The sequence below is a fragment of the Humulus lupulus genome, chromosome 1 (genome assembly GCF_963169125.1).
Source record: "Humulus lupulus chromosome 1, drHumLupu1.1, whole genome shotgun sequence".
NCBI lineage: Eukaryota > Viridiplantae > Streptophyta > Magnoliopsida > Rosales > Cannabaceae > Humulus > Humulus lupulus.
In genome coordinates, this window is record NC_084793.1 from 12,111,125 (window position 1) to 12,172,072 (window position 60,948).

The following is a 60,948-nucleotide window of genomic DNA, read 5'->3' on the forward strand; positions in this document are numbered from 1 at the left end:
ATATGCCCTCAGCGGGCTAAAATTACCAGTTTACCCCTATCATGCAAACGGGGTCCACATGCGTAATTATTTCACCTAACATGCATACTAACCACGTAGTCATGCATCTCAATGTTCAATTAGTCATATAACATGCTTTAAATCATAACCATGCATTTAACTCATAAAATCACACATAAATCCCATCGTGCCCTCTGGCACGCTAATCAAGGCCCTTAAGCCTTAATAGCGAATTTGGGGTCGTTACAACTATCCCCTCCTCATAAAAATTTCGTCCTCGAAATTTACCCAAACATATCAGTCAGCAACCCGCAATCTGACCAAAATATCCAAGGTCCATCGCCTTATTTTAGTTTCCCCTCAACGCTCTTTCAGGAGTAATAATCTTGGCTCGCAAGATCTCGTCTGATAGCCATACTCTCGATAGCCCCTCTTTAACACCGCAACCCTGCCGAAGCCCAGGGTCTGCCTAGATTACAATGACCAATTCATTGTCTTATTCCTGATTCCATAGATACTCAAACGTCATCACCTCTACTAGGTGGGATCATCTTGTAGGCCCCGCTGGCCTAACACTTAGTACAACCTCGAAATTTTATGTTGAATTAAGAGTCAGAACTCTCCCTTCTTTCTCTGAACACCTTACAGATCCTCGTCTGTTATCACGCAGAGATGCAACTCTTTCTTCCTGGAACTTTATTTCCTCATAACTTAGCAATTTACCAGCTCTTTATTCTTTCAAATAGGCAAACACTCCTGCCTTAAGATGTTTCAACGACCTTCTTGGCTTTCTCTCTGAACTAAAGCCAAACTGTAGCATTCATTCTCTTTCACCTCTTACCAAGCCCTATGTCGTGTTACAATAGCAAGACACCAGCAACCGCCAACACGACTAACTTACCAGGGATTACACTTCCCTTAATACCTCAAGTATTCGTCTACTCAGCGCTTAATTCTTTAAGATCCTTGATAAACTTTCAGACTGCCATTCCACTTGTAATCAACTGATAATTCCAGGTTCCCACTCTGTTCTTTCCGTTCTCTAAGTCCATTCCAAAATTTAAACTACTAAAGGGTCTCAATTCGATATCATCGACGCTCCGTCCTGAAACCAGTTCACTCGACCCAATCAACATTAGCTCACACAACCGAGTTAAACTTTTCATGTCCAATTACCTTACTTAAGGTCTAATGTGGTCTATTCCCATGATACACTACCACATCGCCTAAACTCTGTCACCCGCTCAACCCTCCCGGTACAACGTACCCTAGGAGGTAGAATGATGTCCATTCAGAATCCTCATTCAAAACCATATCCTACCTGGATTCTTCACTCGATCCTGGTATCCTACTGTACCACCATGACAGGGTCCTTCCCTGTTTCAACTCAAGTCAACACTTCGGATTCCATAGCTCAGTGACACTCACCAACTAACCCTTACCTATTAACATTATGCCGATCTCAGTCGTTGCTTTGTCCACCCCAATACAATCTATGGCGCTATTCCCCGACTGACACACGCCTCACCGCTAGGAGTTTCGCCTCCAATTATATCTCCCCTCACTCAATCGAGGATTTCAAACACTGATCATCCGTCGGCTACTTTTCACCACACCTGGGTGTCAGCGCTAACCTTCTTACTAATACCCAACACTCAAGTACCTTATGCCATACACAACAGTCGACTTAATGTTCCAAGTGTATCAACCATGATCCATTCAGTCGCCTCCCGTTAGGTTCAATCCATCCTCGCATCAATTTACTCCTGGGCGTGCCCAAATCGTGATGCAATCTCACATTTCCATAACCCTACCATAGATCATGTCCTTTATGCAATCACTCTTTACTTAATCAAAACATACGCATATTCCAGCATCGCCAGATACCAATAAATTCTTACCTGTCTTCTGAATTTCTTTCTGATGTGACACCACTCAGTCCGTCTAACCTCGAGTTTTACTGTTCTCCTCATCTCTGATGTAGTTGTCTCCGGAGGTGCTTATGCAATAGATGACGTGCTTACCAGTCCTGAGATGCTTTCTGTTCTTCAAATGTTCTTCATTAGTTTATCGCGGCTTCAGATCAAATCCTCTCTTACCTGTCCTTTCTCCTTGTAGCTCTAATCTGAGTACTCCTGACGACACTCAAACTAACACTCCGTGGAACCTTACCTGAGACTCCGCCTCCTGGGTGTAAATGTCTTTTGCGTAGTCACTTGCTCACCATTTCTGTCTGGGAGTAATCCACATGTACTGCTCGTGACCTTGAAGGGGACTTGCCTGAACCATTCTTGTATTCTCTACTTAAAGAACTTACCTGTGATGCCGTAGCTTGAACTAAATCTAGAATCTTTGTTACCAACTCCTCACACTTTACTCAGTTCAAAACAAAATTCCTGAAATGTCTCTTTCCTTGGTTCCCAACCTTTGTACTTTTCGTCCTAACCCTGCGATGCTAACAGTCCCCGCGGTATAACACACTGGCTATACCAGGCTCAGATTCCTTTAATTGCTTCGATAGACTTTCTGTCGGCCAAGACCATCTTTTACAACATTCTTTATATCAACCCTATCTGTAGTCTAACCTTGAAACACTCCCGAGTCTTCCTTTTATACCCACATAGTTTTCCACTGGTCAACTCAGTTCCCACTCAGTCTCCTTTACATACCCCAGATGATATCCTCTACAATCCATCTGCCAGAGTTTCTTATTTCTTCTCAATAAGTATTACTGTCCTCAGCCTCTCAAATGGCACCATTGAGGCAACCTCTTTATGTCCATCACCCTCTCGGAGCATTCACAACACCGAGTCCTTCCAGTTCGCTACTTGCCCAAAGCATAAGCTCGTCAGTCAAATACTCCTCCTTAAGGACTCAGCCTCGAACTTGCAATGTATTGACGCATTCCAGTTCTCCGTTTCCCTCACCATGGGAAATCCATCCTAGCATCCCAAGTCATTCTACGCAGAAGTCACGCCCTCACCTGACCTCCCCTCAGGTGGCATCCTTTCCCTTATGCATACAAAATAACCTCCCTAGTTCCTGTCACCAACTTGATAACTACCTCTTCCATCAGGCTTCTTTCCAATCTCAAATCAGGTGCCCAAGCACTGTCTGGGGTCCTTCTACCTCAAAATTGAGAATCCAACCTCGCTGCGTTCTATCAACAAAAGTACCGTCTTATCAGTCAGACTTTTCCCCTTTTTCTTGGCAATCCAAAAGCCACAACACTATCCGGGGTTCTTTCAACTTGATTATCACGAATCTATCTTTACTAATTCCATCAAAGGAAGCACCGCCCTTGCGGCTCTAGCACTCATGCTCTATACATCAACCATCAGTTCCTCAAACAATATGGCCCTCTCCGCCATCCACATGCAGACCAAAAACTCTTTCCTCAAAGCAGCCCAAATGCCTTAGGTTATTCCAGATCTCATGCCCTTAAATGGGTCGCCATCCAATTCCGGTACATCCGCCAGTATAAATTCCCAAATGAATTATCCAATTCACCAGACCCATTGATCTACGCGGTTGTTACCCCTAACAGTCCAAACCAGACTTACACATTTGCCCGTCTCCACGGTTCTAATCATGTCTTTAAAATCTCTTCTAACCATTCATCATCTAGGTTCTTTCCAACCCAATAAGCCAGTACCTCAGCCCGAGTATCACTTCCAGGAAACTCTCTACCTCAACATTTAACACAACCCTCTAATCAGGATCTCTCATCCTCTTAACCAAGGGTGGAATTAACTCTGCTCGTCTATTGATAAGTCCCTTGCCAACTCGAGCTCTCCTCAAAACCCGAGGATAACACCCCTTAAACCCCTCATATAATACCTTTATCTGTCCATACCTCACAGTGAACCAACACTGGCCACCTTACTGTTGAAACATCGAAATCAGCTATTTCCCCAGAGAAATCCGCTGTTCTTCTATCCCATCTCAACTAACAAACTCCACAGCCTACTCACACACTAGTGACTCACTGCTGCTGCTTTCAGGGATAACTGGAGATCTCAACTCCAACTTATACCTAGAATCCCCTTTCAACACAATATCAGGTCCACAAAACCCTTCTAGGAACAACCAACACGAGTTCATCTGTCAAAACTGACCCAACTCCTGAACTCTGTGGTTCATACCCTGAACCAAACCACAACTAGATCCAAATATCCACAGGTACCAAGCACCCAAAAAGCATAAATAGGCCAAAATCACAATGATATACATTTAGCTACCAGATTCTATCACCACTAAGTGTATCCATACTCATCATGCTTCATACAAGCCAAAATACAGATATAACATATGAATTTAATCCAGAAAATTCACCATATACACTCAATATGCGAACCATTATGCCAACATTCATCCATATGCATAATAGTATTATTCAGCATGCATCAATCTCAACATGCAATAGTCAAGGGCCAGGCCCTATCAGTATCTCATGCATATGTCATTTCATTCCTCATGCTCCATATAAATAAGCAGGCAAACAGGGCATTCAAACATATATTTAGACATGTCAATCAATCATACCAACCAACCCTGAGTCGAGCTTGTCACTGACAGCGAGCGTACATGTTCGGTCGATCTCCAGAACCAATAAACCTTGGCTCGCTCTGATACCAAGTTGTAACGCCCTACTACCTTAGAGTCGTTACTAAGTGAGTTTTGAAGGCGAAATAGTGTGCAATGAACTCGCTAACCGAGGTTTTGAGCAAAAGTGTGACTAATTAAAAGTTAAGGCTGTAATCTTTGAAAATGCATCGTTTCATTAAAACTTCTATCATTAAACATTTGGGATCCCAAAATAAGGTTTGAAAACTGATTACATCTTGAAATAAGGTTACAGTTAAGAAATCATAAAATCATAGATTATTACAGCCATTTTCGAATAAACCCCCAACCAAAGCAGTCGGGCAGGCCAAACATGTACGCGCCGCTTCACGCTCTCCATACTCATGGTGGGTTGATTCAGTCATTGCCCTTACTTGCAACACAGAGCACCCGTGAGCCGAAGCCCAGCAAGAAAACTCATGCAGAACATAACATATGCAATGTATACAGTTTATCATAACAGATAATCCACAATAAACAAGTCAATCATTAGACTAAGCAAACACGGCCAAACCGTCCCAGAGCCTTACCGAAGCCTGGGGTATCGGTTCTCACCGCGAGGATAACTCATGTATCCCTTGGGTCCCACCCTGAACATAGCATAACACATGTATCCACCGGGCCCTGCCCTGATTATAGCATCCCATGTGCTAGGTGTTACTTTCGGCCCACGGCCACCCCGGCTTACGCCGTACTCGGCCCTTGCCGCTCATTTCATCATAATCACACATATAGTACATTTGAAATAATCATTCACACACATCATGATTCATTTAAGGTTAAACATTTGCACATAATACAATCTGGGGCCATGCCCTAACCTCGGGTGTTATAGTTTTCTTACCTGTATTCCGTGCTTCCCGATGCACCACGATCACGAGCACGGTCCACTAGCACGAGCCCCTCCGAAATCCTAGTCACAACACACATAAAACACTTTCAATACTAACCAAGCCTAGAACCACTTCCCGGGACCAATTCCGCACTCCCGGGACCTCTAAATCCATAAAGCGAAGTATCGGACCCATCCCCCCGAGTCCCCGGGCAAAAGCCCTAAAAACCAGAATTTTGGGTGTCAAAATTGGCCTAGGGCCGCGGCACTCCATTCAAGGGTCGCGGCGCCCAGCGACTTGGCCTCCTCCTGATGCAACCTCGCGCCGCGGCGCCCAAGAACAGGGCCGCGGCGCTCATACGCGAACCCAGAAAATCTGGGTTTTCTCTTGCGTTTTTCCCGAACTTAAACCTTCCAAATCACACCAAACCAATACCCAAACCCCAAAATTAAATTAAAACTTCAAATGGACCATCTAACAACCCATAAACACTAGATTCAAGCTCAAAACACAATCACACTCACAAATCCACCCAATTGATTTCAACTTCAACAACTTAAACCCATAGGCCAAAAACACAAACCCAAGCTTGAAAAACCTAAACCATACCTCAAAATCTTAAACCACAACAGATAAAACTCTTAAAATTGCATAGAACCTTACCTTAAATGAAGAATCCAACCTTAAGCTTCCTTGGTTCATCCCCTAAGTCCTCAAGTTTTCAGCTCCCTTCTTCTTCTTCATGCCCTAACTTTTTCCCTCTCCTTTTCCTTCTCTTCAAATATCAAAGCATCAAATGGCTAAGTCCCCAAACCGTGTACCCCTAAATCCCAGCTGCAAAATGCCTATAACCCTTGCCAAATGACCAATTTGCCCTTCCTTGCCTATCCTTTCCCAACTAAACCTCAAGGGCACTTAAGTCCTTTTACTTCTATTTCATTTCTACCATTTTTCTATCTAGAACTTGATACTCCCAGCAGTAACTAATGGTTACCCAGGTTACTAAATCTCTAATAACCATTACCCGCCAAATCTCAACTTAACCATAAAATTCCCGAGGTACCCCTAGGCTCCTCCCGAGCCGGGTACAGAATCCCGTTGTGACTCTGAAGTTAACTAGCTCTCTAGGACCGTCTCGGCACGTGCATCACAATAATACAACCACACCCACGTGGTACAATTCACAGAATACAATTATCACATATATGCCCTCAGCGGGCTAAAATTACCAGTTTACCCCTATCATGCAAACGGGGTCCACATGCGTAATTATTTCACCTAACATGCATACTAACCACGTAGTCATGCATCTCAATGTTCAATTAGTCATATAACATGCTTTAAATCATAACCATGCATTTAACTCATAAAATCACACATAAATCCCATCGTGCCCTCCTGGCACGCTAATCAAGGCCCTTATGCCTTAATAGCGAATTTGGGGTCGTTACAAATAATGCACAAAAGAGTTCACTTTTCTCACTGCCTTTAGAGCCCTATTTATAGTGTCCTTTTTCGTGCCTCATAAAAGCTGAGAAAGATTTCTTCTAATAAATGCAAGAATTATAGAAGATATTCTTGATTGATGAAGAGTTGCCTTTTTTAGAAGATGCTGATCCGACTTATACGATAATGGTGGGGATAGCTCAGACCTGTGTCGGATAAAAACAAGCTCAAAAAGGAAACAACAATTAATGACATTAAGGAACCAGTTTCCTGTTTTTAATTCTTGAGCTGCACGAAAATATATAAGCAAATAAACCAGAAACAACTTTGGGTAAATACCAAAAATTTGCAATATAAATCTTCCCTTTATAAACAAAATGGAACAATATAAGCCAAATAAGGAAGCTCTCAGTTATCCAAAATTGACAAAATGGGAAAGTGAATTTCCGAAAATTATAATAAAGGTAAACAAACAATTCCGAAAATTATAATAAACGGAAACAAACAATTCTGAAAGTTATAATAAAGTGAAACAACTAATTCAACCAATTTATCTTTTAAGAAAAAGATATTTCTATAAAAATGCCAATTGGGATTTACATGTTTGATTTCTGTTTGTGTTTTTCTTTGATTTGTGTTTGATCAACCTTACAATTGTTGAGTCTTGTGTAGGAGGATTACTACAGAAAATAAATGTAGAACTTTTACGTGGTTCAGAAGTTAAAATTTACCTAGTCCACGAGTCAATATTATTGATCTTAATACTCTCTCAAAGCTTTATCAGAGTAATTCAACAGAGTATTCTCAGTACCAATTTGTGCATGACTACAAATGAAAATTACCAGGCTATTTATAAGCCTCGTTAGGAGAATACCTTCCTCTAATTCAGGGAAGTATAGCCAATTATCCAAATATGAAATAAATGTAAATAAATACATAAAATCTCTCGATAATTGGGATTTAATTACCAGATAACAACAAATCCCTAATAGTTGTTGTATGCAAAGTGCGTGTTAAGGCGCTTTCGAGATCAACATAATTTCGAGCTTGCTATTTCGGTCAGCCTTCTCCTCAGCTAATGGTTTCATCGAACTCAATCTTCGGAGACCAATGCCCTCGAGCCTGAAACTAAGGCTCGAATAATACTCATATGTCTTGGAGAAGATTATTTCTTTCGAGCTTGGAACCTAAGCTCAAGCTTTTAAATTTGTTCTCAATCGCTAACAGGTCAGGGATCATGCATATTTATACAAGTGTTCTGCTACTACTTGTTATTTTCGAGCTTACGCTTTACTAGCCGACATTTCGAGGCTCATTTATTCATCCTCGAAATTTGGGTGTAACAATTATTATTTTAATTCGAGGAAACAAATTAAAATAATAGTGAAAACTCTAATAATTAGAAAACATCCGTATATTTATATAATAATAAATGATTTATACCTTTTTGGAACCTGTATTTTTTCTGATTACCTGATTGGACCCTAAGTTTAAAAAAAATCATTTTTGGACCCTATATTTTGTAAAATAGTTCAAATAAACCCATAAACTCAATTTTGATGAAGAAAAAATTGAATATAGTAACACAGTTTTTAAGCATAATTATTTTATTTTTGTTCTGAATTGTTAGTTGGGTGAATTATTTGTGATTTCAGTTGAGATTTAGGGTTTTATTTGAACAATTTTACAGAATATAGAGTCCAAAAAATAATTTTTTAAAAGACAGGGTCCAAACAAGTAATAAGACAAAATACATGGTTCAAAAAGGTATAAGCCCAATAATAAAAAAATACTTAATAAGGTGAGGTGGTAGTAGTAGTATTAGTAGGCGAAAGTTAAGTATAGAGTAGAATTTTATTTAGGGTTGACCGTGAACATTGACGATCTAAGGAAATTTTTTATAATTTTATAATATTTATATATAATATATGATATTTTTTGAAGTTTTTGTATAATATAAAGTGAATTTTTATTTAGGTTATTTATGATTTTTTTCCCCCAAATTATGACCAATACATTATTGTGCCATCTGGTTTTTTCAAGCCGTTAAAAATTATCCCCGAACTATTCATAGTGTTGTAAAGTGGGAATTCTGTTAAGTTTTTATCCTATGTGGCTAACGTATTGCTGACTTATCATAGCCACGTTAGTGCCATGTGTATAATTTAAAATAAAAAATAATTTAAATTTTAAAAATACATATTTCTTATAAAATATTTCAAAAACTCAAAAAAAAAATATTTTTCTTTTAAAATCTTAAAAGAATATATATACTTTTGAATAAATTCCTAAAAGATTAATTAAATAAAATTTTCAAATATTAAAAAAAATAAACCGAAAATGATCTATTTTTTTTTACAAAACTTAAACTAATATAATTTAAACTTTATTAATTCCATCATTATTAAAAATAAATAATTTAATTTTGCCAAACAAAAAAATTGTATGAGTTTTAGTTTATTTTTTTAATATTTGAAAATTTTATTTAATTAATCTCTTAAGAATTTATTAAAAAAAATAATCTTTTAAGAATTAAATAGAAAAGTTTTTTTTTATTTTAATATTTTATAAGAAATATATTATTTTAATTTTAAATTATACACATGGCGCTGATGTGACAATGACAAGTCAACAATTTGTTAGCCACATTGGATAAAACTTAATAGCAGTCCCACTTTACAACGAAGTAAATAGTTCAGGGGTAATTTATAAGGGCTCGAAAAAATTAAGGGGCACAATAATGTATTAGTCATAATTCGGGGGGCAAAAATCTTAAATAGTTTTTTTAAAAAAGAAAAAAAAATTGGAATCCTAGGCATACCTAGCTTGCCTATATGTAAGGTTGTACCTAGAATAATTTAGGGACACCAATAGTGGTCAACACCATCTAATACATTGAACTATTATTATTGCAATTTAATATTTCGTCTCAATATGATAGATTATGATATTAAATTATTCCTATCAATATAAAATAGTGATGTATACCATTAGATGTACAAAAATTCGATAATAGGGGCATGTCTTTTGTCCCCACCGGTAGAGATATTTTTGCTTTTAGTGCGAGATGAAACTATTCTCCAATTTTTTTTTCATATGACGGTGTACACTGTAGTTATAACAGACATTCCACCAATTTTTTATGAAATTCTGAATAATTCATGGTACTGAAAAAAATTTCAAAATAATTTGTTTCGCGCGCCTATAAAACAATTTTAAATTGTTTTCGTGTTTTCGATATATAAATAGATTATAATTCTATTTTTTTGTATGATAATGTACAATGTAATTATTTAAAATGCGTACAAATTTTTAGAAAAATTTAAATAATTTATAATGTTGAAAATAAAAAAATAAGTTATTTTGAAGTTTTCGGTATGATAAATTATTTAGATATTTTTTTAAATTAGTGAAATATCTTAACTAAGTATAAAAAATTAAGTATAATTTATCTACATAAAAAATAGATATTCTACCAATAGAGACAAAATCATCCCGATAACGTGTCGTAGCAATGGTCTCAAGTATAATGATAACTAGTGTGAGAGTTGGGATTGGGATAAAGGAAAAGAGCAGAGAGTAGGACGAAGTGGGCTGGAGAAACTGAGAGTTTGGTAGGGCCAGGCTCACTACAAAATCGAAAGGTGTCCCAAAGAGAAACAGTCGGCGCTGAGTGTCCACGTGCTAAACCCCAACTCAGCCATCATTTCATTGGCCACCCCAACCCCAACCCCAACCCCAGCCCATTACTTTTTAATATTCAAAACCAAAACCACACACTGCTGTCTGCTGCTGACTCGACCGAGTCTCCCACCATGCGCCGCCGTTTCATTGCTTTTTTGCTTGCCGCCTAAGGTCTCTTAACCTTTCCTCTCTTCTATCGCCACCTGTCATCTTCAATTTCCCCATACCACCCCAATAGCCATCCACAAATTGTTAAAAAACAAAAAAAAAAGTTTATATTTTTTTGTCCTTTCTATCTTGCCTCGTTAGTTATTTGAATGTTTTGATAAATTATTTTTCAGATTTTATATTTTATAAAATAGTTTAAATGGGAATCTTAAATTTAATTTTGGTTAAATTTTTCTTAACTAAAATCACAAATAATTCACCAAACTAATAATTCAAAACTAAAATAAAATTATTCTGCTTAAAAATCATGTTGTTATATTCAATTTTTTCTTCATAAAAATTAAGTTTATGAGACTATTTGAACTATTTTACAAAATACATGATCCAAAAATAAATTTTTTAAAAGACATGATTCAAAAAGATAATTAGAAAAAATACAAGGTCAAAAAACATATAAAAAAAGGATAGATTTTGAGTTTATATTATAGAGTCTTGCTGTTTGGCATTTTAAGTTGCCCAACATCACTTGAGATGACAATTTATGATTGACTAGTCATACCTCATAATGCTTATTAAATTCAAATATATAAGACTCGATATTGGAGTACATTAATAACAGAATGTCACTTATTTATATTGTTGGGCACCAATTATACTCTTTAGCAATTCTCTATAATATATACCTACAACGACTTTAATGAATTATTTAAAAAATAGAAATGATAAAGAAAACCTTAAGGTGTCCATCATCTTATATTATTATTGTTAGAATTTTATATGGACTAATATAATTACAAACATAATTCAATTATCACAATCATTTTTTAGAGTGCCTACGAATAGTTAAAGACCATAATAGATATTTGTATAAGTTAATATCGAGATTATATATTTTAATTAGATTTAGAGTAATATTACATACACATTTAAATTATACATACTTTGTACATACTATTAAGTGTATTCAATTTTAGCCATAGATATTTTTAAGTAGGACCGTATTATTTTTTATTGTGTCGTTGAGATTAAATATGCATTATTATATGTAAAAAAATATGTACTATTTAAGTGTGTTCCAATCATTATTTTTAAATTTAAATTAAAATATACGAAATTTAATATAAGTCGCACCAATAATGATTGATCACATCATAAGGTATTGGGAATCCTAGGATACTTTGTGGCAATGTTCTTTTAAACAAATATACTATATTTAACATAATATTTATAATTATTTAAAGAATAATAATATTTTAAAATACAAATTTATATAAATGCCTTGTTTGGGACAACTTTTAAAAAAGCAAAAAGCTACTTTCTTGAAAAGTTGTGTAATAATAATGTTTGATAAAGAGTACGAAAACAACTTATTGAATAATTTATGTAACTTTTAGCTTTTTCTAAAAATAACTTTTTTGAAAAAGCTTTGCAATAAACTTATTTGTTATATATTACCCAAAATAAAAATATTTAAAATATATTAAGATTATAATAACATAAACAATATTTCATTCTTAAATATATTTTTTTTCAAAAAATATTTTTATAATTTATATTTATTAGATATTATTTTATTTTAATAAATTTAAATTAACAAACTATTTTAATATAGAGTTTATTATAAACTATAACATTATTTTTGTATCTTGTAGTATTTTTAAATTATAATTGATAAAAAACATATCAATTTTATGTTTTAGGAAAAAATAAAAAATAAAATAATAAAGACATAAAAAATGAGAGTTTTGAGATAACTTAAGTTTTACATATTTGATTATATTATGAACAAAATTATAATACTATCATCATTATAATTCGATTCTTAACTACATCGAATATTTATAATATATATACACAAAAATTATATATTATATAATATAATATTCTTGTTTGTGATCACTTTGATAGTCTTTTATAAAAAAAAAATATATTTAATTTAAACATGTAAATTTGTTTGAATAAAATAAAATAAATATGACATCCTGATACAATTTTTCTAACTCACACCACTTTAAAATCTGTAATTTACCAAACACTCAGCAACTTTTCCCCACAGCACAAATGCAATTGTTTTTCCCTACATTACAGCTACAATTATTTTTCCTCACAACTCAAGTGTGCCAAACTGGCCCAAAATGATGTTAAATTTGACAAAAACATATATTAATAGTAATCTTGTATTGAAAATATATGTATTAAGTCTCATATTTATGACTAATGATAATTTTGTAATTAAACAAATATTTATTAATTTATCAAATTTAACACATTATATGTTACGATAAATCTCGCACAATTTTTAGCACACTGTTAAATTTAACACTCCACTAATGATCTAACCCTATTTATGATTTTTGTTTTCTTCAAAAAGTTGAATATATATATATCATATTTTCAAATTATATCATCTGCTAAAAAATATAATTTAAAAAATTTATATTTAATACATACAAAAAAAAAAAACCTACGTTGATATGATATATTTATTAACTCTAATTGTGATTGAATTAAAATTTACCTTATACTTGGATATGTAATTCAAAGCAAAATTCATGTCCTTTCCTTATAGTAATTAGCTATCCTATACAAAATAATTTCACACTCTAAATATATCCACTAATAATAGCTTGGCCTTATGGTTTTACCTTATTCCATAACTATTTATCTTTCCTTTGGTTGGTTCAATTTTGTTGATGGTTTAGTGTTGTGTTTTATTTTTCAATTAATAATCGTTTATTTTATTTAAAAAAAAAGTAAGACGAGGACAAAAAGTCAGTATTAGTTTATAGATATTTTTCTCTAAAAACATTTTTTATTTTATCCAATTGTGCGTGTATAATGTTCTCATTTGTTGAACACTAAAAGAGAATTAAACGGTAATGTTTATATATATATTTTTTATGTATTACTATTAAAGAAATAATAATAATATGTGCACTAAAATTATGCACAAATTTATTTTAACTAATTAAATTCATTTTAGACGAAACCTATTATTTTAAAAAAGTGGTAGATACCATTATTATTAAAGAAATAATAACTTATTTTTTTCATTGGTAAGATTTCAAATTTAATGTTAAATGAATAATATTTTGTTTGTCAAAATAATCTTCTTTTTTTTTGTTTTTTTATTATTTCGCACAATAACTTTGTTTTAATAGTATTTTTGCAAAATATTTTTTCAAATAATCCTCAAAATCTTATCCGAATTCCAAACACAAATCTTTTTGTGAAATAATATTATAATATAATTTAATTTTACCAATTAATCCAAAAAAAGAAATCCTTATTATACATACAACTCAACTATTTAGAAAGTGCTCAAATGTACTTAAGTGAATTTTATGGGAAAATGTAAATATCTTGCTTTAAAAATGCATACGTTATGAGTACACCTGTCAATGTACATAGTGAATTTAAAGATAAATGGATAATAAATAATTGCATATATATATATTATTTCTTATTTGGAAAAAGGAGAAAGGAAATTACAATTAAAGTAAGCAAAAGTGTGTGTGTGTGTGTGAAATGTGATAAAAGATAGTACATAAGGGAACAGACAGAGACACAGACACACAGTGTGGGAGGAGGACACCACAAAATGCCCACTTCCACTTCCTCAAAGCATCATCGCGCATTAACGCTCCATATCTTCCCAATCCTATTCCCATTTTTGCACGCTTGCATTTTAATGCCACCATTATTAATAATACATTATATATATATATATCTCCACAAAATCTAAACCAAAAACACTAAATATATATAATCTACTATCTTTGTTTACATCGTTTTTTTGAAAGTTAATTTTCCAAACATTTTGCCTTTGAATTTTATTTACATCGAATTTGTCTTAGTGTTGTATTAAGAATATTTTAATTAACATTGAATTTAAAGACTATTTCAATCCAATTTATAAAAGACGGGATATAAAAATTATATATTTTTTAAAATAAATAATATACGTAAATATTTATTATCCCATAAGTAAAGATATAATTAGCGAAACGACTTATTTTTTTTGATTGATTGATTGAAATTTTTGACCAACTCTTATTTTGATGATGAAAACTAGAATAGAATGCAAAATAATTATAAAAAATAAACCATTATGCCAAGGAAAACGTCAACATATTTGTTTTTCTGCCTAATTACACTTAATTACCACCTTCGTCTATATTAATGATCATAAGAAAACACTAGTATTAGTGGCAATTTGGTCAAAGGAATTGTTGAGATGGCAAACAATATTATCCAAAATATAAGGAAAGAATAAAAATATATATATATTTAGATATTTTTATTTTTATTGTTATTTTAATTAAAAAATAAATAAATATAAAACCCAAAGCTGTCGGTATTAACCCAGCCTGTCTCCTCCACTATATATAACCTCAGAAACCCTACCTTCTATCGCCTTTCTCTCTCTCTCTCTGCAAATTCACTATCAATGGCAGTTGACACACTTCGCCTTCGCAAGAACTCGCTCAACTCCTCCGCCGGAGCTTCGGCGGAGCCCAGACCTCTTGCGCCGTCGCCGCCTTCTCCCAATGAATCGCAGCAGTTTAGAGTTCCGCCTCTGAAGGAGTCACACTTTAGGGGAGTCCGAAAGCGACCGTGGGGCCGATTCGCGGCCGAGATACGCGATCCGTGGAAGAAGACGCGCAAGTGGCTCGGAACCTTCGACACGGCGGAGGAAGCGGCGCGTGCGTACGACGACGCCGCACGGAGCCTACGCGGTCCCAAGGCCAAGACAAACTTCGGTCACGGAGGCCTCGCCGGGCCTATCATGACCGCGGCTCCGCCTCAGTCGGTCGTCGTCGGAGACTGTATGCAGTTATGGAGACAGCCGGTGTACTTGCACAGCGTGACGCCGTCATCGGCGCCGGCGAGATCGGAGTACAAGGGATACAAGCTTGAGAATGTGGATGTGGTGGTGAGCGAGCAGGAGAAGACGATGGGTAAAGAAAAGAAACCATTCTTGTTCGATCTGAATCTGCCGGCGCCGTTGTTCTGAGCCGCCGGAAACAGTGATTCTCCGGCGAAAATACAAATAGAGGAGGAGGACACGCTGTGGTAAGAGGCTCGGTTTTTTTTTTTTCCTTTCTTTTTTGTGAAGCTTCGAAATTCCATTTTTGCCCCCATTCGGAAGCTTTAATTTCTATTATTGTACAGGTAGTAACTAAATCTAAATATTGTAACCAAAGAGGGGGTTAAATTAAATGTACTTTAGACAAGTTTTTGTCTAGTTAATTGGGTCTCACGAGTTACCCCAGAGACTTTGACTCGGTCTCAACTCGTCTAAATCTTTATAGATTTGATGAAAATATGCTTACTTTAGCCCGAGTTGAATCGGAATCTCGTTGATAACTTTTTTTTTGGGGTTCTTTGGTAAACTTTTGAGTCTACTTTACTTTCCTTAAACTTTAATTAAATTTGTGAAAAAAATGATGATTGATGACCAATATTGTCTTGTTCTGAATTAATCTTAAAGATGAACTATGATCACAAGTTACAATATTAATTTAATGCAAATATTTTGAGAATGTTAAGGATGATAGAATGTATAATAACGACCACGGTTTTGGAATTTTGCTTTTGTTTGGATGTGAATGGTCGGATTATTTATGTAACAAGATCGAATTTTGACTTTTTTGTTGTGCAAATCCTATAATATTTTGTATTTGAATATTATGATTGAAACTTGTTTTGGATGGAAAGATTAACAAAAAGTAATGAGAAAAGAATGTTCAATTTTTTGTGGTCAATAATATATAAAGTTATAAAGAAAGTAATGTCTCACGAAAATTAGTGATTGGACACTAAAATTGACTCAGCATTACAAACAACCAAGATAAGACAGAACAATATGTTGAATAGATTTAATTTACCGATATTTATTTACCTTTTAAGAGATATACATTTATTAGATTTAAAGCAATGCCATGTGGGATTGCTTTTCCTGGCTTTGGAACTTATTCTCAAAAAATACGTACATAAATATTTCATTAAAAGCTTTATTTGTTTTGCACAAAAATAAATAATTTTCCTGTTTGAGTAGTTGTGTACTAGTGTCTTTTTTATATATATAAAAAAGGTCGATGATGTAAATTAAAGATGTTTACAATAGTGAAAAATGGTTTTAAAAAAAAAAGCCTATAAGATATTTTATTTTACATTTATTCATTATTCAATTATTTTTTTTAATGACATCTCTCATCTCTCTTATTTTCTTTCTATAGAATAAACAAATATAATGAAAAAAAAAATAGATAAGGTATGTATGTTGTAATGCAAAAAATTGTAGGTAAAATAATAAATAAAAAATTGGTGAATTATTTTGAAGGATAAAACAAATAAGTCATTGGGCATGCCATAGTATTTTTTTTAGGCTTAACATTTAATTGATATCAATATTTAAAAGTAAATTTAAGCACTTAAAATATTAGGAAAATTATATAAAATACTAATTTTCGTTAAAAAAATTACATTTTTACCGTCAAATATTTTTTTCTTTCAATTTTACAGTTGTAATTTTTTTTTTATATTTTTACGGTTTTGTCTTTTCTATTTTTTTGTGTTGTTTTGAAAACATTATTTTTTAGATTTTTTTTTTATGTTTTCATATTGTTTTTAGGTTTTTTTATTAATATTTAATTAGTTCATTGTTATCAAGTTTTTTTTTAATTCATATATTCGTAATTATAAAACTTAAAATTTTTGAGTACGGACAACCATAAAAAAGTAAAAAACAAAAAATATATATAATTAAGAAAAAATCTCTAAAATATTTACCCCTCTTTCAGACAAAGTAGATGTAATTGTTTTTTGTTTAGTCCTTCATCTATACAATTTTACCAATTGGCCTCCTCAAATATATGTATTTTTATATTTTACCTCCTAAATTCTATATAATAATTTAAATCCCAGGTACGATACTGGTTGGTCACGTAGTAGTGTCCCGTAGGCCGTAGCAATAAATATATATATATACAATATTTATTTGTTTCAGATGGAGTGAGTACTGAGACTGTCCAAATGCGGCGGCCGCCACCGTGAAAGTAGCTAGTGTGTGGTGGCTGACGATTTGGGGCTGTGGTGGTGTTTGACTTTGACCAATGGATATGAACTCAAATGTAAATATATTGTATTGTATTGTTCACTGACAAATTAAATATGGTTTAAGTATTATTATTATTGTTGACTATTACGTTGAGCGTACTATTAGTGGTCTGCCACCGTAACTTGTGGCAGCACAGCACAGCACCGGTAACCACACTCACTCACCACCGCTGCCCCTGCCTGATTCTGACACTGCACCAACCCCTATTAACTCCTACTTTTTCCCATTTTGTTGACCACTCTTCTTTTTTTCTTTTTTTTTTTACTTTATTATTATTGTTAAAATGTAGTTGCCTCCGCATCCACCAACGTCATCTTCTGACTCCCTTCTTGACTCGTTTTTCTTTTCTTTTCTTTGTTTTTTAATACACTTTTAATCACAAATATTTATTCACTTTTATTACTTTTTAATTTATTTATTTATTATCAATATACAGCCGTTGATATTCTGACTAATATATAGAGTTATAGCACAAGTATAAGTATTCCAATAAATAACGTACTGTGTCCGAATTTAGTTTTGGAAAGGTGTTTTCATTTATATTTTTTTTCCTTAACTATTACTTTTTTTTTGGAATAGTCCTAATTTATTAACTAATGAATAATATTTAATTTTTTTTAATTTATAACATTTATAGTACTCTTAATTGAAAAAATAATCATATTTTAAAAAAAACTCAAAATAGGAATAAATTTAAGCATAAATAATTTTAATTTAAAATAATTGGTTAATCACAATAATCAACTTTTATTAGGGATGGAAATGGGCGGATAATTGACGCATGTTAACCATTTTAATTCCTATCGCCACATATTCTTCGTCAGAGATGGGGCGGGGAATCCCAATTGGGAGAGTGGGGGGATTCTTGTTTTGCGATTCCCATTGGTACACATTTATTTAAAACTAAAAGAAACAAATGTAGATTACCTAAAATTTATATATATTACACTATATTAATCACTCAAAGTATTAAATATATCCAAAATAAAATTAAAAATATTTAAAAAGTTACTAATATGCTACAATATAAGATAAAGAAACATGTAAAATAAATAAAAAAAATTAAACGGGACATCGTTGGAACAAGGAGTGCTATTCTCATTCTTGTCTTGTTTAACCTTCGGGGTTTGAAAATGACCCCCGTCCCCACTCCGTTCCACGTTTAGGCGGGAAATTCTTGCCCCATTAGGGGCGGGTCCCCAAGAAAAATTTCCATCTCTAACTTTCATACTCAAAAACTAACCTAAGAAAAAATTATTTCCTAAAATAATAAATAATTAATGTATAAATGATATAATGGGTGTGAAATAAAATTATTCCTTAGTGTTTAATGTGGAAATATATCTTAATTTACTAAATGTTATACCCAGATTTCGAGCTATGTTAAATATGACCTCGAAAGTTGGATTCGCAGCAAATGAACTCGTATAGTTGGAAGTATGTTCTAGGATTAAGCATCGAACCTGCAAGACATAAACGACCTCGGGTATGGTGACCTCAGAGTATTCATGATCTCGAAAGGTAGCTCCGGAGACGCATCCATCTTCAGGGACGACCTCGGATCAGGGGTCCCGAGCTCGACGCACATATGATCTCGCAAGCCATGTGACCTCGAGAGATGTCTCTAGCTTAGGAGCTGACGAGAAACCTGGGAAGCTAAGGCCTTGGAGATATATGATAACCGCCTTGAATATCTATAAGTGTTGTAAATACGAGATGTAATCCTCATTTATTACTGTAAATCCTCTAGAATCGTGGGATATTATTTGGTCAGTTATACGTCCCCTGGTCTTCAGGGGACGTTTCCTTTTATATCTGATTATAGGCATTTAAAGCCATTAATTTTATTCACAAAAAGAGTAACTACCCAAAATATGTGGGATAGTACTCCGCAGCCTTCTCTATAAATAGAGAGGCCATGCACCATTGTAAAGGACCGAAAATTCTGAACCTTGAGAGAAAACTCTGAAGAATTCATGCTTGAGAATTTTCAGAAATAATCTTGGGTTTAATAACAGAGACTCGTGGACTAGGCAGATTTAACTGCTGAACCACGTAAAAACCGTGTGTTTGTGTTGTCATATTTAAATTGGCCATTATCAGTTATTGTTTACGTGCTCTTCTTTCACTGCTGACGAAAAACGGCGTCAACAGTTTGGTGCTTTCATTGAGACCCTTAAGCATTCATCCTTGAAGAAGTCATGGCCACTAACAATCAGAACACACCTGAGGAAAATAACCAAAGACGTCTTGGAAAACAACCAATGGAGAACCCGGATGTCGAAGAGAGAAGTGGGTCCTCTGATTCTCGGGGACCACCTCCTCCACCAAGAGATGAGGATATGTACTACAATCCTGAGCGGTACGTTCCTATTGTGGAACTTGAAAACCGACAACTGAAGCACCTGTTGGCAGAAGCCAACAAACGGAATGAGGAGTTGACAAGGATGGTCGCGGAGGCGCATGTGGCTCAGCCCCCGCCTCCGCGCGAAAACCAAGTCCCTCCTCCAAGGGACGTGCATGTTCCTCCCCAGAGACCTCGCGGGCGTCCCCGAAAGGATACTGCCACAAGGAGGCCGACTCAACCTCCAGCACCAGCAGAGCCATCCGCTCCTCCTAGGCCCCAGAGGAATATTCAAGCTCGGGTCCCGCCTGTGGAAGTGCCTGCAGGAGCTGAGAATAACCGAACCCCTGCAGAGGCTCGGACTCAGGTACCTGGGAGCGCACTGAATGCGACTGACCCATCTCGGGCAAATTCTGGACCCTCTAGGCCGCGACAAGGGTGGCAGCCACCGTCGCCTATACGGTTCCCTCCGTCACCCATAAGATATCCTTCGCCCCCACACAGAAACGCTCAACCTGTTCGAGATCAGGATCAAGGGCGTGCGGGGGAAAGACAAGGAAACAGGGAGACTTTCCAGGAGCGGAGAGGCGCTCCATCTGAGAGGAGTCAGACGTCTCGGTCTCGCACTGCGGAGACGTGGAAAGAATCCATCGCGGAATAACCGAGCAATGAGTTTCACCAGTGATGAGTCCGGAGAGACCAGGTCCGTCAGTAAACACGACCGAGGTCGTAAGAATACTGGAAGTCGCAAGAATCGTCCCGACCTGTGAAATCATCTGAATTAGAGTCGAGGGAATGGAGATCAAACAAATCCGTACCTGAGGGATCGCTTGAATAGGTGTAGAGATCCCTTGCGCAGACACGAGCCTGGAATCACGATCGATGACAATCAATTCAAAACAGCACCTCCTACTGACCCAGTCCAAGAAAGAATCGATCAGCTCGAAAAATCCTTTAGGCTTTTAAAGAATGAACGAGGAAATTGTCGATATGAGAACTCTGATGAGGAGCTCAAGCCGTTTGCTCCCCATATTTCCAACACTCAATTTCCTCAGGGGTTTCAGATTCCTCACATCCCAACGTTTGAAGGAAAAACCGACCCGAGTAGTCACCTGAGCACGTTCAATACTATCATGAGAGCCAGTAACGTGGGTTACGAGCTCAGGTGTATGTTATTTCCAACATCATTGGCAGGACCTGCTAAAAGTTGGTTCGAAAAATATAAGAGACATTCAATAACCTCATGGGAGCAGTTGTCTAAAGACTTTAAGAAACAATTTAGAGCAATGATGGGGGTCAGGCCAGAGGCATCCACCTTAACTAACGTCCGACAACAACCGGGCGAAACACTAAAAAGTTACCTGACGAGATTTAATCTGGAAGTAGCCCGAGCTCGGGACGTGGATGATAGTGGGCACCTAATGGCTATCCGAGCTGGTGTATTACCAGGAAGTGCCCTTTGGGACGACATGCAAGGGAAACCAGTAAGGTCAATAGCCGAGTTTAACAGACGAGCGCAGAGGTTTGTCAATGTAGAGGAAGCGAGGTCGACGCTCAAAGCGACCTCCCAGTCCGAAACTACAACGATAAACATCAACTCTGCCTCAACCTCGGCAGATCTAGCAGCTCCAAAGCCTGCCACGGAGAACCCCTCCAAGAGGAAAAAGAACGAAGGAAGTAACCCCGAAGCTGAGGGAGGAAAGAAAAATAAAGGGGAGAAGTATTTCTCCGTGTATAGAGTATACACCGAGCTCAATGAGTCTCGGGAGAACATATACCTGGCTAATGAGAACCAGGTCCCCTTTAGGCGCCCAGACCCGATGAGAAATCAAAAATCCAAGAGGGACTCCAGTAAATATTGCCGGTTCCACAGAGACATCGGGCATACAACAGATGAATGTCGACAATTGAAGGACGAGATCGAAGGGTTGATCTCGAGAGGTTACTTCCGACAATATGTCAAAAACCAGAGTACTGGTCAGACGGCCGCGAGCCAGAGAGTATCCGTGCCCCCAACGACGCAAAACAATAACCCCCGAGCTCGGGAAGAGGACAGGCCCCCGCCGATTGATGGAGGATGTAATAACCATCTCGGGAGGGCCTCACCTCGCAGGAGGGGGCAGGAATGCCCAAAAAAAGTATGTTAACGAGTTGAAGACAGGGGACGGGTCTCCTTATGAACCCGAACCTAGGGCACCAAAAAGCCAGAGGATTGAAACACAACCGATAACCTTCACCGAGGAAGACGCATCCCATGTCCAGTTCCCTCATCATGATCCGCTGGTCATTACTCTTCAACTAGCCAATAAAAGGGTCCACCGAGTTCTCATAGATAATGGGAGCTCAGTCAACATCCTTTATAAAGCTACCCTTGAGAAGATGGGTCTCTCCCTTCGCGACCTGAAAGCATGTGCAACTACTTTGTACGACTTTTCAGGAGAAGGAACTGCCTGTATGGGATCCATTGAGCTCCCCGTGACCTTGGGAGACTATCCAGTCTCGGTGACCAAGATAATGGAGTTCGTGGTAGTAGACTTACCATCCGCCTACAATGTACTGCTCGGGAGACCCGCCCTGGTCGGGCTGGGGGCAGTTTCATCATTAAGGCATCTAGCCCTTAAGTTCCCGACCCCTAGCGGAGTCGAGACATTAAAAGGAGACCAGTTGGCAGGGAGAGAATGCTATAGCATCTCCTTGAGGGGAAAGAAACAAACGAACGCTCAAGCACTCGTTATCATACAAAACAAAGACGGAACAGTTTTAGAAATTGACGAGGAGATTGATCCGAGGAATGAGGAGAAAGCTGACCTCAAACCTTTAGAGGAGCTCGAAGAAACTGATACCTCGAAGAAAGTGAAGGTCGGAAAACACCTCCAACATAAGGCAAAATAGCAATTAATTTTCTTTCTGAAGAAAAACCAGGATGTCTTCGCATGGTCGCACTCAGACATGGTAGGGATAAGCCCGAATGTAGCAAGCCACGCTCTAAACATAGACAAAAGCTTTCCCCCAAAGCAACAAAAGCAAAGACAGCTGGACGAAAACAGAAAGAAAGCATTGAAGGAGGAGGTTGACAGGTTAAAGGCAAACCATTTCATTAGGGACGCCTTTTACCCTGACTGGGTAGCCAATCCGGTTTTGGTCCCGAAACCCAATGGGATGTGGCGAACCTGTATTGACTACTCAGATCTCAACAAAGCTTGCCCAAAAGACTGTTTTCCGTTACCAAGGATTGACCAGCTCGTGGATGCCACGGCGGGGCACGGCCTGATGTCGTTCATGGATGCCTATTCTGGATATAACCAGATTCCCATGCATGCCCCCGACCAAGAACATACGAGCTTCATCACGGATAAAGGGCTATATTGCTATAATGTCATGCCATTCGGGCTCAAGAATGCTGGAGCCACATACCAGCGGCTTGTAAACATGATGTTTTCAGAACAAATAGGGAACAACATGGAGGTTTATGTTGATGACATGCTTGTAAAGTCTCGACTCAACAAGAACCATGTTGATGATCTCGAAGAGTGCTTCGGCGTGCTCAGGAAGTACAACATGAAGCTAAATCCTCAGAAGTGCACTTTCGGGGTATCTTCAGGAAAATTTCTGGGTTTCATTGTGAACTCTCGTGGAATCGAGGCTAACCCCGACAAGATCAAGGCCCTGATTGACATGCCCTCACCTCGAAGGCACAAAGTTGTCCAAAGTCTGACTGGCAGGATGACAGCCCTACGCAGATTCATCTCGAAATCTATGGATCGTGGTCTTCCATTTTTCAACTTACTGAGAGGAGGTAAGAAGTTTGAATGGACAGAAGAATGCGAGCTGGCCTTTCAGGAGCTCAAAAAGCACCTTGCAGAACCACCCATCTTGTCAAAACCTGAAACGGGGGAAATACTGTACCTGTACCTTTCGACTACCGAACACGCGATAAGTGCAGTACTCGTCCGAGAAGAAGAGAGGGTGCAAAGACCCGTTTACTACATCAGTAAAAGATTACTGGGGGCAGAGTCAAGATATCCACTGATGGAGAAACTCGCGCTCAGCCTGATTCATTCATCCCGTAAGCTCCGCCCCTACTTTCAGGCACATCCCATCCATGTGCTGATTGATCAACCACTTAGGCAAGTCCTATCTAAACCAGAAGCTTCAGGTCGACTTCTTAAATGGGCTGTTGAGCTCGGACAGTTCGAGATCACCTACCACCCAAGGACGACCATTAAGGCATAGGCATTGGCGGACTTTATAGTGGAATGTACGGGTATTGCCGACAACGAGGAAATAACCACGGCCCACGAGCTGTGGAAACTTTACGTCGACGGCTCGTCAAATGAAAATGGAGCAGGGGCAGGGGTCATTTTGGTTACCCCCGCAGGAAGCAGATTTCATTCTGCCCTAAGATTTGACTTTAAAGCATCGAACAATGAGGCCGAATACGAGGCTCTACTCGCGGGACTTCGTATAGCTAAGGAGCTCAAAGCTAAAGCTATACATTGCTACAGTGACTCCCAGCTCGTGGTTAATCAAATCTTGGGTGAATATCAGGCTCGCGGCACGAGAATGGCAGCTTATTTGGAGAAGGCAAAATCCGCGTTAGAGTGTTTCGAATTCTATACAATCGACTAGGCTGATTTAACTGCTGAACCACGTAAAAACCGTGTGTTTGTGTTGTCATATTTAAATTGGTCATTATCAGTTATTGTTTACGTGCTCTTCTTTCACTGCTGACGAAAAATGGCGTCAACACTAAAATAATATATTTGATAATAATTATTTAGTTATATTGGATAAGAAGAGAGGTAAAAAAAAAGTGACAATACTCCCGCACTTTTTAAAAATTTATAGAACTAAAAGTAGATGAATAAGTGTCTAAATATATATATTTGTATGGGATTTTTCATCATTATACCAGAATAGAATTTATTTATAATAATACATAACATAGAATAAAAATTTTGCAACCTGATTAACTTAACCAATCTAAAAAAATCCAACGAAAACACAACCCGAAAAATTCAAGCACTTTTCTAACTTGTTATATTACTATATTGGGTGGGTTAGAAATTGATCCTAACCGCCTAAATAAGATTTTTTTTAATTAATTTTTAATATATAATTTATATTCATAAATAAGTTGGTGAAGACTTTAGTGAATATTATCATTAGGCTTTACATTTCATTGTCTGATGTTTCAATTTGAATTTAATCAATGCTTTACAAAACTGCTTAAATATATGAAGACATAAATAAATTGGATTTTATCTTCAATTAATATATAATATTATTTTAATAATAAATCTAAACTAATTTATTATAGAAATATATAATTTTGTTTTCTAATTTAATATGTTCAAAGATGCATTTTATATTGAATTTGAACATTAAAATAATATAATTAACAATTTAGACGTTAGTAATAGAAGGGAAAAAAAAACTAGGCGGATTGGATGTTTTAACCCGTTCAAATTTATTGGACATGTTGTACGTTAGGTTTTGGTTAATTGGACACATTATGTGTTGGCAAATGCCAACTCGACTTTAAGATTAGACAAGTAAAAATTCCCTCGCACCCAACTAATGAAAACCCACACAAATTTTTCGTTTCGAGCACCCAAAATAGCGTTCCAGAAGTTGAACACCCAAAGATAAGCTCGATGACGGAATAAATGCCCATAAGGGCGACACAAAAGTAGAATGTCCTGTTGCTAAAAGAAATTGTCATGATGGCAGTGTAGGTTAGAATAGTTTTTGTTTTTATGATCTCTCTTCCAAAAGAAGTTGTCAAAGTCGTTGCATTGAGCTATAGTCCATTGCCTTTCATCTTCAATCTCACCCCACCATAACATACCTTCTACAACAACGATAGGCTAAATTTGGTTTGTGAAAATTATGTGTAGTGTAGCTTTTGTCTTTTTATTTCATAAAAAAACTTATGGATTTATTTATTTATTTATTTTAAGTTTATTAAATGGGAATATTCTCTCACATTTTTGTAGTTTTTTTAATTATGCTATATATTGTTAGTAAGTTTCGTATTATTTTTAGATTTATTTTGACATTTCACACTATTTATTTAGTTTTATATTACATGATTATATAATTGTTGTACAATTTTTTTTTTCATGTGCTTCATTTTTTAAGTTTTTTTTTACTGTACGTTTTTCAGATCATTTTTTCTTTTTCTTTTTCTTTTTCTTTTTCTTTTTCTTTTTCTAGATCGAGTTATTACGGGGGATAACTTGTTAAGGTTACCATCAAGGTAACTTGTTACCCTTAGAGTAACTTAACATATGTGTGAGTTATAGTTAGTTACCTATATTGAATGCAAATTCAGGTAACAGTTACCAAGTATTATAAAACTAAGAAAATGATAACGAATTTCTATTGGCATATGTGTTTAACTTTTGGTTAACCAATTAGCTAATATTACTGCAAATATGAGTAACGAGTTACTGCACAATCTTAAACTAAAATAAAGTTATAACAAATATTGTGTTAACTTGTTACCTTATTAAACTAGTTTTTTATTTTATTTTTTATATTCAACTCAAATTCATAAAAGAGAAATATGAAAATGATTCCCTTTTTCGTACCAAAAGTCATATATGCTAGGAATGTGATGGACCTAATAGCAGAGAACCGATTCTCTACTGTGTACGACATTTAGAAGAAATAGAGGGCACCAAATTATAATATTCACATTTCATATTTTGCTAAGGTAAAGCATCTCATTATTCTTGAATTTTATATAGATCAACCTTATTGAAAAAGATTAATGATATTTGCACTTAAAATATGCACTCAAACATTACACTCAATGATGGGTCTCAATGATTCTGGCCCAATGTTTTAAAAAACAGTGTCAACTCACTATGTGTAATGCTCAGATACATATTTTGAGTGCATATATCATTACTCATTAAAAAATGAGCACTACGAATGTCATTTGAACAAGAGTAATGATATGTGCATCCACAATATGCATCTAAATATTACACACAGTAACGTCACAGTTTAGCATAACCAATTACATTTATCAAAACTAAGACCTATCATTTTAAAAAACACTATCACGTCACCATACTTAATATTTGGGGTGCATATTTTAAGTTTACATATCATAACTCCCGTTGAAATGATAGGACTTTTCTAGCTTCCAAAGAAAATAAGAACTGTAGCCACTAATGTCACTAAAATAAAATTTGAACTAATAGTCAATAGTGCTCGAAGATGTTACTAAAATGAGTGCAAAGATTGGACCTATATGGATAATATAAGAAACAGTTGATGAAAAACTATAAGTGCTACGATAAGACAAGATTTAAGCTTCAACTTTCTGTTAAACAACACTTTTGAACCACATAAAAGGACCAATAAATCATAACATGAAACAAAATATTCCTAGGATTATTGGCTTTTATAGGGTTTTAAAATTCCAACATTTTAAGTGGCGAATTCCCATAGTTTTTGGAAAAAGTTTAAACAACCATATTTATGTAAAATGTGTAAAAACTTTTTCCATATATATATATTAAAATTTCCAATTTGGTTTCTTCATTTCTTGCATGAAAGGAAAGTGATTTGTCACATGTGCCTTAATATTATGCTTTTTTTTTTGGTAACCCCTTAATACTTACTTAATAGCTTATTTATTACAACCAAAAATTGAGAGATTAGTTTTAATTTGACTGTTTATTAAAAAAAAAATTCCTCTATTCCAAATTAACATAATTAAATGCATTTTTAAATACCAAAATACATTTACTAATTTTCAAAAATATCAAATAGAAAAAAAATGTCATTGTTTTTATTTTTTTGGATTTTAAATGTTTAAAATATTTATAGAAGCCAATACCAAACATAATGCTATATAAAAATATATTATACAATACAACCAAATTTAATACTATAAAATACAATACAATATAGTACAATTCAACATATAGAAAGCACCGTAAATCTTGCATGAATTTTCTCAGCATAAATGCACTTCACATTTTACTAAGGTGGCGTTTGATTGCAAACTAAAAATAGAATAGTAATGGTAATGATAATGGTATTAGGAATGTAATGAAATAGAATTTTGATTTTTTTGTTTGGTAGAAATTTTGGAATCAATAATAGAATGAAATGAAATATAATAAAATTTATATTATTTGACCAAAATACCCTTACTCTATTCTTATAAATAATTTTTTTTCAATCAAATTGCCATTATTTTCAAAAGTTAGATTTTATTATGTACCGAATTATTATTTTCATTTTAAATCATATGTTTAATTTTTATAAAAAAAACTAATAATACAACATAGGTACTTTAGTTTTCATATTGCATGTTACAGTAAAATTAAAACATAATTTTTCTTAGGGAAAAAATATGGTAGTTATTCTTAAAAAAAATTACAATAATTATAAATTTTTTTTTAGAGAAACACGTTTATGTATAAACTTTTGTCTGATTGAGTTTTTTTTTATTCTTCATTTATAAATATATATATGTTAGTTTTGAAAAAAGAAAAAATTAAAAGAGTCAATAGTAATAACATTGGAAAAGAATCACTTTTCCACCCAATTTTTTATTGAATGACAATTCCTTTAATTATGTGAATTGGTAATATGTTGGAAAGCCAATTTAGAAAGAAAAAATGAAACCAAACAATTGAAAAGGAAACCATTCCATTACATTCCAAAGCTTTACATCAAACCAAACGTAACCTAAAGGTGCTTTGCTTACCTTATCGATCTCGTAACAGTTTCGATCGAAAAATATATTTGTTCTCAAAAATTGCTTTGAAGGATTTTTATTTCTTCTTTCACATATACCATTAATAAATAAGAGAACTATTGTTTTGTTTTGTTTTTTTAGGATATGATCTTCAAGTTGTTAATATTTCAAATTTTCCATGAAAATAAGTGTTGTTTTACCAATTTTTCTAAGAAGCATTTGATGTACTTTCAATTTAAGTGGAAACCCTTGACGTTTTATCAATTTTCTCAAAAACAGTATATGTTGATTTTTGTTTCAAAAAGTCAACTATTATCTGGCAAAACTGTAAGAAATAAAAAAAAATGTCGAATACAAAGATAAAACTCTTGCGTAATTTTTTTTATTTTAAAAAAATGTAGTATATAGTGTAATATACTTTGTATTGAAATTTATATGCACCAAAATCAATGCAATAACACTTTATTGATAATATTGGAAGATCACGTAAACGGTGTCTTAAAAAATCACAACATTAAAGTGTAGCATTTATTTTATGTTTTTTTTTTCCTTTCTTTTCCCAAAGTTTTCAGTGTGAATTGATGATGAAATTTTTTTCGTAATTTGCTGGTACATTTTTGGTAAGTATTCTGTCTTGATATAATTCATTTGCCCTTGACTCAATTTACCCTAAATTTTATTGTTAAAGTACTTTTTTCCTTTAGAGAAATTGGTGTAAATAGACTCTTTTATATAGTGCATTTTGTACAATAACTTAATTTCAAAATATTTTAGTTAAATGACATCTTTTATTAATAAATATTTTATATTACTTATTTTACCCTTAAAATAAAATAATAATAAATTAAAATAAAAACCCTAATAACTATCATCTTCTTCCTCTCACCCATCCACCCACTATCATCCCCGGCCACCGCCACCACCACCGGCGACCACTGCCCCCTACTGCCGGCGACCACTGCTCATCACCGGATGCTGCCATGTCTCCACAAATCCAGCCACCACTCATTCAAAATGTTGGTTTATAAATATTTTTTTTATATATAAAATATGAGATTTTTGATATTGTTTTTGTAGATTTAAAATGCAAAATGATTGTTTTAGTATATTTAAAGTATAAGTAAGGATTTATGTTTATTTCTGGAGTTTTATGGAGGTTAAAACTTGAAAATCTGAAAAAATTAATGGTGGTTTCGGCTATTTTTGAGATAGAGAAATCCATAATTTTTTGACAGCTTGTCTAATTTTTCGACAATGAGTCTAATATTTTAGACCAGTTGTCTAAATTTTAGACTAGTAGTCGTATTTTTTTAACCACCTGTCTAAATTTTAGACCATTTATCTAAAATTTAGACCACCTGTCTAAACTTTAGACCATCTGTCAAATTTAGACAGGTGGTTTAATTTTTAGACCACCAGTCGAATTTTTAGACGGGTTGTCGAATTATCAGACAGGTTGTCGAATTTCTAGATTTTCAACTTAATTTTCATATTTTTATATAACTTTTTAATCAAAGTAATACCAATACTTTATATTTGTTTATTGTATTTTTTTTTTCAGATGTCATTAAAAAATATTGTAATATTATGTGATGGAATGTGGAAAAAGAATGAGGACTCATGGAAATGAATTTCAAATGGCTCACGATCAAGATCAAGTTTGGTACAAACTAACCTAACTGATGAGGAGTTAGTTGAACATATTTATGAAGTTACAAAAATCGATCGCATCCTCTTCGATATAAAATTAGCTTACAAGATAACGACAATGGTGGAGACTGAACCAATTGCAATAAAAAATAGTAGAGACATTGTTAGTTTCTTTACATGGCAAGAGCGTGATTTGGTTCCATTATGTGTGGGTTTGATCAAGAAGATGGAAAATGTGCTCATTAAGGATAAACTTGTTACTAATATTGATTCTACTACAAATGTTAATTAAGATCCAATTCTACAGGATAAAGTGTTGTTCTTATACTATAAACATAATCATCATAATAGTACCTCAATAGATTATCTACCACTCAATCCTTGATCATCATAGTAGTTTGATTGAAATATGTACCACTCAATCTGTAATCATCATAATCTCGTAAAGATTAAGTTTTGTTTAACTTTATAAAATGTTAATTGAGATATATGTTCTTTTATTGTGTTATTGGAGCCTTTTTAGACATTTCAAACATTTTAGACAACCTGTTGAAATTTGAGACTAACTGTCGAAAGTTTTAGACAGGCAGTCAAAATTTTAGACTAGTTGTCGAAAGTTTTAGATAAGCAGTCGAAATTTCAGACTAGCTGTCGAAATTTTTAGACAGGCAGACGAAATTTTAGACTAGCTGTCGAAAGTTTTAGGCAGGCTGTTAAAATTTGAGACTAGCTGTTGAAATGTTTAGACAAGGAGACGAAATTTCAGACTAGCTGTCGAAAGTTTTAGACAGGCCGTCAAAATTTGAGACTAGCTATCGAAATATAACACAAAGAGGTCTGAAACAGAAACATCCAACACAAGTAGTCTATAATAGTTTGTGGTATACCAGAACAGTTTTATACATAAACAAAATACCATTTCATTGCCTTTGCTAATAAATATCCAATACAAGTCACACTATAAGAGTTTGATACATAAGCAAAATAATATTCCATTGCCTTTGCTAATAAATATCCAATACAAGTCATACTATAAGAGTTTGATACATGAACATTGTCATACTACAAGGAGAAGATGGCTGTCGGGTAAAACAATTTTGAAAGTAGGTTATTGTGCAAAATGCAATATAAAAGGGGTCTATTTCCACCAATTTTTCTTGATAAAATGATTGAGAGAAACATAGTATTAGATTGGCTGTGTTGTAGTATTTTTTTTGTGAAATTGATGATAAAATATCACAACATTCTTCTTTTTGTTTAATTAATGATGTTTAGGTTCCTCTTTTGGGCTCTATACATTATCATTAGGAATTCTACATATGACTGAGAGACTTTTTCAGCAACATTTACTATTGTTATTATGCAGTTGTTTACATCAGCTGCTACGAGTATTCTAATGAGAGTGCTCTTAAGAGTGTTCTATGGGTAGTCTTCACAAGATTCCTGAGTCATTTACATGTCGAAGGTTGTGTGGCATTCCTCAAGACCAATCCAGGTACTTCATCCGAACATTTGTATGTGGTTTGATTAATTTTGAACGAGTTATATAATTGCAATTGCTTTATGCATTTTGCACAATTTCAAAATTGTTTTACCCGACATCCATCTTCTCCTTGTAGTATGACAATGTTCATGTATCAAACTCTTATAGTATGACTTGTATTGGATATTTATTAGCAAATGCAATGGAATTGTATTTTGTTTATGTATAAAACTGTTCTGGTACACCACAAACTGTTATTGTAATGCCCCAAATTTCCTAATAAGGTTTAGGACCTTGATTAGGAGGCCGGGAGGGCCATAATTGATTTATTATAGTATTTAGTGGTTATATGCATGTTTACGTGAATTATATTATTATATGATGGTGAATGCATGCATATGGGAGTATTTATTATTATAAGGGTATTTTGGTAATTTGGCCACTGTGGGCGTAATTGTATATTTTGGGTGCATGGTTGTGATTAATTAATATAGCCACATTATAAGGTGGGTTGGTTTGAGCTATTCGGCATGAGACGATCATGAGATGTAAGTGTTCGGTGTAGTCATAATGGGTTTAAGTCCGGGGCTCGGGGTGAGTCTCGGAGTGAATTTAATGATTAGAACATTACCGGGAATTAAAGGGTAATGGGATATGATTTATTGGTATTTGGGAATATTGAGAATAGCGAGAAGGCGGGGAAGGACGGTTTTACCCTCGGAAGCTTTTAGAGGGATTTATTTGGCTTAAGGGCATTATGGTCTTTTGACCTTAAGGATTTATATCAGTTTTTGGGGGTTTGGAAGGCTGTAGAAACAGAACTAAAACAAAGTTTATCCTCATCACTTCTCTTTCTCTCCCGTGCAAGTCTTCCTTCATTCTTTTCTTTGGATTTTGAGAGCCACCTTGAGGAGTTAAGCTAGAAGAACAAAGGGGGAAGCTAGGGAACTTGTCACAGCCATTAAAGGGGATTCAAAACTGTGTTTGAGGTGAGTTCCAGTTATGAATTTAATGGTGTGCTCTGTTTTAAAGTTTTAGTTTTCAGCTTGTGAGTTTCTTGTAGAAAGCTTGGATTAATAGAAGTTTGGGTGATGTTTTCTTTGGGATTTGATGGGGGTGAGTTGTAGATGATGTTTGGTGGTTGAATTAGGTGTTAAGTTGTGATTTGAGACAGGTTTGAGGGGCTGGTTCTAAGGGAAAACGCAGGGGAAAATCTGGGGTGCGTGCTGGCTTTTTGCCTGGTCTGGGTTGAGCGCCGCGGCCCTTGGCGTCTGGCAGGGAGGCCCTTTCTGTTTGAGGGCGTGCCGCGGCGCAGCTGGGGAGGGTCGCGGCCCTTAAGGTCATTTTAGCCCAAAATGGTGTTTTTAGCTTGGGGATTCAAGCCCTAGGCCTCGGGGTTGAACCTAGTACCCGGTTAAGTGGGGATTGATGTCTCGGAGGCTAGATATTGATTTGGGAACTTATGTTGATCATTTTTATTGATGGTATTGTATATTTGGTTATGACTAGGTAACCGCTAAAGGACTAAAAGTTGGTTGTTCTCAAGGGTCGTTCTTAAAATCATTCTAGCTCGAATCTGAGGTAAGAAAACTGCACCCTGTGTAAACGTGACATGCATGGTTATTATTGATGTATGTCGGTTGATTATTATGTGTGACATGCATGGCTACCCTTGATGCATGTTGGTTGACTATTAAACGTGACATGCATGACTGTTGTTGGTGCATGTTGGATATGTTGCATATGATGCATGAGAAACATGTGTTTAGGACATGCTTTGTATACTGGGTATGATATTGTTCAGAGCTTGTGCCTCTGTGGTTGTGCGTGGTCCTAATTGTACTAGTATTTGTTTAGTAAGCATGCTGAACACCTTGTTTATGAGTATTGGACATGTGATATATAATTGGTAGCATGACTTACTTGTGTTTGGCACTGACTAGTCAGGGACCGACCCTAAAGTCGAGAATCATGCATTGAATGGCTCTATGGCATTAATGCTGGACCGACCCTAAGGTCGATGAACACGCATTGAATGGCTCTATGGCATTAATGCGGGACCGACCCTAAGGCCGAAGAACTTATAAGTGATTGCCTGGTCTAAGACCAGATGATCATGGCCCTGGTGACCCTATCGTCACATGGCTGGGGGACGTTGTCCTTAGTTACGACTCTAGAGTCGGGAGGATGGTTATGTTGGTGACCTATCACCATGCACCTATCCTGATCAAGCTTGTGAATGGACCACCTATCGATTAAGCCCTGGTGACCCTATCGTCACATGGTTGGAGAGAGTGCTGTACCCACTTCTGTGACTTTCGGCTATTGTCACCTACCTGTCCTGGACTGTTGGTCCTGAATGGCTGTTACAATTACTGTTGATATTATATCATGTTATCTGTTGATATTATATCATGTTACCTGATGATATTACATCATGTTATCTGTTGATAATATATCATGTTACCTGATGATATTACATCATGTTATCTGTTGATATTATATCATGTTATATTGTGTTTTCTTGCTGGGCTTCAGCTCACGGGTGCTACGTGGTGCAGGTAAAGGCAAGAGGAAGCTAGACCATCCTTGAGTTGGAGAGCTTAGGTAATGACGTGTACATATGCAGCTGCTCGTCCGCCACGGCCGAGGTTTAAAGTGGAACTAGGGTTGAACCCTGTTTTTCCGCTTAGAACGGCCTATTGTACATATTTTCTGTAATAGACTCTGAAACTATATTTTCGGGATCCCAATATATATATTAAACGTTCTAGTGAAACGTTACATCTTAACCAAAATTTTTAATCCCTAAACCACTAATCATACTTAGTTCACGATTTTGGCCAAATGACTCGATTAGCGGGTTTAGCACTGTTTACAAGGCTCATCGTAACGGTCCTTGGAGTTTGGGGCGTTACAGTTATAGACTACTTGTGTTGGATGTTTCTGTTTCAGACCTCTTTGTGTTATATTTCGATAGCTAGTCTCAAATTTTGATGGCTTGTCTAAAACTTTCGACAGCTAGTCTCAAATTTCGACTACCTGTCTAAAACTTTCGACAGCTAGTCTGAAATTTCGACTGCTTGTCTAAAAATTTCGACTACTAGTCTAAAATTTTGACTGCCTGTCTAAAACTTTTGACAACTAGTCTCAAATTTTGACAGGTTGTCTAAAATGTTTGAAATGTCTAAAAAGGCTCCAATAACACAATAAAAGAATATATATCTCAATTAACATTTTATAAAGTTAAATAAAACTTAATCTTTATGAGATTATGATGATTACAGATTGAGTGGTACACATTTCAATCAAACTACTATGATGATCAAGGATTGAGTGGTAGATAATCTATTGAGGCACTATTATGATGATTATGTTTATAGTATAAGAACAACACTTTCTCATGTAGATTTGGATCTTTTTGACAATTAGTCGTGAGTTTCGACTACTTGTCTAAAAATTTAGAAAGTTAAACAAAACTTAATCTTTATAAGATTATGATAATTACAGATTGAGTGGTACATATTTCAATCAAACTACTATGATGATCAAGGATTGAGTGGTAGATAATCTATTGAGGTACTATTATGATGATTATGTTTATAGTATAAGAACATCACTTTATCATGTAGAATTTGATCTTAATTAACATTTGTAGTAGAATCAATATTAGTAACAAGTTTATCCTTAATGAGCACATTTTCCGTCTTCTTGATCAAACCCACACATAATGGAACCAAATCACGCTCTTGCTATGTAAAGAAACTAACAATGTCTCTACTATTTTTTATTGCAGTTGGTTCAATCTCTACCATTGTTGTTATCTTGTAAGTTCATTCCATATCGAAGAGGTTGCGATCGATTTCTGTAACTTCACAAATATGTTCAACTAACTCCTCATAAGTTAGGTTAGTTTGTACCAAACTTGATCTTAATCGTGAGTGTACGCCCTAAATATCCACGCATATTGGCGGGCTAGAAAAGGGCCTAATTCGATCTGCCACGTGTAAATCGTCCACCCGGAGCTGTTTAGTACGGGCCTCCATCTGTCCAGCCCGAGCTGATTAGAGAGTTAACTGCTACTCGGAGGCATCGTGTCAGCAGTATGAGTCTCACGAGCTGGCGCCACATTAAGCTCGTGATGCAGCAGAGATCTGACACCAGAATCCTTGTAAAGTCAACCACGCAATATAAACGTGTATATATCAGACATCACGTGTCTATTCTATTCCTGAATTCTCGGACACGCAGTACAAATGTGCATGTTCAGACATCCCACACCTGATTTGGGTCATGCGGCCCGTTATCCCTCCTTACCTATTGATTAGACCACACTTCACTGCAAAGTTTATGAATTAATCATTAGTGTCACAGAGATGACGTGAAGGGTAAAGAGATCACGGGATGACCCCATTGCCAACCCAGATATCTTCTTCCTATAAATACCAAGACCCTGGGTAGTGCAAGGGGTTGACATATTTTTGTAAAGAAACACTCTGTAAGAAATAGTTAAGAGATATCAATAATATCGACTGGTGGACTAGATGGATTTTAACATTCGAACCACCTAAAAAGATAAGGGTGACCATCTTCCCATGCTATTAGTTTCTCAAATCTAGAATATAATTATTTTCATATTACGGTTCACCAATTTGCACTAATTCATCCTATTTATTCGTATAATTACCTGTTGGCGAAGAACCACATCAACAGTGAGCCATTTGAAATCCATTTCCACGAGTCCTCATTCTTTTTCCACTTTCCATCACATAATATTACAATATTTTTTGATGACATCTGAAAAAAATAATAATACAATAAACAAATATAAATTACTGGTATTACTTTGATTAAAAAATTATATAAAAAATGAAAATCAAGTTGAAAATCTAGAAATTCGACAACGTGTCTGAAAATTAAACAACCTGTTTGATAATTCGACAACCCGTCTAAAAATTCGACAGGTGGTTGAAAATATATGACGATCTGTCTAAAAATTAGACTACCTATCTAAATTTGACAGATGGTCTAAAATTTAGACAGGTGGTCAAAAAAATACGACTACTGGTATGAAATTTAGACAACTGGTCTAAAATATTAGACTCCTTGTCGAAAAATTAGACAAGTTGTCAAAAATTTTTGGATTTCTCTATCTCGAAAATCACCGAAACCACCATTAATATATATTTTTTTTAAGATTTTCAAGCTTTAACCTCCATAAAAACCCAGAAATAAACCTAAATCCTTACTTATACTTTTAATAGACTAAAACAATCATTTTGCATTTTAAATATACAAAAGCAATATAAAAAATATCATATTTTATATATAAAAGAAACCTTTATAAACCAAACTTTTGAATGAGTGGTGGCCAGATTTGTGGAGAAATGGCAGCATCCGATGATGAGCAATGTTCGCCGGTGGTAGGGGGCAGTGGTCACCGGTGGTGGTGGTGGCGACGGGGGATGATAGTGGGTGGATGGGTGAGAGGAAGAAGATGATAGTTATTAGAGTTTTTATTTTAATTTATTATTATTTTATTTTAAGGGTAAAATGGGTAATACAAAAAATTCATTAATAAAAGCGGTCATTTAACTAAAAACTATTGAAACTAGGCCAAAGTGCAAATTGCACTATAAAAAAAGGCCATTTTGCAAAGGACCCCTTTTCTTTATATAATTAAGGGGTATTTTAGGTATAAATAAATAATGTTTCACACTTGTTATAGTTAAATACAAACGAAAAAATATTGCGGAAAAAATACCTAATGTTCAAAATATGTTAAAAATAAATGCCTAATCTTTTTTATTTGCGGAAAAAATAAGTTTGTTGACTAAGTACATATTTATCACTCAAGTCAATTTCATATTTAAAAAAAAAAATTAATTAGAAAAATAAATTAAAAAAACAATTTTAAATCAAAATTTTAAAAATACATATTTTGAGGACAAAAAATACTCAAATTACAGAGTGATACATGTCTGTTGAGTCAACACTTAAACATCTCTAATAGAGGAGGTACTGACAAAAACAATATTTTAGCAACTTTATGAATTTTTACCGCAAAGAAAAAAATTAGGTATATAACCTTGACGTATATTGGACATTGTGTATTTTTGTCGTAAAAAAATTTAAATATTTAACTATAACCGATGTGAAATATTGAATATTTATGGCGTAAATATTCCTATAATTTTATCATTATAATCTTAATGAATAGTTCTCACACCTATATTTGAGTGCCCATACGCCAATATGTATATATAGGGTGTTTCTGCTATGCAAGTTTGCAGAACGTCCGCATAACTACAGTTTTTTTTAAATGATCTAACAGTAGTTGACAGGGTGCCTTTTTGTTTTTTAATACAACTGTCTCGTCGTACTTTAATTTATACATATACATATGTAATTATGTGAGCGTTACGCCCGCAGAATAAAAGTACCATATATATATATTTTCCAAAAAGAATAAATGGTACGAAGGGTTTAAAATAGAGTAAAATTTAAAGAGTGTGATAGAGTATAATTTTGTAAGAATTAAGTCAAATACGAGTATAATTGCAAACAATAATCTTTTAGCAGCGTGCCCTAATAATCCCAAACTCATCAATGCAACTACACAACACATCATTATTAATAATAAGATGGTGTAGAGCAGTATCCAATAAAATAAATTTCTTCAAAAAAGGAAAAAAAAAAGTTGGTCAAAATAAAATCCAATACCATTAGTGTGGCACTTAGTGAGATTAAGAAAGCTTGCTTAATTGTTAGAATAGTGAAAAAAACTAATAATATTTTTTGTTGTATCAAGTATGACGTGGCGGGTTCTAATTGGACAATACTAATTCCACAACTAACTCTACTCTACCAATGATAAATGAGGTAGCAATAGTACCTTAAAATATTGGTATTGCAGCAACCATAATTAGTCTTTTTGAAACTTTTCATTCAACTCTTTTGGTGGCCATTATGGCTGCCATTTCAAGTAATTGACTTAAAAATTCTGTCTTTATAATAATAATAATAATAATGATAATAATAACATTATTCTTTTTCTTTTTCTCAACCTTAATATATGATTGAATCCCAATAGAGATTAGAGAGAGAGATAGTCCATCTGATGGTTGATGAAATGGGATAGAGACCATATCGTTTTCACACCAATAATGTCTACAAATGTACTAAAAAGCACTTATTTTTCCAGTACTTGAAAGAAAAGAAAACATAATAAAAAAAGAATTTAAAAATTTAAATTTTTTTCCCAACAACCCAAGTAGGAAATAATAACACACAACTCCTTATTTAAGTAACTGTTATGAAATAGTGCATGAACATAGAATAAAAGAACTCCCACCAATTGAAGTACTAAACTATACCAAAGGACCAAGAATTAATGAGACAGAGATGGAAATTGGACCCAAAATAATAATTCTTGGATTTCAATGGAGGAATTAAAATCATATCAAAAGGGTTGTGAGTTGTGGATGATTTCTTATGCTTTGTCACTTGGTCCCCTCATTATTATTGCCTTCTCTTGTTTGAGAATATATGTATTTTTTTTTCAGTGATTTCGACAAGTAGAAAATCTCATGCAAAAAAAATAAATAAAGGGTTTGAAACAACATACCAAAAATGAAAAAGTTTTTGGCTAATATACTCTGAAAAAGGAGTATAGTGGCTGGACTTGGCAAAGAATTTCCTTTACCAACCTTTGTAATAAAACCAATAATAATAAATCTTTTCACTTTATATAATGAAAGAACCAACCTAAATTTTAGAATGAAGCATTTAATGCCCATTTGACTTGCAAATACGTATACATATATATATATCCTAATAGACCAAAATCAACATGCTTGGACAATAATAGTACAGCTCATGCTGGTAGGAAAGTCCAAACTTTGAAGTAGACACTAAAATCCCACCGCTTACCTACTAAAGAAAGCAAATAATTCAAGCTGTGCTAATACCATTTTCATTTTCAGTTTCTTACAACGGCTCAATTTTCAAATTCTACTGTGCTTTTTTCCTTTTAATGGATTCACTTTTATTTTAAAAAGTAAAATCAGAAACTCAGCTATTACAATATATGTATATGTATAGATATGATACTGAGTGTGAGATAGATAGGCTCTTCTTGCACCTAAAATCTTTAATCTAGTTCAAAAAAGTCTTAAACCCCAGATGAATAAACTAAACTAGTGTCACAATCTGACAAGGAGTTGAAGCCTAACAACATTAAAGAATCTTGAATACATGGTCAATTGAAAGCTAAAATTTCACCAAAATGAAAGGGCATTGCACTGGAAAAAAAGAGCATTGCTTTTCTAAAACTGATGGAAGAAGAGTTCTTACAATTAATTTTACACCACCCCAATTCTACAGAGAATTTTTCACTTGACCACAGGGTCCTAGCTGGTTTTTTTTTTTTTTTTTCTCCCCAAAGGACTAGAAACCTAAAAGGGCTTGAAGAGCCAATTCCTCAAAGCCAAAAAAAAAAAAAAGAAGAAAAAAAGAAAAACAAAATGCTCCACATTTATATCCCATGCTTGAACCATGCAAAATATGTACAGGAGCATCTCAAGCCAATCACAGATTAAAACTTTTTAGTTCATATGGTTTAGTTGGCCTTGACCAAGGAGAAGCCCTACATAATAATAGGTCAGTTGTTTGCAGACTGAGATTGTATCCTGGGATGGTTATGTTCACCTTCATAGGTCACAATAAGCATTGAAGAGTCTTCCAAGCACCTCTCCACATGCTTCCTCGCCGGACAACCTCTCATGCTGCTACATTTATAGTATCCCCTGAACAAGTTTACGAAGGAAATAATCAGTTGAAAAACAGAAAAGGATTGTTGCAGAATAGTGTCAATTATGTCGTGATCCTGAAATTTGCAGGGTCCTACTTTCGTTAGATTTATTCTCTAGTCTGACCATTTTCAAGCAAGAAATGAGCAAGACTAGAAACCTCCAACACATTAAACAGGAATATTTATCAATCAGTCATTATATAGGTCCTACACTGAATCCAAACATAAGGCCTGTATGTCTTCACTCTCTCCCCTCCAGTGAGAAGAATACAATTGTAATTCTTTCCATGAGATGATGAAATAAAAAAGGGGGAGAAAATCTAATGCCCAAATAAGAAATAAACATCAGATTGGTGTATTATCAAACAAGAAAAATGCATGTAAGGTGAAACACCCCCAGTTATAAATGCTTAGCAGGATCTCATACATGGCAATTGTTAAGCTTAAATGAATTATAGTTCATATCAGAAAAGATAATATAGTTATTAATTGTACCTAGGATGAGGAGAACCCTTGATTGGCTTCTGGCCGTACTTCCTCCATGAAAAATCATCAGGTGGGATATCTGCAAGCTTGTTACTGATAGCTGGCACCTTGATTGATCTTTTCACCCTATGTTTCCTGCAAACAGAGAAACAATATGAAGCAAAAATAGAGAAGAAAAAAAAACAACTCTAGCTTCTCCTTGTAGTTAGATGCACAAGTAAACCATATAGGGAGCCAAAGCTAACCTTTTCTTTGAGCAGTGGCATCTACCACCAGAGCTACCACATTTCACACTTCCATCATCACCTCTTGCAGAACACTTCCTCTTGTGTTGTGAAGTCTGATCCGATGACCGCGGGGCACCAATCAAATGGAAGGAATTCCCATCCAAATTGGCCACACTTCCGTCCATGCTCAAAGAAGAAATGAAGGACCTAGTGGATGACATTGTTGGCGTGCAGCTAGAGCTATCAAAATTCAAGCTTATGCCACTATTGCTCTTTCGAAACATCATTTCCGCTTGATGTTTCATCTGTTGCTGGTGCTGCTGAAACAAAAGCTTTTGTTGCTGTTGCTGCTGTTGTTGCTGCTGCTGGTGCTGTTGTTGCTGCTGCTGGTGGAGACGATAGTGTGCTGGGGTCCCTTGTTGGGCAAGTTGGATTGGGGTTTTCCCACCAGAGCTCAGCTCCAAAGATGTGTTTCCCAAGCACAATGAACTTTTAACATTTGAACCCATATCATGAAGAGGGTTTTCAGGAATGCTAGATTGAAGAAAATGAGAAGTTTTGGACGGACGGTCTGTTCTACAATTAGGATTGTCTAAGAGTATATTTTGCGGTAGAGGGATTGGAAGTTTCTTAACCTTTCTAACTCTGGCATGACCTAAACCAGTATTTAGAAGAGAAACAACTCTCTTGAACCTAAACACAGCCTCTCCAGTTTCCACCACTAAATTCCTACGCTGAACTTGATCCTGGGGCTGAGACAAAAGATTTAGTACTCTATGGCAGCTCTCTACAGCTGCTTTATTTGCTTCTTCAACCTCCTCCATAATAATCCCCCACCAGAAAAAAAAAATCCCTAATTCCTCAAACCCAATAAGCCAAAGAAGAAAGAACAAAAGCCCAGATACCTGCTTCAATCATAGGAGGTACAACAACCCAAAAAATCCAGATAGGAAAATCCCATTTTTCACCCCTAAAAAGAAATAATCTTTTGTGATGGTTGAACTTAAAAAAGGAAGTAGTTGAACTTATGAGAAAATAGCAATTCCTTACGAAACAAAGAAAACCAGGAAGATCATACGAGAGAAGAAAGGACTGGGGTTTCGAGATAAAATAAATTGATTAAGAGAAAAAAGAAAGGGGTTGGGAGTGAAACCCAGATAGGAAATCAGAAAATTGAAGAGAGAAATCGAGAATTGATTTTTCAAGTGAAGAAGCAAGAAAAGCACCAAAGAAAACAAGTAACAGACCTCGTTGGACTTGGTGCTGTCAAACCCTAGATTCGTCTTCCTTGCTTTTGAGATTGAAAGGTGTGAAAGAGAAGACTTTGCTTCGCTTGAGAAAATTCACACAGCCTGACACCCATAAGAATACAAAGTTCCCATCTTTATTTATTTTTTCTTTATAACAATACCAAAACTCTCATAAAAATAAGTTTTTTATATATAGAAAAAGAAGGTAAACTATATCTAATCTCCCATACCAAAAAAAAAAAAAAAAAACAGAGAGAGAGAGCAGGAAGGAAAACAAAAATGGTCGAGAGATGTTAAAACAAGAGAAACGAAAGAATTAAATATAAGAAAAAAAAATAAAAAAATGAAGCAGAGGAAGGAAACTGAGTCAGAAATGGAACGAAACTGCCGTCTATGTCACAGATTTGAAGGTGGGCCCCACCAAAGACCTTTGTTGTTCTTTTTCTTCTCCCAATTCAACTTTCTTTTTTAATTTTCAATTTTTAATTTATATTATAAATAATTAATAATAAATAAATAAATAAAATTGAAATCTATTCTGAGTGAGAGAGTGGTCTGTAATGCTCAGCCAGCTTGAGCTTTACTACTTGTAATTGGTATGAGATATGGTGCTAGGCTATGATTGGTTTGGGTTTTGGGTTCACAATTCTTTGTGTTGTTTTTTTGGTTTTGGGTTTTGGTTTTGAAAGCTCAGCTTTTTGTGAGCCTTTTCTTTTCATCTTCTTGATAAATTCCTTTATGCATTGGCTACATTTGTATTCCCTAATTGGAGTGACTCTTTGGAGCTTTGCCACGTTTCAACCCAATATCACAACTCAAAATCTTCTTCGGTTAGACTTTTACTTGTCACATTTATCAACTTATATTAATTAATAAAAGAAAATATGCTGTAATTCTTTTGTTTTGATTATGTGGCTCTTCCTTTATATTTAACCTTAATCCTAATTAGCACCTACAAATTACTTAAATCAATTTTTTTTTAAATAGAGTCAAAATTTGAATGACCAAAATAGTATTTAGACTTTTGGGTTTAATTTTGTTAGTTTTGTTAAGTTTTTTAGGTTTGATTTTCTAATAATGACTTTACCAAATCTTATCTTCAATTTTGGTAAAATCTTTTCTCTCTTTAGATCATCTTTGATAGTGTGATCACTTCATTATATAAAAAAAAATTAAATATGATATTGTGTAAATGTTTAATTGGAATTGATTAACTTATTGGATTTATATATTTTTTTTATTCTGTGTTTTGTCTTATTATCTGTTTGTATCCTGTATTTCGATAAATTACTTTTTGGACCATATGTTTTGTAAAATGGTTCAAATAGAACCCTAAATCCGATTTTGATCCAATCTTTCTCAACTCAAATCACAAATAATTTACCAAACTAACAATCTAGAACAAAAATAAAATCATTCTACTTAAAAATTGTGTTGTTATATTCAATTTTTTCTTCATTAAAATTGAGTTTAAGAGTCTATTTGAACTATTTTATAAAATATAAGGTCCAAAAAATAATTTATTAAAACATAAAGTCTAAATAAATAATAAGACAAAACACAAAATCTAAAAAAGCATGAACTTTAACATATATTTAGATCATCTTTACTTGGTTTATTTTATCTCATTAATAAAATTAATTTGCATAATAAAGAGAATTAAATAGGTTGTCATTATTAAATTGGGCTGTACATTGACTAAAAATTCTTATAATTGTGACATTAGTTCTTTTTTCAAAAGAAAAAAAAAGGGCTTAATAATGTAAAAGTTAAAGTATGTTGTACAATATTTCTTCTTAGTTAGAGTACTTGTTCTGCAATTTTACGTAATGCCTGTTCTTTCAAGAAAAAAATATAATAAAGAGACCACTTTTGCATGTAATTAATTGGTCAAGTAAATATAGATTTCTAATCAGGAAAATTCAGTTACATTTACTACGAAATATATAAATATAAATTCTTCTTTATGTAGAAAAAAAAATATTTAAAAAAAATATATATATAATATATATATAACAAGTATATGGTTAGTTTTGCGTGGACTTCCTCTGTAGGTTTTTATTGGAGAAGTATTTTCAGTGTAAATTTCTATGATAGTGTATAGTATATTAGAGTTATTTAAAAAAAAATTTAGAAAATTTTAAATAGTTTAAAAGGTTAAAAATAATATTTAAATATGTTACATTTTACGTACATAAAAAAATAATAACAGGATAGCAAATTATTTTAAATTTTATTTTTCAAAATTGTAAACTATCTCAAATTTCAAGATTTTTTAAATAACTAGAGTATTCAAACACCGAAAATATTTTTCATTTGTCATATATTCTCAAATTCATTTTTTTCAAAAGAGAATCACTCAATTTTCTCGATTCTTAACGAGATTTAAAAATATATATAGCAAGTAAATATCTTTAAATATTGTAATATCTAAAGCATGATATATCAACCAATTGATTCACATCATAAGTCAAATATTCTTAATATGAAAACAAATAATTTACATAACACGATTCAATAATTTCTTCTGACGTTTTCTACTCTAATCATTTTTTTTATTTCCCCTTTTTTTTAAAATATAGAAATTAATGATACATAATAGTCTCATATTATTTATAAAAATCACTAAAAAGATTGTCATAATCAAATTGTATTAAAAGTCAAAGTAATTGATGATTAAGAATATTTCTACGGGAAACCGTGATGACAAAGCCCAAAACAAAAGTCGTGGAGAATTAAAAGAATTGAAATAATTGTTAGTATTATAATGGAACTGCAAAGACTATGTGCTACAAAACTATAATAAATAAATAAATAATTAATTAATATAATGCAAAGACTATATTATTATATATAATTAATTATTATAAATATAATAATAATAATAAGAGGTGTCTTAAGTAAACCAAAACCAATAAGGCACTTTGAAGAGTTTGGCCTCTGCGTCTGCGCGGCTTTATCAAAATATCCGTCAAAACGTGGGGCCCACGCGTCTCAGAGCAGTACTCGAGAGCATCCTATTATAGCCGTTGCCGAAAGAGTCCAATCACAACGCGACACGTGTAAATCTACACCTTAAAGCGTGACACGTAACCCAACGTATTGTTTGTTTGTTTGTTTGACTGCTCGAACACGGCCCTCTGCTATCCTGCGCCGGGGGGAGCACTGTTAGTTCGGCGACTGACATGGCGCGGGGCCCAATGGGCCCCAGTACCGTTGACTTCAGGGTCCAATATCTATTTCTAAAGTGGCGTAATCAGCTACTTTAATACCCAATTATGTTTTTGTAATTCAAGGAATTGATTGTACATTATTATTATTTTTATTAGTACTCAATATTGGATTAGGACTCATCTTCAACCCCCCTTTTTTATTTAATTTTTTTGGTGTGGGAAGCACTAATGTTCCACATGTGAAATGACCAAAATATCCTTTAGAAAAGAGTATCCAATTTATGACCATATGAAATTACCAAATTACCCTTGTAGAAAAGATTATCCAATCTTATGATCATTGGTTCTCTTCTTTGAAAAACTTAACCAAGGGAAGGAATAATTAGACAAAATTAATCTGCCCACTATTTTTTTTCAATTGAAGAAACATGATGTAATTACTAATTGTGTCACATGCAAATTTAGGTTAATTGGCATTAGACCACCGCCCTTCTAGACTTATCATTACATTAATAAAAAAAACACACACACACACAATAATACTCTTTAAAAAATAATGAGCTTAGGAGCACTATAAATTAATTGTTAAGCACTAAAATTTAATGAGCAATATAATATATTTAGTGAAAAATAAGTGCAAACTTTGGTGTTGTGTTCTCATAGTCTAATTAAATTTGCTTTATCCTTTAAATGTAATTATGTTTTCTCATGCTATGTTTCAATCCTTTTTAGCTCAAATAGAACTTTATAAGTCTTTGGCTTTTACCTTTATTTTAAAGAATAAAAGAAAAGAGAATCCAAATATTCTTTTTATTCCCTAATATAAAAATTAATCACTTATCCCTTTACTTTATATTTTTAGATGAATGTCTTCCCTATCATTATCCATTAGTTGGATGAAAAAATTGAATTGACCCATAAAAATACACAACTATATGGATTGATTTTCGTTTCTATAATAAGAATTTTTAAGAAAACTAATTACATCTAATTGTAAAAAAAATGTTAAAATATCTAGAAAATGCTATTTATGTTTTAGCTGTTTCAACATTTAAATAGAGGATGTGATAGGAATAAATTACACAAAAATTAGCGATTATTTTACATTTTAGTTATTATTTTAACAAACAATTTGACTGAATTTTTAATGAACATCTATTTATATCTCTAGAGAAAGTTTGTGGTTTAAGCTGTTTTCACATACCAAAAGTAGTGTAATAGGATAAGGATATATGCAAAACATATATACATATTATAAAAACATATATACATATTATAAAAGTAGTTTTAAAGTTGTAAACAATGTTTATAATTTTAATAAAAGTGGGTTTACTATTTTTATATATATATAATAGAATGAATTATAATTCTATAGTATATATAAATATTTACTAAACACAACATTGACATAGATATATATTTACATAACTATATAAAATATATATAAAATACAATAATATTTAAAAAAAATTAATAATAGAAATAAAATAAGAATAGAAAAAGTCATAGTGTAAACAGTAGTATACATATATCACCTATTTTTAGTTTCTAATATATCTTACGATGTCCTTTAGTAAATTTAATGAAGAAAAAGAGTTTCAATTACTTGATAAAAAACAAACGATCACACAAATTTATAAGATAAAAAAATAATATATGCATTTATTATTTTTAAATAAATATGATTTAATTACTTAAATTATCATAAAATATCTTAAAAATATAATTTTTTAATTAATTTATTTATTTTTGTTTAAGTCTATATTTGTTATAGTTTTTTAATTTAGAAGTGACAACAAAATATTATATATTATATATTTAATATAATATTAAGTTTAAGTTTAATTAAATTTTATTTAAGTTATAAAATATATGGTTTTATTATTTTTAAATAATTATCATTGTAAAATATCTTATTTTAATTTGTTTAATTATTTATTTATTTATTTAATTTTATTTAAGTTTAAGTAATGTTAGCAATCTATCGTTAAATATAATAATATTTGGTTAAATATAATAATATTATTTTAAAGATAACAAAAAAAATTTATTAAAACAAAAAAATTTCGTTATCTACCCACTTATTATATAAAAGAGATACGAAATTTTAGCATAAATTCCAAAGTTTCACAATTTTTTTCGACAACAAGTCTTTCACTCTATAGACAGTAGTTATTAAATATTTATAATTTATTTTTTTCACAAAATTCTTAGTTTTTAATTTTTTTTGGATTTTTTCATACAATATGATGGTGTAAAAATATTTAAAAATGTATAATATTTTAGAAAAATGTCAAAATTATCCATAAAAATCTAAAAAAATTTATTTTAAAAAATTAATCAAAGGATTTAATTGTTACTATTTTTGAAATTCAAGAACTCGAAACAACTCAATTGCTAGACCAAGAGTATTTATACTAGAATTTTCCTATAAATATATAATTTGTCATTTAAAAAAAAAAATAGTACATGGATTATCATTCATTGTTGTATTGCCGTATCTAATTCCCTAATTGGACCCACTTAAAAGAATATGTTATGTTTTTATAGGTTTTTGGAGCCTTGGTGGCACAGATGCAAACAAAAATTTTCAATCAATAATCAGTTAGTTACATAATTGTCCTAATTCTAGTATCGTATACAAGTCATTGTCAATGAATAGCAAAATAATAAAATTAAAAGTAATTTAAATACATTATTTTTTATGCCAATTTTATATCAAATAGTTAAAGGAGAAAAAGAATAAGAATCTCAGTAGCTTTTTTTATTTATTTATTGTATAATAATAACAATAATAATAAATATTAAATCTTTATAATGTTGGCATTTGGATTAATGAAAAAGTTAATTAAAAATGTTTTTGTGGGAGCTAAATGTCTAGAATCTGCATACATGTCCCATGCCTTGCTTGTCGAATTGGAAAGATTATTCCAGAACTAGCCCATGAAGTTGGAACAAACACACTACAATTATATGTAGATTTATATATTATATATATACATAATACATTGATTCATGCACATAATGCAATGATTTTATATAAAAATAACACTATTCTAAAGAGTGAATTATTGTAGTTATTCATTTTACTCTTTAATATAAAGCAAGGAGAGCCGTCAAAATGGCAACACAATAATTAAATATTATTTAATTTTTTAATATTTTTTTTTGTCAAACATAATATCCGTGAGATTAAGATTTTAATTGGGCATAAATATTACAATGTGAAAGGGATATTTCATCTAAAAAAGCGCATTGTCTAATTTAAGAACATGATAGACAAATTCATAAGTCGCAATATAAAATAGTAACCAAAATACGAGAATGAGATGTCCCATAATTTTTTTTTTTGTAAGTGCTAATTTTAGTGGGACGATTTTTTTTTTATAATTTGAATATTGCTGACGTGTAAGTTATTTTTTTTTCTATGGGAAAATGAAATGTCTTTCAAATTGGAAATTTTCATTTTTAAGGAAAAATGCAATTAATTTAAGTTCTCCTATGGATTTGAGAAAAGATTTATGGTATAAAAGACTCAATACAATTATAACTATAGTTTAGCAATGCAAAGGCATTAAGTTTCTCATACATAAAGGAGCTAAAAAAAAGGAATCAAAACACAATTATGAGTAACAACAGAAGAAAAGGAAAAAAAAGAAGAAGAAGAGGAATTCTAAACTTTAAAGCATAATTTTACATTCATAAAAATGCAGAATGACATACTTTACAACGTTTAAGCTCGAGAACAATTTGAATTTTTTTTCTTTTATGAAGCTTTATACCAAAAATGTAAATATTGGCCACCATGAAAGCATGAAATCTCTCAATCTTTCCAAATTCTCCTCTCTCTCTCTCTCTCCCAAAAGTTAAATTTTAAAAGAAAAAAACCAACTTTGTAGCATTTCCTTTTTTTTCTTTTTACTAATAATCACTGAGGCCATTCATTACACAATGCAGTAATCAAATCTGTTCTGTTCACATAATAAATAAAACAAGGTCTTTCAGAAAAGGGTTTTTAATAAAGAAATATATGATCAAGTGAGAGAGATTTTTAAGGGCTGTCTAATCCCAAAAAGCCATCCTTTTGTAAAAGCAAATCCTTTATTATTTATCCCAAGAATTATCCCATCATTCTTCTTGCCGGAGAGAATTTTAGCTACGTCCAATTACTTATACTATTGCTCACATCAGTGTTTCACATACTATACCAATACCACCTTCTTTTGGGCAAAAAAAAAAAAAATTCAAACTAATGTGTTCTCATTATCAAGACCAACTTTAGATAGAGAATAATGGGTATGAAGAAATGAATTGTTTTTTTGACAAAGAAAACTCAGAGAGAGAGAGATGAAATTCTCTGACTGCCCCCACTCTCTTGGGAACAAAATCCTTATTAGCTTGTCTTTAGCCCCCAAAACACCAGAAACACTCTGTCCCAAATGACAAATCTGCCTTTGTATGATATATGAGATGAAGAAATATATTTTATTTTATTTTATTCTTATCCCTATTTTACCTTTGTTTTCTTTCTAATTAAACTTCCCAATCAGAAAATTAAAAAAGAAAAAAAGGGTAGAACCTCACTCACGAGCTTTTATGGCACATGCATCTAAAAAACTTTATCCATTTAATGCCCCCTAATAAAGTAAAGCAGAGAAAAAAAAGTAAAGTAAAGAGGGTGTGCTTTGGGATCTGGTGAGACAGTACTGTCACACTCATGGCATAACATTTTTATGTTTTGATTGGGTTTGGTTTAAAGTTTAAGTTCTCCTGAAATTCACACAGCTCGTGCATACTAAACATTGACTGTCTTTGCCTATTGAACCAAAAAGACAGTGACAAAAACTAATGGGTTTTTACTATTGAATTCCACTCTTGTCAAGAGTGTTTTTTAATCTCATGGGGTAAATGTAAAATAGAGTAGCCAAACTTGTAGAGAATGTATGTAAGCCAAACAAGAAAAAAAAATTGCTAAAACAACATTAGGTCCCTTACAAGACAACCCCTTTATCGAAATCTAGAGAAATGGAAGCAATAATTATAAAATATACAATATATATATATATATATATAAATATGAAGAAAAAAAATACAATGATTCCATTCTGCTCTGCTCCACTGAACCGTACCACAGAACGATGGTGGTGGTGGGTTTAACTGGTTGGGACCTCATCCACTCGTTTTGGGGAAAGCAAAGCTTCGATATTCTAATTTTTTGTGTTTTATACCAAGTATATATCATATTTGAAGTCTATATCATGTACATGAGCAAAAACAAAATTGAGCTTTATTAATCTCATTTTTCGAGTATACATTATTCAGATATCAAAGAAAACAAGAGTTGAAAATATCCCAAAAAACTTTTCATTGAGAACAAGTGATGGAAGAAGATAAATTCATTAGTTTTGACATAAAGAGATAGATGCTCAAAAACAGAAAGTTAGAGCCAGTTAAAGAGTATAAATGCGCTTGAATCCAAGAGATGCAAAGACCAAAAATTGCAAAAGATGATATGCATTTTGAGACCCACAAGAACAAATTCGAGAGAGTCTCAAGGTCTTTGCTAAATGAAAATGCAAAAAATGGCTAGCAAAACCTTTTTTTTTCAGAGGAATTCATAAGTCAAACAAGATTTGTCAAAATAACCATTCTCTATTAGCTAACAAGGTTATTGTTTCCTTCCTCTTCCTTTCTTGGCTGGCTGTGCATCTATCGGCTCTTTTCCGGTAACTTCAGATGTATCCGCTGCAACATAAGAGATGAAAAAAATATACACATACATGTCATTAAGCTGTTAAAATTGGAATCGCTACTTAGGGTACACGCATATTATCGTAAAGCATCAACCACATTCCAACTATAGGTCTTTCAATAAAACACAATAAAAAACAGTTCATTTCAGGAAAGATGACATGCTATTACAAAGCTCATTTGACTAAAGTATAAGATTAGTAGCTATAATCTATGAAACCATGCCACTTTATATCCTACTATTGTTCACGATTAAAAACTAAATCAAGAGGATCAAAAGTAGATTAAGTTATTATGTTCAGAGACACAATATAGTTAGGAACAACTGAAATTGTACAAAATATGATACCTTCAGGACCCCGAGCCATTAAAGTGAAAAACATGTTGTTGAGCTTTTCCATTTTCTTAGCATCCTGTGCTTGGTCTGTCTTAAACTTCAGACACTGTAAAAACAAAAGAATGATCACACGAGTGAAGACAAGCTTTTATATTCCACAAGCCACAAACTATTATTCAATTATGTGCATGTAATGTAATTATCTTTTTTTTTTCCAAAAAAGTTCTGGTGAATATCATATGAACAATGTTTATAATATCTACTACAATTAAAACAAATATTTATAATGTACAAAATAAAGATCAATGCCAGTTCAACTTCGAGTTCACTTATGCACTAAGGTAATGTAATGTTCCATCTCTATCAAATGCATGCAACAGAAGCAGTATAGCAACTTCCTTAAAAGTATAAACTCCCTGTCATCATTTGCGACAAATAAATATGATACATCATAAAGAAGAAGAAAAGGATAATAAAAGAACTGTTAAACGTAAGTGTGAAACATAGCAGTGAAAAAATTGCTGCATGGCATACTGTAACACAAACATAAAGATCTCACTCAATTATAAACATAAACGAGGGACAGAAAACAAAACCATATAAAGCAATGCAGAGATGTCAGATTACTTTTTGTACAGACCTCTAACGGGTATGCAGAACTTGGTGAGTTTCCAAGAGAAACTTAGTTGACTGATTACTCACTACTACACGTTTCATTCAAAATTGATAAAAGAAACATAACGATATCCAAATTAGGACATCTGAAAAATACAACTTATTGGAGATAACAATGCCTAATTATGTGGAAAGTGGTGTACAAGCGTAGAATTACTTCTCTGATACTGATAAAGAACTCATTAAGTTCAAATAACATTTGTGACAAAATAAGTATGCTACAAAATTAATGTCCACGGCAAAAGGTTTCGAAATTTCCCACTGCTGAGGAGTACCTCAATCCTGTGTCTATTCATCAGCTTCCATAGATCTTTACCAAAATTAAAATACTGGTATAATTCCAAGTGACTCACGATTTTCGAATTTCCTTATCACTGTTAAGTGGTGGAAGAATCAGATTTTAAAGGTTTTAGTATGAAGTAACATATTGTATTTTTCTAATTAAAATTCCTTTCAGCAATTAAAATTGTTCTATAACTTACTAAGCATCTAAATAGAGAAACCAAGAGAACTGGGTGATTTACCAACATTTTATGGATATCAAGATAATTTTCCAAAAAGAAGAGAAAAATAGATGTGGGGTTAAAAATTTCTCACTTAAGTACCTATTACCAATCACATATAATCAGTAGCATGAAGGACAACAAATACAATACTACAATACAAAGATAATGGTCATGGTCATGGTAACTGGCCAAAAATTATATGACAGTATGATGCCCAAGCAATCAAATAAAAAATTCACAAACAACTAAAAATATAACAGAAACAGCATAATTTCTATAATAACAAAATTTAGGGGGTTAAAAATCAAAATTTTTGAGTTGAAACCCAGTGCTGGACTGCAATAATTATAAAACAAACAATCACAAATTCAAACGGGTTCCATTGACAAAGCTTAAACAATTAATCCAATAATCCAAGATTAAAGTAAAAAGACATATAACAAGAAAGATGATTTAGTACCTCCCGATTATTAGTGACCTTGAGAACCAATTTTCCATCGCAATGTCTGTATTTCATAACATATCGTGTCTACATCAATTTGGAAAAAGAAACAAAATTAATTCAACGTTAACATGAATTAGACTATTACATTCTCGTAATGATAATAATTTTTTTTGTTTTTTTTTTAAAAAAAAAAGATGAGTTTCTCAGCAACCAAACATAAAATAAACTCACAGATTCAGGATCGGCACGGAACATTTGTAGAGATCGGTCAGCGAACTCGTCCCAGGAAGTTATATAAACCATTCCGCCTTTCAAACAACAGTTTTAACAATCTGAAGATTTCCGTACGTGCACAGTACACTGAAGAGAAGAAGAAGAAGAAGAAGATCAATACTTATGCATTGCAATCTCTGTGTAGCATGTTGTAAAACTTCAATGAATATAATGAATTAGGGCATTATGGTAGAAATCTCTAGGCATATCAAGATGTTTACAATTAGGATTATGTAGGACGCTACTCTATCTATGAAAAGTCATGAATTTATATTTAGATGCCAAGAAGATCAAGATGTTACACAGAATTCACTTTCAACTAATACTAATTGGTCATTGGTCTTGCTCAGCACCAAATTAGGTGAATCTATTTGACAATTTAGTTACACAAATCAAATTTCTTAATCTAGAATCAGAGAAGAAAACAAAACCCAGAAATTCATTGTCCACCGCCACTTTTAAAGCACAAAACAAAGTTCTCAATTCAGCTTCTAACAGTGACACATTCATAGATAAAAGTCAGTAATTGAGTAACTAGTAGCGTGACACCTTATAGCAACGATCGAGGGAGATGGAGACCCGGAGGCGGAGTGGGCTGGGACGCCGTCGACGGAGAATTGTTCAATTAGGAGGGGCGGCGAGTCGAGTGGGTCCGACGTCACGCCGCCGAGGACAGGGACGGGGAGACGGAGATGGGCTTGTGAGGTGAGAAGGAAGGGGCGCTCAGACTGTCTTTCTCGAACGAATGGGGTCAGACAAGGGAGGAGGAAAGTTGGTCATTTTAATTAGTGTTTCTTTTTTCTTTCTTTTATTTTTTGAAGGGCTCTTTAAAATTTAATTTGGTCTAAAATAAAAATGAATATTTTAACTCTATTTACAAAATAACTGTTTCCAACTTTAATTCCAAAAATAACAGTTCTAAGTATCCTCAAATTAAAAGACTTAATTGGTCAAAATAAATTATTTCACCGTGTTATTTTGTAAAATAAGGTTGTTCTAATAATCGTTTTTTAAAATAGTTTTTATATAGAATTCAGACTATGTGTTAAGAATTTTCGATAAAAAGTTTAGAATTCTTGACAAGGTGTGACGGGTATCTCGAATGTCATAATTCAATACAATTTTTTTTGATGAAATATTCATTGTTTAACGCTCAAAACATGCATCCACTAAGCGGTGGTTATAGTCCAGATCGCACAGTCGATTCCACAAGAGTCAAATGAATAAAGTTAATCAATGAATAAGTTTAAATAATATGAGGAAAATAGAACAAGTGATATTTTTGTTGTTTTTGCGATTTAGAGATTAGAAATAAAAACAGAATAAAGTGTGATGTAACAATAGGTAACAAATAGGAAAGATCAAGAATCACAAATATGCATTATTATTTGTTTGGTTCTTTGATTCATAAAAATTACACAAATAGATAGTTCACATCCCAACTATTCATTTGGAAAATTTAACATTAAAGCACAAATATATTTCACAAAAAATGTATTAAATTGATTACTATTCTTTACCATGGAAGGATGAGATAAATCTTACGAGAAATCTAAAAATGACATTATACCATTGACAATAATGCAATAAAAGATTGGACATAAAACCTAACACAAATATTACTTTTACTATTTATAAAATACATAGAAAGAGCATGACTAATTCTATATAGATTTTAGCAAATGTAAATATATATGAATGAGATGGAGAAAATGATAAAGATATTATCTAAATTATTTTCACTAATTTGATAATACATAGAAAATGCTTGACAAAATCTATATACTATTAGTAAACATAAATATAGATAACAAGATGAAGAAATAGAGATGAAAGAAAATAAATCACTCAAATATATAAACTTTAAGCATATGGTGAATCAAAAATATCAAACAAAGTCATAGTGCATATAGGATCATCCTAACCTTCCTAAGAATGTTAGCCTATTATGCTAGACATTCTCATGAAATTCTAGAGAGAAAATATGAGAAATGAGACTAAAATTTAGTAGAGTTTTGCTACCTAAAAATTACATGGTTAATATGAAATGAGAGTGCCTATTTATAGAGGGAGAAAATGACTAAAAAGAAATTAACAACAAAACGGGGTCTACAAAATAAATCTGAAATATTAATAATAAAATATGATTTTGAAAAATAAAATCTTATTATAAATATTAACCAAGTTATTTTGGTGCATGGTCAATATGCCATTTTTCTAAAGCACCAAAAAAAAGATGAGCTTTAAAGCTCAAAATGGTAATGTGCAAGGCCCAAAGTGCACAAAAAATTGGGCCAAAGGTGGCTGGTGGCAGTTGGTCCATTGACCCATTTCCAGCCAATGGGAGTGCGGCACGTAGGCAGGCTAGCTAAAGGAGAATGGCTGTGTAACACCCCAATTTGCTAATAAGGTTTAGGACCTTGATTAGCGTGCCTGGAGGGCAATAAATGAGTTAACATGTTAATATATGAATTTGAATGAATATGTGATTAGAATGCATGTTTTAGGTGGTATAAATATGCATGTGGACCCCGTTTGTATGTTAGGGGTAAATTGGTAATCTTAGCCCGCTGAGGGCGTAAATGTGTTAATGGTATTACGTGATTTGTACCACGTGAGTGTGGTGTTATTAATGTGATGCACGTGCCGAGACGGTCCTAGAGAGCTAGATAAATCAAAAGTCACAACGGGATTTTATACCCGGCTCGGGAGGAGCCTAGGGGTACTTTGGGGAATTTTGTGAGTTGAGTTGAGGATTTGTGGTTAATGGTTATTGGTGATTGAGTAACCTGGGTAACCATTAGTAACTGCTGAGAGTAACAAGTTTAGGTGGAAGAAATGATAGAATTGTAATATAGGTGAAAGGACAAGAGTGCCCTTGAGGTTTAGTTAGGAGAGGATAGCTATGGGAGGATAGGATAGTAATTTGACAGGGATTTAGATCACTTCAGTTGAAGGAAAAGGATCATTTACATTATTTCACTTGGGGCATGTTTTGTTTATGCTGAAAATTGGGAGAAACCTAGAGGAAAAGAGAAGAAAAGGAAGGAAGCTGGGTTTGGAACCTAGAGGAGGAATCAAGGTGGGTTGAAGTAGTTAAAGCCAAGCAGGGATCAAGATTTGGTCAGAGGTAAGTTTCATCTCTGAATTTCTGTGTTAAGTTAGTTTCTATAGAATTTAGGTTGAAATTGAAAGATGGTTTGTGGCTGGTTTGCTTGGGAATTCAGCTTGTGAAATTAGAAGGCTTAGCTTGGAGCTGGAAGCAAGGGAGCTTAAAGTTGAATTCTCCATTTAAGGTAAGGATTCTATGTAATTATAAGGTTTATTATAGTTATGGTTTAAGGAATTTGAGGTATGGTTTAAGTTTGGGTCTAAGTTTCTAACTTTCTGGTTTGAACTATTGAGGCATGAAACCAAAGTGTGATTAATGGGAGTGATTGTGTAATTGAGCTGGTTTATGATGTTTATAGGTTGTTAAATGGTTTATTTGGGGTTTTAAATTGATTTTGGGGTTTAGGTATGTGTTTGAGTTGAATTGGGAGTGTTCTGGCTCGAGGAAAATGCAGGGGAAAACCCAAATTTCTGGGTTCGCGAAGGAGCATCGCGGCCCTGTTCTTTGGCGCCGCGGCGCGAGGCTGCTTCTGGGTAGGGGAATGCTCTCTGACTTGCTGCCCTAGAGGGCCGCGGCACTAGGCTATTTTCAGAACATGGAAATTTTGCAATTTTGAGCTTTTGCTCCGAGGGTTCAGGGGATGTTTCCGATGTATTGTTTTAGGAATTTGGGGATTCCGAGAGTGTGGGATTGGCCCCGGGAAGTGGTTTTGGATTGGTTAGCATTAAAGGGTGTTTTATATGTGTTGTGACTAGGTCTTTGGAGAGGCTCGGGTTAGAGGACCGTGCTCGCGGCCTTGGTGCATCGGAAAGCTCGGGATACAGGTAAGAAAACTGTAGCACCCGTAGAGCAGGGCTTGGGCCCATAGTATTTTTGCAGGGCGCGACCCTAGATTGTATCATTGCTAGGATGTAGCTTAAAATGAATGATTATATATTTGATTACTATTTGAGAATGCTAAATGTGGTAATGGCAGAGTGAACGGCAAAGGGGCCGGGAACGGCAAAGGGCCGAGAACGGCGAAGGCCGAGAACGGCAGTGGGGCCGGGAATACCACTTGGCACATGGAGTGCTTGTGGTTAGGGTGAGACCCCAATGGATACATGGGATATCCTTACGGTGTAGACCGAGATCCTAGGCTTTGGGTAACGCTTTTGGGACGGCATGGTCGTGAATGTGTTTAAATCTTATGGATTGTCTTATTAGATATGAGTTATCTGTTATAGTGATTATATGATATGCATATGTTATGTGCTGTATGGGTTTTCTTGCTGGGCTTCGGCTCACGGGTGCTCTGTGTTGCAGGTAAGGGCAAAGAGAAAGTCAACCAGCCATGAGTACGGAGAGCATGGGGGCGGCGCGTACATGTTTGGCCTACCCGACTGCTTTGGTTGGAGGCATTTTTGGGTAATGGCTGCACTAAACTCTATTTTTGATAATTTTCAACTGTAAATTTATTTTGAGTTGTAAATATTTCACAAACCTCGTTTTGCAATCCCAAATGTTAAACTACTGGAACTTTTAGTGGAATGAAGTACTTTTAAAGATTACAGCCTTGTCTTTTTGTTTAATCACACTTTTGTTCTAAAAACCTCGCAGAGCGAGTTAATTGCACTTTATAAACTCACTTAGTAACGGCTCTAAGGCAGTAGGGCGTTACAGGCTGGTTGACCAGGTCAACGGGCTAGAGGAGAAGGGAGGAGCTCTGCGGGTCACGGGTCGAGTCACTAGGTGGGGCACGGGCTGCCTGGGTTTGGAGGCTGGGACGCGTGGCGCGAGGGAGAGGTGCCACCTGGTGCTGGGAGAGAGGGAAAATGAGGCTGGGCTTGAGCTTTTGGGCCGAATTCTTGGGCCTTTTCTTTTCAGTTTTGTCAATTTTCTTTCATTTGTTTTAGATTTAATTCTTTCTTCCTCTTTTCATTTTAGAGTGCCAAAATACAACTTTAATTCCTACAAAATAACAATAAATTAATTCATAATCAAATATTTTCATTTATAAAATAAATCATATTAATTCCATGAAAATATTAATTAAATTTTAATTTATTTTGACAATTAAAATCAACAAATGTGCATTTTCACCACTTATCATTCATACTTCCTCAAGTGCATGAATTACACGTTATTGTGAATAAGTTATCTACTCTAAAGATAACATTGTTGGAGTCCTTTATTGTGGGTGCTATAATAGTCAAGTTGCCTCCATCTTAAGGGGCTATAGGAAGAAGATTCTTCATAAGAATGATGAGATATATTTGGAAGAAATCATAAAGAACCTAAGGATTGAAGATGAGTCAAATATATGAAAGAGTTCAATGGATGGACATCCAAAGCTAATGTCATAAAGAAATCCTCTCAATCTAAGGGGAAAGCTCACAAGAAGCCCCAATAAAAAAGGACAACTACATATCTCCAAGGAAGAATGAAGGGCAATTCAAGGGTGTCAAAGGTCCTTGTTTTGTTTGTGCCAAGAGTGGTCACTTGGCTAGGGAATGCCAATTCTGAAAATCTACCAACTTTGGATCCAAGGTCAACACAACCGAAAATGAGTTAGTTGCAACCTTGAGTGAGGTGAATACACGGTTTTGGTTAATTTTAAAATTACGGATACATATGTAGTTTTACCATACTGAAACGACTATCATCCAAGACAAAGGACAAGGATAGTGGTATGACATGTGTGCCACCATTCATGTAACTTATGATAGAGGAATCTTCAAGACATTTGAAGAGACTAAAGATGGCCATGAAATCCAAATGACGAATGGGCATAGATCCAATGTAATGGGCAAGGGCAATGTGGATCTTTTCTTTACATTCGAAAAGAAAGTTCTTACAAATGTGTTGTATACTCTGGATATGAGTAGAAATCTTGTAAGTGGAAACTTGTTGAACAAACCGGGCATCAAAGTGGTGTTTGAGTGCGGTAAGCTAATTTTGTCCAAAAGAAACTACTTTGTGGGAAATGGGTATATTTGTGATGGTATGATTAAATTGTGTACTCAAGACTCCAACTTTGAAAATACATCTTCATGTTATTTGCTTGGCTTAAATTTAATTACTTTATGGCATAATAGACTTGCTCATATAGGGCATAGTACAATTAAAAGAGTTATTAAATGTGGTTTAATTGTACGTGCTGATGTTGAGCATGATAAATGTGAACTATGTGTTAAATCTAAAATGGGTAAGAAACCTTATCCTGGCGTTGAAAGAGAAAGTAATTTGATACATAATGATTTTATGTGAATTAAATAGAACGATAACTCAAGGTGGACATAGATACCTTATTACCTTTATTGATGATTGTCTAGATTCACATATGTTTACTTGCTTAAGAATAAGGATGAAGCCTTTAGCATGTTTAAAATTTATAAAACCGAAGTTCAAAATCAATTGGAAAAGAAATCAAAGTAATACGAAGTGATAGGGGTGGTGAATACTTTTCCAATGAATTCAATTTGTTTTGTGAAATGCATGGTATAGTACATGAATTGGCAACCTCTTGTACACCCCCAACAAAATGGTATAGCAGAGAAAAAGAATAGAACATTAGTAGAAATGATAAACAATATGCTTTTGCATGCAAATTTGAGTTTGGTATTATAGGGAGAAGCCTTGCTATCAACTTTTCATATTCTAAACCATATTCCTTTAAAAAATAATCAAACTTCACCATATGATATATGAAAAGGAAAGAGGCCCAACCTAGGGTATCTCAATGTGTGGGGTTTCCTTGCTTATTGCAAGAACATCGATCCTAAAAAGACCAAATTGGGTCATAGAGTGATAAGGTGTGTATTTGTAGGCTATGCC

The 60,948-nt window shown here is 33.8% G+C and overlaps 3 protein-coding genes across 3 annotated transcripts; 1 reads left to right on the forward strand and 2 right to left on the reverse strand.

The window, feature by feature from the left end:
• The first annotated feature begins 15,140 nt into the window (after positions 1-15,140).
• On the forward strand, positions 15,141-16,127 carry LOC133785555 (ethylene-responsive transcription factor 8-like). Its single transcript, XM_062224782.1, has one exon. The coding sequence runs from the start codon at positions 15,208-15,210 to the stop codon at positions 15,772-15,774; it is 567 nt and encodes a 188-aa protein (XP_062080766.1). The 5' UTR covers positions 15,141-15,207; the 3' UTR covers positions 15,775-16,127.
• A 24,262-nt stretch (positions 16,128-40,389) lies between these two features.
• LOC133785561 (probable WRKY transcription factor 21) lies at positions 40,390-43,131 on the reverse strand. Its single transcript, XM_062224786.1, has 3 exons — positions 41,629-43,131; positions 41,393-41,518; positions 40,390-40,892 (listed from the first exon to the last, which is right to left on the reverse strand). Exons 1-3 carry the CDS (start codon positions 42,432-42,434, stop codon positions 40,748-40,750), a joined length of 1,077 nt encoding a protein of 358 aa, XP_062080770.1. The 5' UTR covers positions 42,435-43,131; the 3' UTR covers positions 40,390-40,747.
• An 8,243-nt stretch (positions 43,132-51,374) lies between these two features.
• LOC133785569 (signal recognition particle 9 kDa protein) lies at positions 51,375-54,820 on the reverse strand. The gene is made up of 5 exons (XM_062224794.1): positions 54,570-54,820; positions 53,979-54,107; positions 53,763-53,831; positions 52,134-52,227; positions 51,375-51,778 (listed from the first exon to the last, which is right to left on the reverse strand). Exons 2-5 carry the CDS (start codon positions 54,048-54,050, stop codon positions 51,702-51,704), a joined length of 312 nt encoding a protein of 103 aa, XP_062080778.1. The 5' UTR covers positions 54,051-54,107; positions 54,570-54,820; the 3' UTR covers positions 51,375-51,701.
• Between the last annotated feature and the right edge of the window lie 6,128 nt (positions 54,821-60,948).

Bases quoted from the DNA above. Each gene is read 5' to 3' on its own strand.
- LOC133785569 (XM_062224794.1), bottom strand. From the start codon at position 54,050: ATGGTTTATATAACTTCCTGGGACGAGTTCGCTGACCGATCTCTACAA. The intron at 53,832-53,978 runs GTGAGTTTATTT...AAATTGATGTAG, and splicing joins TCCGTGCCGATCCTGAATCT to ACACGATATGTTATGAAATA. The intron at 52,228-53,762 runs GTACTAAATCAT...TTGTTTTTACAG, and splicing joins AGGTCACTAATAATCGGGAG to TGTCTGAAGTTTAAGACAGA.
- LOC133785555 (XM_062224782.1), top strand. From the start codon at position 15,208: ATGGCAGTTGACACACTTCGCCTTCGCAAGAACTCGCTCAACTCCTCC.
- LOC133785561 (XM_062224786.1), bottom strand. From the start codon at position 42,434: ATGGAGGAGGTTGAAGAAGCAAATAAAGCAGCTGTAGAGAGCTGCCAT. The intron at 41,519-41,628 runs GTTAGCTTTGGC...CTCTGTTTGCAG, and splicing joins TGCCACTGCTCAAAGAAAAG to GAAACATAGGGTGAAAAGAT. The intron at 40,893-41,392 runs GTACAATTAATA...AAACTTGTTCAG, and splicing joins AAGGGTTCTCCTCATCCTAG to GGGATACTATAAATGTAGCA.